The 72,089-nt window shown below is 38.3% G+C and overlaps 2 protein-coding genes across 9 annotated transcripts; one reads left to right on the top strand and one right to left on the bottom strand.

Annotated features, from left to right (window-relative positions):
- Positions 1 to 37,387: 37,387 nt before the first annotated feature.
- Positions 37,388 to 47,595, bottom strand: LOC129129064 (uncharacterized). Of its 6 annotated transcripts, none has more exons than XM_077181306.1 (6): positions 46,368 to 47,595; positions 44,633 to 45,996; positions 42,088 to 42,219; positions 40,388 to 40,484; positions 39,780 to 39,880; positions 37,388 to 38,051 (listed from the first exon to the last, which is right to left on the bottom strand). In XM_077181306.1, exon 1 carries the CDS (start codon positions 47,208 to 47,210, stop codon positions 46,518 to 46,520), a length of 693 nt encoding a protein of 230 aa, XP_077037421.1. In that variant the 5' UTR covers positions 47,211 to 47,595; the 3' UTR covers positions 37,388 to 38,051; positions 39,780 to 39,880; positions 40,388 to 40,484; positions 42,088 to 42,219; positions 44,633 to 45,996; positions 46,368 to 46,517. The 6 variants fall into 6 exon arrangements, with proteins under 6 accessions (XP_077037421.1, XP_077037442.1, XP_077037435.1 ...); XM_077181327.1 differs by having other exon boundaries at positions 42,119 to 42,219; positions 45,799 to 45,996; XM_077181320.1 differs by having other exon boundaries at positions 42,119 to 42,219; positions 46,517 to 47,595.
- PRP4K (pre-mRNA processing factor kinase PRP4K) lies at positions 46,623 to 71,722 on the top strand. 3 transcript variants are annotated; one of them, XM_077181296.1, is made up of 19 exons: positions 46,623 to 46,757; positions 50,471 to 51,664; positions 54,515 to 54,688; positions 54,962 to 55,117; positions 55,855 to 55,936; positions 57,464 to 57,674; positions 60,093 to 60,166; positions 61,548 to 61,638; positions 62,013 to 62,160; positions 63,398 to 63,535; positions 64,705 to 64,858; positions 65,764 to 65,878; positions 66,363 to 66,514; positions 66,972 to 67,058; positions 67,724 to 68,496; positions 69,005 to 69,050; positions 69,571 to 69,657; positions 70,480 to 70,525; positions 71,537 to 71,722. In XM_077181296.1, exons 1-15 carry the CDS (start codon positions 46,720 to 46,722, stop codon positions 67,925 to 67,927), a joined length of 3,018 nt encoding a protein of 1,005 aa, XP_077037411.1. In that variant the 5' UTR covers positions 46,623 to 46,719; the 3' UTR covers positions 67,928 to 68,496; positions 69,005 to 69,050; positions 69,571 to 69,657; positions 70,480 to 70,525; positions 71,537 to 71,722. The 3 variants fall into 3 exon arrangements, with proteins under 3 accessions (XP_077037411.1, XP_077037406.1, XP_077037416.1); XM_077181291.1 differs by having other exon boundaries at positions 67,724 to 69,050; XM_077181301.1 differs by having other exon boundaries at positions 67,724 to 69,657.
- The last annotated feature ends 367 nt before the right edge of the window (positions 71,723 to 72,089 follow it).

Below are 72,089 nucleotides of genomic sequence, written 5' to 3'. Positions count from 1 at the left end.
TCTAACTTGAAGGACGCTCTTCTTAGTTCCTTCCAGAAAGAAAGGATGTTGAATATTTGATATATGTGATTAGTGAAGTCTGCAGTGACCTCTTCCAGTATTCTGTACTGTTAACAATCATTGAACCTTTCAGAGGAAAAGGAACAGGGGCTTTAAGGGTTGTCATGGACTTGACAGTTTCACAAAGCCATTAAGTTTCTTGAAGGGCAACAGGTAACTTAAACTTAAGTGTAAGTTTAACCAACACATGGCTAAAAGTCACCATCCGAAACAAAAGGTCAGGCGAAACCACTTGGGGGGGTTGAATTCTGTGCCTGAGTGGGATTCCCTGGATACCATTTAGTGCTTCTTAGACAGAGACAACAGGAACCTCTCTGGATTTACCTCTCATTCTCAGCATTAAAATTTCAAATTACTACAATAATCCACGTTCTTCTATAGCTCAGCCCCTCAGCAATTATGCTAGTTGCTAAAACCAATGTAGAAGCAGAGCCAAAACACAATGAGCTCTAGAGGCATCACTTCCACAATGTCTGAGACACAGGCTCTCTCCATCCAGACCCTAGGAGGTTAAGAGTGGACAGTGCTTGCAAATGGAATTTTAGCCCAAAAGGGTCAGTCAAAAAGAAATCAATGCTGACATGAACACAAGTGAAAAATCTGGGATCCCAGCTCAGCTGCTGCAGCAGCAGATGTTGAAATTCAGCCTCACAGAGCAACCTTGGGGACGGTACTGCACTCAGGACTTCCTTCTGCAGTAGCTGTGCCAGCTCTAGAGAGCTTTGCAGTTTGGCTGTGAGGCACAGAGAGGGAGGCAGCAGTGTGCAGAAGGGAAAATTCCAGCTGTGGCTGTTTCCCCTTCCCTCCCTTCCTACCCCACAATAGCTTCACTGTCAGAAACAACAACAAACTGCAGGACTGCATTCATGCTGATCCCCAAGTGCAATTCCTGCCAATTTCAACCCCTCAGAGGAGGGATCATTTTCTTAGGCACATTTAACTAGCTCCAAGACTTTTTGTCTGTCTAAAAAAGCAGTATCAATTATTAATAAATGATAGTACATAATTAATAGCAGTACTTAGAAGCAGTCCTGCCTTGCAGGGCTTTGGCTACTAGCCAACCAAGCTTTACACTGAAGCACACCAGGAAAATGTTAGCATTATCCTATCATTTAAAGGATATTTCACCATATATTTCTCAAATATCCATTTGGCTACTCTCCCTTTCTTTTCAGAGCACTTTCCAAAGGCATGCCATGATAGCTGGCAGCACCATCCCTGTTCTTCAGAGGAGACGGCATGGGCAGGTAGAGCAGCTGGCCAGCAGCTCACTGGTGGGACCAAGAGCAGCAGGCAGGTGCATGAAGCTCTGTGTTTTACCAGATCAGCTGCAAGCAAGGGAGCAGCTCACTAAAACAAGGGGAGTATTGCCCTGGTAGAGTTCTGACACAAGTATGGCAGGAAGAGATTTTGGGTCCTGGTTCTGTTTGTTCACAACCTTTCTCAAGCACTGAGCTCTTTTCGGAAGAATTCACAGGGAAGATTTGTAATTAATTATCAGCCTTCACAGATTTCAGCATTAACTACTGCAGCTCTCAAAACCACAAAAATAAGTTGAATGCAGATAAGCAAGACCAGAGCCATGGATAATGAGAGAGCTCAGCAGAAGAAAAAAAGAGAATTAAACAGAAAAACATTTTAAAAGACATTCAAATCATGTCAGTGCCCACTAAAGAATACCAGCAGTGGTCTTTGTGGAATAGGAACTGTGCTTGGCATGGCATCAAGAAAGAGAAGGTTTATTTATGAACTTGTTTTTTTGGAGAGTTTTAGTTTGACTTTTAGAGTAGGGAAATCTGGGGCCAGGGCAGAACATATTATTTTCTGGAAGAAAGTCTCTTTTCAAGGGTTATAGGTATCAAAGCAGCACATTATCACTACAATTTCCTTCAAACATCTATTCCCCAATACCTAAGAATAAGTGAGGGTCTGTTTCTACACATGGCAGAAAAAGGCAACAAATCAGAGCAGAAAGGGAGGTGAGAGTACTATGCTGTATGGAGCAGCAGTAATCCAGGACTGGCTGATTGAAAATCCATGCCAACCTTTCTCTTTTGCCCTTTTGCTTCTCTCCCAGTGCAGAAGAGGGAACAATTTTGGCAGCACTGCATGGCCTGTCTGTATTGGTCCACTTGTGTTCCACTATTAGATTTTCCTTGGAAATAAGGAAAATTTTTAGAGCATCTCAGCAAATTCATCTGGGGCTTTTTACAGAGCATGTAGTAGACAAATTCTGACTCCTGCATAGCAGTAGATGTACAACAAGTTGTTTTGAAGTCAACTCTTGGATTTCTCAAAGCAGAAAATGCATTTCCCCTCCCTGCTGGGAGAAAGGCTATACATTGCTGATCACCCTAGCTTCTCACAGTGATCACTTCCAGAGGCAATAAAATAAGCTGCATTTCAGCATTTGTTGACAGTAAGGCTTTAACAGTCTCAGCTCTAAGCAAGCAATACATTTTCTTTTCTGTCACAGGAGTGTGAATTTAGGTTGTGATATCCTAACAAACATTAATCATGTACCTTTTTCTGTTACATTTCTCAAATGCTTTGAGCAGAAATCTTACTTCTGTCCTTCTACAGCTGATCCAACCGGCTTTGAAGCTCAAAACACAGTTGTCACCTTTGAAGCTTCATTTTACCACCCAGGCTCTTCCTACATGTCAAACAGATTTGAACCCTGAGACAGATGCTATAAATTTTTGTAGATAATTTCCACTACAGCCAGATATGGCAAAACCCACTGTGTACTAGGAATAATCTTAGGAAGCTTCTTTCACATCAGCCTGAGCAGCCTACAAGAGCTCACAGACATCTAAACAGTGCTAAGTTTTAGATTTCAGTCTACAATGCAAAAGATGCCTCAGAAGTCCCAGATGCACTTCCCAGTCCCTGGAGAATATCTGGGATTGGAAACTATCTGGGGTTACAGTGGATGGAATGTCACATATTCTCCCTTTGCCATGTTGCAGAGTCTTTGTCTACTCTGAAATGTATGGTACTCACAAACTGCTTTTGCCAGAGGTTAAATACTTTTTATTCATCACACCACAAAGGCTTCTCTGTGCAACAGTGCCAGAAATATCTAGGAATTCTGCTTGGCTTCATTTATATCTCTCTGAATGTTGTGTGTGCTATATTTTCATATGTTGAGGATTTCTACAGAATTTCTCAATAGACATAATGTTTTCCAGGAGAATCCCTGGCTTGCCTTTAAGAGTGAACAGCTCCATCCTCAGCTTACCACTTCTGTCAGGCTAGGATCAAATCCAGACACTCTTTCCATTTTTCTTTTAGTGGATCATCTACACTTAATCTTTGCCTCTGACAAATGGGATTAAGAAAACCCTCTATTTTTGTTCAAGGTCCCAAATCCATATATAAACACTGTAATTTACTGCATAATGGCAGCTCTTTCAAGGCATAAATATAAGTAGCAATAACAATTGTGCCTTTTTGAGACATTCTTCTTTCCGGAGATAAAAAATGCAACCGAGGTAGGGTGTGTGTGACCTTCACATGCCTGAACTCCAGAATGCACTGAAAATTCTGCTGCAGAACAGGGAATAAACAGTCCCATCTCTACTGGAAAACTGAATGAGATTAAACAAAACAGCAACAATTTCTCATCTGATCCCTTCTGCAAATAAGATTTTCTAAATTGCCTTGGAGATTTCAGAGGGCAAATTCACCCGCTGAGCTGCAGGAGTTACAGCAGGGCTCAATCTGGTTTTGGTACAGTGAATGGCTTTTGAGCACTGCTGAGGTTACTGTGTGCAGAGGTAATGAGATGAAATCACAGATCAGGGAAGGCTTCACTTGCTAAGACATTGTAACAACAATAGAATATTCCTGAGAGTCTACTGTATTTTATTAGCTTAGTTGTTGAAAATAAACCCAACAAAAAAATCCCAAATTATTTCTGTGGAGATTTTAAACAAGTCAAGAATGGGGTTTCTGAAGTAAAATAGCTTGTTTTTAATTTAAGAAACAAAAGGATTTTCTGCTCTATGGACTTTTGAGTAAAACACTTTCCTTTTTATTGAAAAATTCCTTTTTGGTGAAAACCAAAAACCTCCAACTGAGAAAGGGAGGAAAAAAAGTTTTGAAAAACTTCTTCAAATATTCCAGGGAAGCTTTGCCTTCTGGCACAGCCATGGCAGACTTTAAGACAGTATACATTGAATGTTTTAAAAAACATACATTTAAATCTCCCTGTTCTGATTCCCTTTACTGCTGAGTTTGCAGAAACAACAGACTGAGGGGAGGAAAACTCCTGCAAAGTGTGTCTGTGCTCCTCATGGGCTGGCTTGGTCCTCATCTCAGTCCCTGACACATACTGAGCAGTCCCAGAAAGATTCTCAGGCACAGCACTGTGGTGTTCTTTCCCCCACGCTGAAGTAATGACAACTTGAATAAATCATTTTTTCTCTATTCCCCTGCTGCTCCAGCAAAGAGTTGCAAACAGAACCTATTTATCTGAGCACTGTGTTGGAAGGGTGAACATGGACCTAAAGAAAAAGGGGCAGGGAAAAAGGCAATATTCTTTTGTTAGTTTGAAAGTTTGAGTGAACTCTGACATACAGAAAGTGCTTGTTTTAATGATTTCTTCAGCAGATGAGGTTTTAACCTAAGAAACTTTAAATAGATGAAGAACCTTATACATAATAAGTCCCCTCTGAATAATATTCCAGCAGGGAATATTTCAGTGAGTCTCACAGAAATGAGTATAATAAGAGTTAAATTGCTCCTGCTCCAACAGCAGATTTTTCTTAAAATAAATGCAATGAAAACACCATCCCCTGAGTATAATTTTGTACTCTAGAGCCAAAATCCTCTCTTATTTACACATAAATCTAGGCCCTTATTCACAGAGTACCAGTTGCCTTAACTCTTTTCCCAAGGCAAGCTCTCTCCACCACCCCAGGTACAAGCCGACATCTGCAGTCAGGCTGTGGCTCTCAATGGACATATTCCAGAGATATATCAGGATAACCATATTCAGAGCTAAATTCTCATGCTTATGGCTAATGAAAGCCTGATGTTTATGTACCAGCAGAGGCCAGCAATATCTGAACACGGGGAGCTTAAATTACCACATTCTACAGTGTTCAGACTTCTTTCACAGCAATAAGGAGGAGAAAAAGCACCATTTGAAGCTGACTCAAGAAAGGCAAGGTTATAACTCATATTGCAAGGAGATACAGTGTGTGTGATGAACTGAAAATGTTATTAGAAAAGAACAGATTCCTGTTACGATAGCGCAAGTAAGTGCTGGTTTCACTGGTACACTCTTAATTATACATTCACTCTTTCACATAATGAAAAAAAGTCCTGTGTAGTGTCTGTGAAAGGGTTTGCACACTTGCATATAATGAAACCTGCAACAACAAATGTTAGCAGTACCATACACTGGTGCCATGAATAATTCATAACACAGAATAGTTGAGCTAAAAGCAAAGAAATAATCAAACCCGTTGATCTCCCCCCATCCACTCCCAGCTCTCTACAAGCAGATAAAACCTCATTTTCTCAGCACTTCAAACCCAAATAGTTTCAAGAATTCCATTTCAGATAGAGGAAACTGCTGTATGGTCATGACTGCTTTGATTTTAAGAGGATCAGTTCCGGTCTAGTCCGTTAAGCACTATCTGTCAAGCTCATTTATCTGTCCATGGCCCTACTTTGGACTAATTTGGCAGAGGCCAGGATTTACCTGGTCATTTCCCTCCAAGAGCAGTGTCTTCATAACAATGGAGCCCCTGAGAGGAAATGTGGAGAGCCACCACTTCCTGCTGTATTTACTTTGGGCTCTAAGATTTTTCCATGTCAGCTGGAAACCTCCTGAAAGCTTGCTTTAGAGCAATAACTGAGGATGGAGAAGTAACCATCACGTTCTGCTCGTATATATCCATGACATATTCTCAAACAATTCCAGCTGGGTTACTGAGCTGCACTTTTTGACAGCCTGGCAGGGCAGATGGTACCCAAAACCTGCCAGATCAGAAGTTAATGTTTCCCCACTGGCTATAGGAAGCACTGCAGATGAGGGTTTGCTTTGATAATCATTTGATTAAATAAGCAGATGCCTACTGACTTCAGAAGGCATCAGCACAAGTTCCTGCAGAGGAGTCAGCTTAACCAGCTTCCCCAGGGGAGAAAGAAGAAACACCCCACAGCAAAGTGAGGCACTGAGGAAAGTTGGGGGAGAGTGGCATTGCTGGCCTGCAAGGATATCTAGAAGAGACTTCAGACTGAACAGTTCAATAAAATGTTTTTCTCTCTTGTTACAGGCATTTAACCTGGAATTAAAAAAAAAAAAAAAAAAAAAAAGACTTGAAGAAGGCAGTACGGATCTAATTTTCCACTGATAACACCTTGCTTTATCACACAGACAAGGAAGGTCACCATCACTCCACAGCTGCCTCTAAACTAGAACAGGAGAGATGTGTAATTTAGCTCACAGCCAAAGCACATTCTATTAATGGAAAGTTGTACACTTTTTATGTGGTGGTTACTCTTACTCTGATGGTTATCTCCATCACTTATGTTTTCCACCACACAGGTTTTTAATATATGTGCAAGCATGTATCTATTATGTAGCTTTTAATTACTGGTTCACACTCCTAAATACCACCTGTCTTTTCCTGCACAAAAATCCACATTAGAAGTCCCAACAGGGTTTTTAATAATGTTTCCTCCACACTGTACACTCCTCTAGACTTCCAAATGATTTGATTGTGTGCTGTTTAATACATGAGGATCTGGCCTTGCTCCCTCTGCAGAAAAGATGGCTGTAAATACAGTAATATTTTAAAATAATTTAATTTCTTTGTTTGGGTGTCACACTGATACCTATTTGCAAACACCATTTGCTGCACAGATCTGGGTCATTTTGTCCCACCTTTTCAGATGATACTTGAAGTTTTTCTTAATGAGGATCTTTGTTTCTGTCAAATATGTTTCCATGGTCTCTTGCCAAATATTATAATTAAATTAGAATTTAATTCTAATTATAGAATTAAAATGATGGTTCTAAGTGAAAAAGACTGAACCATAACACACATCACAAGGGTAGAAAATTATTTTTTTTTTAACGATCTCGGCAGATAAATTTTAGGATAGAAATCCCATGATGGGAAACAGGAGTTTGGGATCTGGGAAGCCAAAGCCCTTTGCCCAATTGCCCAATGCAGACACAGGGTGAGACAGGGCTGTTGGCAGCAGGAGACAGGACAAGGCAGGAAGCCTTGCTTGCTTACACAAAGATCATCACAGAGCACATAACAGCAGCCTTTCTATATTAAAAAGCAACATTCTTATGCATGCATGTGCAAACACAATGGAGCACTGAGAGACTGTCTGCTCAATGGGCATTGCCATACTCTTTATATACGCATGCATGGGCAAAGCTAATGAAATGCAGAGAGAATTTGGCTTATTGTATGACCACTAACAGTATATGCACAGGAAAGAGATTTTTAGGAGTCTGTTAATTCAGTCCTCTGAGAGCTTGTTCCTTTCTAGCATCAAAAAATACCACTTCAGTAAAAAACTCAGGCTCATACTTAATTTTGTGCTTATGCTAATGTGCTGCCAGTCCAGCTACAACCAGAATCAAATTTTCAGATGATACTTGAAGTTTTTCTTAATGAGGATCTTTGTTTCTGTCAAATATGTTTCCACTGTCTCTTGCTGAAGCCAAATATCTTTATAAAAATGCTGCAAAAATCATTGGGTTTTGTTTTGTTGGGGTTTTTTTCCCCAGAGAAGAAAATCAAATACTTTTATTCTTGAAAAATTGCTGAACTTCCAGAGAAAAAGAGAAAAGATGTTGATGAACTAAGAACAAGTGTGAGAAGTATGATTCAAAGAAGGAAATGCTGGATTAGACTACATGAAGACCATGAAATAATGCTTAGCCAGCAGCTGAAAACTTGCATCCTCCCAGATGTCAAAACAAACTGGCCCAGAACAGAAAATTCATTTCCCACATTTCAGCAAATAACACTTTAACCATTCCTGATTTTCAAACTCTACATTCCCTTCCACTACAAGTTTTTAAAAAAGAAGGAACAGCAAAGAGCAAAAAATATTACAAAAAATTGCTTTAAATCAAGAAAAAATATAATTCAACACACAAAATAACATTAAGGATCTTAAATAATTTGATCTTTTATCATAGTTCTAGCATTCTGTTCAGCAGTAATTAACATTGGCCATATGTCTGCAAGACAGAAGGAGCTCCGGAGAGGACTGATATTTTGAGGACACTCTCATTGCTTCAGAGCTTGGGATTGAATGCTGTGAGCCTCAGTTCTGACCACTGCAATTTGCAAATCAACTCTCTTTAAAGAAATGTTTTACTTGCAATGGGGCTCCCAAAATGTGTTATGTGCAGTACCAAAGGGAGACAGGCCCCTTCAAAGTGGCAAACTCTGACAGTGGAGGCACCATCACCATTCTGCTGCCACTGATAATGTATTTACACACGTAGCTCACTTGAAAGCTGCTTGCCTTTTACTCTGGAATTGTTTCTTATCCAGACACTTTGTAACAAGTTCAGCACAAACAAGAAAAAAGGGATTGACCGGAGGTGGAACCCAAAATGCTCAAAACCACCAACTACCTTATGTTGCAACTGTACTCTCAAATCAACATGGACAGGAAACTAATTTGAGAGAGAACAGGAGTACAGCTGCATCAGCTTCTAATCTCTGGGTTTTGCTGGCTGCAAAGGCAGATATGTATCACTCCAAGAGCTTTGAATCAGAAAGTCAGAGCTTGAAACTCAATTACTCTAAATCTCAGTATTCCACTGTGATAATTCATAATGCATTTCATGGCAGGAAGTAAATTGGTTGCTGCATAGTACTTAAACAGAAATTTTAAGATCAGAAGAGGATGCAGCAAAGGGCTATTCATATAACTGTCTATTCTAGTTAAACAAATGTGACAGCTGGGGAAAAAAAAAAAAAAACAAACAGGGGCAGTTAAGACCAGGCTGGTGTTGCCTTATGCTGCAGAATCTTCTCCAGCCCTGTTTTATCTTGGTAGAACATTACCTGCCTACATGAGACAGATGCAGGCCAGCAATGTCTCTACCCCGGCTTTTTGTCCATCTCCATTCTCCCCCAGAGCAGCAGCACCAAAGCAAAAGCCTCACAAATATGTAGTGAGGAAATTGGTCTACTCTGATGCAGCCTATCCCGCTGCTATGACCTGGTGGGGTCAAAGTTTGTCATCCCACCTCACTGCCTTCAAGGGCAGGATTTGGCAGCAGGGCTGCTAGAGGGACCGTGAACAACTGGATGGTTTTGCTAATGCAAACTTAAAAAAGCTAACAGGAATCCCCAAGATAGGTCTTCCATTCAGCCTGTAGAGCGAGAGTGAATACTCTCAAACTACTGCAGCTGGTTAAGTGAGTTAGGATGCACCAGGAGTAGCCCCCCAAAGGAGAAACCCAGAAGACCACTTATAATGTGGTTACTGAACATTGTGAATGAACCATCAGGGCATTTCAGAAAGGTGATGTAGCATGCCTGCCTTTGCCTTGCATTATCCATTCTTCAAACTAATGAGAACAACAGAGTTCCTCCAGGCAGAGTAATTCAGGACAACACTATACCTTTTAAGAAAATACACATTCCCGATTGCTGAAAAAACAAACATCTGGACAGATCTTGTACCTTCAAAGTCAGCAAGCTGGAGTGGCCTCCTGAACTTTATTTAAGGATGCTTTCTACTTGCAGGTGAGCTGGTCAGGTTTTTTCATCATATTAGATCAGCACAAGCTTTGGCAGTTATTTTTAAAAAGCTTTTCCTGCTACTAGTTTTAAATCCTGTATTTTGTTTTGCTTGGTGCAGTAAAATGTCTCATCTTCTCATCCTCACATAAAACTCCCCTGATACCAAAAAGGGTAATTCAGTTTCTACTGTAATTGTGAGCTTTTAGTAGAAAGAAACTGTAACTGTGAATTTTAGGCAGAGAAGACACTGTGCCTGCAGACCTTTTGCAGAGAAGCAAGGCATGCAGAAATTGTTCTCCAAGTAAGGTTGTTAGAAGAAAAAGAGGACACATTTGGCTCAGGAATGCAGCTACAGCAAAACAAGACTGGGTTTAGGAACTTGGGGAACATGGAGAGGGTTTTTATGGTAATAAACAAATTATAATATGCATGTAGGGACTGAAAATTAGCAACATGCTTGTAGAAATTGGGGGGCACATTAGGAGGAGTGATTCCCCATGCCTTCCAGGCACCTAAATAAATTATGCTCTCTTTAACACAGAAAAATTGATGTAAAGAGGTCTTATTTTGGTTTTGGAGATTTGGTAACAGTGACAGGTAGCTGGTTACTAAGCTATGCCCTGTACTTTAAAATTTTCAGAGTGAACCTGTATTCAAGTCTCACCATCAATGACAAAGCAGAGAGTAATTCTGGTAAAAAGAAGACCTTCTAGGCTGACAGTAAATCAGATTTTAGAGACTTCAACAGCAAAAAAAAGATCTCCAACTTTTACAGTTATTTGGTTTCGTAAAACTCACTTGGATACCAAAATGTCCCTCTCCATTGGAGGCTTAAATCACCAAGATCACTGCCACAAATCACAGAATGATTTGGGTTGGAAGAGACCTTGCCTAGTTCCAACTTTCCTGCCACAGGCAGGGATGCTACTCACTAGAACAGGTTGCTCAGGATCCCCTCAACCTGGCCTGGAACACTTCCAGCGATGGGGCACCCACAACTTCTGTATGCAACCTGCTCCAGTGCCTCACCACACCCTAAGAGCATCTTCCTAAGCAGTGGTAACAGGGAGCAAGAGGCTGGCAGATTTCATGTAAGGAAAGAAGCAAATTCAACCATGTACATTTAGGCATTTTTGGGTTTTTATGAGTAAACTCTGACTTGAAGGCATATTTGTGATGCAGGCAGAATCACATATTAGCTGTTAAAATGAAATTATTTCTTCAGGGCTTTCTGAATGTAGCATGACAACCACATTGACCAATCGGTAAGATTCAGGTGAAAGTCTCCAATTTTTAAAAAAAAAAAAGCCCTTTTTGTAATAATTGTGTGGAGTTGTAACATTTTATACAAAGCCCATTCTGACATAATGAAAGCTTGTCTTTTTCAAGTTTAAAGATCTCCCTTGTTATTTGGAAGACTGCTTATTTGTCTCCTGTGATACGCATGCAAAACCCTTCAGCAGTGCTAATCTAATCAGAAACACAAGAGATACCAAATGGATGGTCCATACTAAATAATTTTAAAATCAGTTTCAGTTGGCTCTCACAAGAGATACTGTAACAACAAAAAGAACACTTGAAGGCTAAAATCAGAATTCATCCCCACAAAAGGCTACTTCCTTTAGAGATGCATGGTAGAAATTCTAAAGAAGACTTTTTTTGAAACATAGCAGAGATTATAGTTTTGGATGAGTGAGAGGAGCTTATAATCTTGCTACTGCTTACCCTACATATCATTAGCTGGTGTGCTTGCCTATGAAATATTTGGACATACAGTGGATGATCTGTGGGAGTCCATCTGGAAATAGGTCACTTTTCTTGTCTGCTTTTACTGGATGATTTTGGAGAAGGCTCATCACATCACTGGTTTGGACCCTTGGATAATTGAATGTGTTACAGTAAAACAAACTGCTGAGCCTTATTTTCCATCATTTTGCATTCATGTCATTAAAAATGTGTTTAAGTTTTCCAGATGTGTTGCAGAGCAACAGAGCTTCAAGAACCAGATGTTCACCACAGCTCTTCCCAGCAGTGTTGACGGCAGCAGTTTTCCTGGTGGTACCTCACTTGTTCTCAGCCTCATTTCAGATAATACACACAGAAATTTCTTTCTCTTGCTCTTTGGCTGTAGAGATTTTTCCCTCTCTTCCAATATTTTTCTCTGCAATATCTTAATTTGACAACATATTAAGGGAGATGTCTTAACAAGTCAGTGCAAAGGGACAGAACTATTTAACTTGCACAATAAGAGATATTAAAAATTCAAAGGCTGCTTTATTACCTTGTTTCAGTAGAAGTTAGTTCCAAATTCTACTAGCAAAGTGCTAAAGTTATCAAATACATGCCCAGCTGAGTAGTAAGAATCATTATGACCTACCTAATAAGGATTTATGCTGCACTGACTGGAACATAACAACAAATCCCAAACACATGGAGGCCATATACTTGGAGAGGAGAGATGTGAATCCTTCCAGGCACATATAAGCCAGAGATGAATGCAAGTGCTAGTGTACTCATACAAACAAATTTGTCCACTTTCCCCATTCTGCCATTGGCAACAATGCCTAGATTATCCAAAACCACAACAAATTACAAAGCAGAAGAATTATGACTCTCTAAGAATCTCTGTGCTGGAAGCATTACTGCAAGTCATGTTGCTAAAATAAAGAAAATAGCTAGAAAAAGTTAGATGTTTCTTTCTCTATTTTTTTTTCTTTAAGAGAACAGCTTGCTTATTTAGTATTATTATTAGCCCTGTTTATTATTCATTCATTTCTCAAACCATTTATTTTCAACTAGGCAAAAGATCACCAGATCAGGAGAAAGACTCCATAAATAAGAAGAATGGGACAGAACAGAGCCCTTTCAGACATGTGGGTTTGGGATTGGCTTCATGGATGTCCTAAGAAAGCCCTGGGAGTTAGGTTGCAGGATAAACATATATATCCAAATCAGATGCAGCTTTGCTTTTTCCTCGTCACTCAAACCCAAACACTGTGTTACAATTTAAAGGTATTTTACACCAAGGGAATATAATGTCTTCTGGTATCTCTTCACAACAACCACCACAAACAAACACAAACAAGACAACAACAACAAAACAACCCCTCAAAAATAACAACAACAAAACCCAAACCCAAAAGAACATATCCTCAGCTTATGAATAAACCACAGTTTTTTCTTAAATGTTGTGCTTGCAAGGGAGGACCGTAATTACTGCTTCACAGGTATTATGTAGTACAGGCTGGTTTGGGCAGCTTTAACTTGTCTTCCACAGTTTGCCTAAAACCCAGATCTCCCATTTGCCTAAAGCTTACTAATTATTAATTGCTAAAGAAGGCGGGTTTTAAAAGACTGTATCTGATCTATACTATCAGGACGCTTTGCTGGAGTAACCATTCCAGCCAAAGCATCCAGCAAAGCTTCCCTTGTGCAGATGTAATTCAGGAGCAGCAGAACCACTGCATTTGGCAACCCTTCTGAAAGTCACCCTGTAACTGTATAATAGTTTCACTGGGGCAATTGCATTTGTATTAGGACATTTTCCTGGCCTGGCTCCACTAGCCAGAGGTGACACCTTTTTGTATCCCTGGCTCATATTGTGGTGTCAACAGAAGTCTGTAAAATAGATCCCTTCCTAGAGAAGGAATTGTGATTCTCTAGGAGAGGCCCAGATGCTCCAGTGCAGACCATTCTCTTCCCTTACACCAGTGCAGAAACAGTGCAAGCCAATTAATGTCTTTGGATATGATCCAAATTTACACCTGTGTAAAAGCAGAAGACACTTAACTCTAAATCCAATGCTGCTGCAGTGTTTGGTACTTGTGATACAAAATTCTGAACTACTTTCCACTAAGGTTGAGTGGTTTGCAGATGGATCTAGATTCATGTGGGGTTTTTTGCTTAAATTATCACAGTGTTTAGGATTTTTGCCTCAAATTGTTTTGCAATTGTCATATTTACATAAAAATGAATTAAAGACTACAAGGGAAATTAGCATCAACATTTGTTTTCACTGTCATGATTTATACCAGCTGCAGACCTGACCTCAAAAACCAACACTGTGTAAGTCAAATTGCACAACACAATGCCATTTCTCACACTACTAAACCCCTTTCTAGCAGCACTATATTTCTCTTACTCTCTTGGGAGACTCATCAGTGACAGAGTTTGGGGTAGATATTAGTTTCTTCTGGTTCTGTGGGCTTGCTACTACCTCTGCCTCATACACACAGTGCTAGCAGGGCCCTTATATTCATTGGCAGCACTGACAAAACCACTAAGCCATACAACCCTCACACTTTCCAGATTTGCATAGTAGCTCCCAATTTTTTCAGTTGTCACTGCATGGAGAGGTGTTTAAATAGTTCTTTCCTTTCCTGGATGGCAGCCAGCATAATACACAATTTCAGACAGGGTTGATGCAGAAACAATGCTCTGCTTAAAAGCGTGAAAGCATTTCATGAAAGGAAAATAAATTTAGAAGGAAATGCCTTATTGCTAATGGCTCAATCCCTTCTGCTTTTTAGCAAATGACATCAACAGCTAAACCCAGAAGTCAGAAAGCAAAGCCAAAGCAAACCTGTGAGATTTGCCTTCTGACAGGCACACACACTTCATTCCGCTATGCAGAGCACAGCACCAGAACTAATGGCACCATGACCTGAAAAGAGAAGAGAAAGATGCAGAGGATGAAAGAGAGGATGTAAGGATAGGGGGCGGGGGGGGGGGGGGGGGGGGGGGTGAGAGTGAGTGTAGAGGTTGTAAAGATACACTTCCCACAGCCTGAGCAATTTGCTTTAACATATGACAGCATTGCCATTGACTTACCCGTGCCTGAGTCACAGCAGAGCTTATTTGTTTTTACCCTTGTTCTGATTTAGTTAGAGCACCACATAAAAGACAATGGGATTTGTGAAAATCTCCTGTGGAGGTCTACCAATTCAGGTATGTACTCAGTAGGGCCATGCAAATTGTAAGGCTGGGAAAAAGCCTTTAGAAGTAGATTTCCTGGAAGGCTGTGGGTTTACTTCCTTTACCTGATGACTTGGCTCACTCACCACTTGCATGCTGGAAAAATTATTGTTTCTACTATGGAGCTTTAAGTCACCAGCTAGGTCTTCAACCAGCACTTTTTACTCAAGACACACTTGTCATCTCAAACTCTTCTCCCAGACACAAAACAATTGGGTATTTCCCTCAAAAATCTCATATGCTGTTAATGGCATCACCCAGTAAGACTAGAATTTGTGGTGAGAATTAGAAAATTAAGGTAGGAGAGAATCAGAGCTCTGGACCAATAGGGCAGGAAAATGACAAACTCTCAAAACTGAATTTAATAAATTCATCAGCATTCATTTAATTACTGGGAGAAGAGGGGTAAGACAAAAACACCCAAGAGATCCTTTACAGTCCTGTATTTCAGAATTGATAGTTTTGTGGTGATTTTAGTGGATTATTTCAGAATTTAGTTGCCTATATAATTGAAATATATTAATGATGTCCACTTCTTTATAAAGAGGCATGTTTTCCTAGTACATCTTGCTCTAGCATGAGACAGGCAAGGACACTGGCTTCACTCCTAAATGACTTTTAAGGGATAGAGGAAAGGAACATATCTTCTATGTAGGACTCTTGCCAGCAGTTCTGAAAGCTGGAGCTGTTGTCCTTATGCCTAGCAATACACATATGCAACACCCTTTGATTTCACTGTAAGGCCCATATGGTCTGTCTAGCATGAGCTTGAACCACTGCCATTTCATTCTAGCCTGGCTGTTCTGTAACAACAGAGGAATCTGATTTTCAATCCATCCATTTTGTCAGTAGTGTTGCCTTAAACCTACACGAACTCATCACCCAGCTAGAGGCACAGCTGCAGCCAGTGAAGTTTAACTTTGCTCTGCAGCAGCACAGGAAAAAAATGACCTGCCAGCACTAATCACTGAATGCTTTAGGTTAAAATGTTTCCTAAAAAAGGATATTAGTGCACTCTATGTAATTAATGTTTAGCCATAAGGTGAAATGGTTAACTTGACTCTTCTGATCACTCTCAGACTGAGGATTAAGCATTTTACTGTGTCTGCATGAAACTCACTGTGAGCAAGAGGTTTTTAGCAGTCAGTGAGATGATGCTCTCATGTGTCAGATAGGGGGAACAAACAAAACTGGTGCAAGCATTTACCCAAGAAAATCATAAGAGGATGACCACACTAGATAAAACTGAGACAGGCTGGAAACCTAATCACATTTGTTTATTATTGCAATAAATAAATAAATAATTACTCCTTCAGAGGAAATTTATAGAAGAGCAAAATCTGGTCAAACACGTGCTCTTTCTGCTTACAGTTTTAAATCTTTTGTGATGCTAGCTTGCCAGGCAATTTAACATAACAGAGCAGCCTTGATGCTATCCCTGTGCAGGGCAAGGAGTTGAATCAATCAGGATCACTAATCACTTGAGAAAAAGCCACAGCACAACACCGTAGAAAGAAACAGCTGGCAATAATAAATCTAAATTGTTCTTCATAGAGAGAAAAATGGAATCATGTAGTGATAGACCAACATCTTCCTGAAAGCACACAGTGCTTGGCTTTGAGCAGGGCATTTGAGGATCTCAAAGGAACAGCATGGTTCAACAAATGCTTGCTAATGAATGCAAGAGTTGTAAAAGGAAAACTAAATATAAATATAAAAATGCAACTTCAAATTAGCTCGTTCTACAGCTTGTACTGAAGTAGCATCTTCCCAGCCATAGTGGAAAAAACCCAAAAAACAAAAAAAACCCCAACAAATTAGTTGATGCTGCTATCCTTACTTTATCATGCATTTTTATCATGCAAAGCAGATAGGAAACTGGATATTGCTCTCTTTCTGCAGGACCTGTGCCAGCTAGAAAGCATACTATAGCCAGAATCTGACAATTAATTTAGAAATGTTTTTGACCACATAGATTGCAATTACAGAGTGAGGAGCCAGAATATGATGGCTAGAGAAAATGCCCTGTCATAGGTGCCCAAAGAATTCAATGTGCTTCATTTATCGAAAAATAAAATAATGAATGATCCAATTACAGCACGCACACACGCCTCATTGTAAAAAATAGATAGTCTCAAAGGGTTGTTTAAGTTAGCAGGAAAATGCAGTGTAAGAATCAATAGCAAAAAGTTAAGGCAAAAAATAACACCAATTTAGAAATAAGTAACATTTCAGCTGTGACCTATTGCTAAGACTTATTATGAACTGAAGTAGTAAACTTCCTTTTTTTTAAGTTCAAATTATAGAGAGTTTTCATAAAAACAAGGCACCTCTTGTCTATCAGGAATTCTGTGAAATGGACTACAGAGAACAAGCCAGGTGGGAGATTGGACACAGGCACCTTTCTGTGCTTTTTGGGGTCAACAACACTACGAAATCAGTCATTTCTCAATATTCATCACCACACCACTTAGTCTAAATTTATTGCCAAGTTTCCCATGAAAATAAAACTTAGCTTTGTGCTCTACATAGACATGGGCCTGTCCAGTGCTTCTTAGTAATTCTGGAACCCAGTAGCAAAGTCTAATGAAATTCAACAAAAAGGTAGGGGGTTGCTAAATATGAAATTCTTAAATGATTTGTAAAAAGAGACAAAAGAGAGAGGATCACAGAATTACACAGAGAATCAATCAGGTTGGAAAAGGCCTCTGAAATCATTGAGTCCAACCCATAAGCAAACATCACCATGTCAAGTACACCACGGCAAAAAGTACCACATCCAGTCTTTCCTTAAATACCTCCAGGGATGGTGACTCCACCACCTTCCTGTGCATGGGAATGACAGTCCATTTCAATGTCTATTCACCCTTTCTGTAAAGAAATTCTTCCTAATGTCCAACCTAAACCTCCCTGGCATGACTTAAGTCTATGATAAGGTCACCTCTGAGTCTCCTTTTCTCCAGGCTAAACAACCCCAGATCTCAACTGCTCCTCATCAGACTTGTGATTCAGCCCCTTCACCAGCATTGTTGTCCTTCTCTGGGCTTGCTCCAGCACCTCAATGTCTTTCTTGTAGTGAGGATTTCTAAACTGGATGGAATACTCAAAGTGAGGCCTCACCAGTGCCAGATGTAACTCCACATGGGATTGTTGTGGCCAAAGTGTAGGACCTGGGACCTGCCCTTTGTTGAACCTTATGCTGTTGTTCTCAGCCCATTGATCCAGCCTGTCCAAGTCCCTCTGCAGGGCCTTCCTGCCCTCCAGCAGATCAACACTCCTGCCCAACTTGGTGTTGTCTGCAAATTTACTACAGGTAGACTCACTTCCCTCATCCAGATCATCAATAAAGATGTCAAACAGCCCAGCCAGTCCTTAACACAGAAGATATCCTTTTAACCCATGGATCTCTTATTCCCCACAGAGGAATGGAACACAGAACTAGACATCAGAGAATCCCTTGGGAGGACATGCCTCATGCATATACACACTTTGAGAACAAGGCTTTAGTAGCTTTGCTGTTCATGAAATTGCTTAAGTGAGACCATTAAAAAAGCAATTTTGTGCTGAGGCCACAGCATACAGTCCATGTTTATCTCAGAAGTTATCTGGGAGATGTTGCTGTTATGACCTCTTTTGGCCTTAAAATCTATGCCATTGTGTTACTTTTTCTTCAAATCTACCATTAGCTGTATTCCTTCACCAATCTTAGTCTGAGTAGCTCTTTATACATAATAGAGAAAAACATGATGGACAATACGACTTTTACTTATGAAAATTCCACATTGAGCACGAGACTGCAGGGACTGGTCTTTTTGAAATACCATTACAATTGTCAGATGATTGCAGAAACGAATTGTAATAACCAATTTGACTATTGACAGCGCTTAATTTTTTCTGAAAATACAACTGAAAATGATCCCATGCCAGATCCTCTTGCTAGGCTGGGTTTGCAGAGAGCAGAGATATTACGTCACTTGTTAAAACACTTCCTGCTGTGGCTACACCTAGGAAGCAAACAACTTGCTACCCACCACCCCAACCAGAATGGGATTGATTACTTCCAGGAGCAAATACTGTCTCCATTGCCTCTAGAAAGTATCCAAGTATCTAATTTTAGGTGAAATGCATTACTGCTTAGGCCACTTAAGTTTGCAAAGCTCAATCACACATCTAGCTCCAGAAAAGCTTGAAATTAGTACGAGACCAGGTTGGGAAGAATCAGCTGCAGCCAGTGTGACCTCTTGCAGCAGGGTGTGGAGTAAAGCCATTGTTTGCAGAAATGGTACCAGCATTTAACCATATCTGTCATCTACAGGAAGGAAAGTACAATACAAGGAAGGTCATGCTAAGTCTATCCTTAGCAAGCATGGTTTTTTTCCTGAAGAGATTTCCTCAAACATTAAACAGGACATGTTTGTCTCAGTTTAATTAGAGACAGTTTCTATCAAAAGATCTGTTTCTGCCTGTTCCACCAGCAGTGACTAAGACAGGTTTAATTGCACACTAGGAAAGGTGTGCTGCATTGCTCACTTTCTGTTAAGGGAAAAGAAATTAAAGCTGCCACAGGAAAATGGAACCGAGGCACCCCAACGCAGCAGCTGGCAAGTGAAGAAAGGGCATTCCAACCACCAAGACATCATTTCCGAAAATCAGACAACAATCAAACGCCTTGAGCCAGTTGCTCTGACTATGGCAGAGGAAGTAAAGCTTTCTTAGTATTAGGTTAAAACATCATATTAGCTTGTTGCTTCCTTGTATTTGCACACGAAGAAAGAACAAGGACAATGAAACAGTAACACAGCTATTTACCAGTGCACAGCCTTTTCTAACACTGGACACACCCACTCCTATAAACTGGGAGCCAGAGAGAGACATTGTTGCACAGCAAGTGTGTCAGGAGCAAAAATCTGGGAACAACTGCCTGAGCAATCTCATTCTGGACAAGGGCTGTTAGTACGTGTCACCTCAGTGGCAGGGCTGAGGACAGGGAGCCACGCTTTCTTGCCAATCCGTACTGGCAAGAATACTAAAATTCTGGCCAAAGTATTCTTCATGACACAAAAGAGAAGCACTACAGATCCCTTTCCTCGGGGATAAGAGTTACTAATAAGCACAACAGCGCACTCTGTTCCTCAGCAAGGCTTGAATCGCCACCTATAAAGAAGAAAATTCTTCTGCTCCTGCTAACAGCTATTACTCGGTACAATTCAGACCAGAATAAATTAACACCAATTAGATGCAATCAGCACTTTCAGCAGCAGTTTATGGGCATACCTTTGCATATGCCTGTCTGGGAACACAAAAAGAGCTTCCTTCTCCCAGGGCTATGGTGGTTTGTCACTGCTGTATGACCATATTACTCAGAGGGTGTGGAATTATCAGGGCAATGACCCAAAAGAATGCTGAATATATATTTACAGCATTGGACTTTCACCTACCCTACCTCTGTTGGTTCATCTTCTCATGCCATCTCTTAGCACGTATTTTTTGTGTTTAAGAGTCCACAGGGAGCTGTTTATTTAGAAAATACAATGTAAATGAGGAAACATAATCCATAGATATTTTCAAGATATTTTCTGCCAACGTTGCTGCTCTGTTTGTCACCAATTTATTTCTGTTCGCCTTTTAGATTTCCCATTATATGCAGAATTACCTTGGAACAGGAATGTATAGTTGGAAACACTGATTTAGGTACAATGCAATCCAAGAGTGTACATCATGTATACCACTAAGTCCCGTATATTTACGACACAGAAAATAATAATGTACTAATACAATGCAGTGTCTTGCAAAATTTAGAGTTAACTACATATAATAGCACTAACAAAATTTTGTTCTTCAACAAAAATCATATTTGAGCAGTTCTATCTGGCTCTCCTCCCTACTTTTTAAGTTTTTGTAGCTATCGTGAATTAGCTTTCAAGAAGAATCTCCTAAGGAAAGATGGGAAGTAAGTAATTTTTTCTTCTCTATTTCTAACATTGTCCTAAAGAGGACAAGTATCTTTGAAAAGACTCAGGCATGAGACAGAACTGTTTTTCCTTGCCTCACTTGTGCCCCAGACTTAGAAGCCTCAGTGAAAAAAAATTAAAAACCCTTCTTCTGCCTTATGTGACCTCTGCCACCCCTAAAGGAAGGGCTCTGACCATCAACCTAAAAGAACATCTGAAACCACTGCTAACAGACCAATCCAGTCGCTATTAGCCATTAGAGAAATAAGAGAATGTCTATACAACATAACATTTAAGATGTGTTACACTGAATGATGTGACCTAAATCCTGTTCCATTTAATACAGCATAATTGAATATTCTCTGAAACAGAAATTGGGCTCTTCATGCATAAATAACATTTTCATACAAGCACTTAATAATCCCCATTTCCAAAAGGTTTTAATCCTTCTGCACTCTCTTGGGAAACCCAGAATACAAAACACTGTCTTACTGTGCAAAGAAGTCTTCTGAAGCATGACACAGTATCTTCACAGAGACAAATAAATTAAAGTAGAGGCACCAGGACTTTGCCAGATTGTGTCTTGTCAATGGAAACTCCAACGATGAAAGAGGAGTTAAGAGTTGATGAGTTAATCATGACCAGCTGGAGGTACTTCAGTCTGAAGATTGGGGCTAAAAAGCCAATCCTGTGTTCAGCCTTGCCTCTTGAAGGCTCTCTACTCAATGTCAGCATCTTCTGGACAGCACTCTGAGGCACCTGGCTCACCTCAGTACACACCCACGCTGAAACACTGGGTTCCTATGGGCACTCAGAGCTTGGGCTCCTGTGTTCCTCCAGCCTTTTCTGAAATCAGCCTTGAGGCTCTTCTGGAAGGATTCCACATCACTCAGGACTTCTACACCTAAATCCTATTGTATTCCTAAATTCTCCATCTGAGATGCATTCTAGGTGTAAAGTGCTCAGGCTTGACCACAAACAACAGGAGATTAGGGGGCCAAAAGGGGACAAGGGGACAGCAAGAAAATATCATTGGCCACCCCAATCTATTTATCTTTTTTCTACAATTCTGCAAGCTGTGTGGCAGGAGCTGATTTACTATTTTAATATCTATAAATTACTAACATAATTTGCAAAATTCATCTTGGCACTGTTAAATTAGTTCAAAATAAGACTGATGAATGCATGCAAACCAAAAGGATCCAAATTAATGAAAAAATCAACCTAGTCCAAAGCAAACTACTAGCCTTCACACACTTAGACACCACTTTGGTAACTGTCAGACACCCTTAGTGAAGTCAGTAAGATATTATGTTTAGAAGAGGCCTTAAGGTGTGGTTTTAAATCAATTTAATTAAAATAGTATGAAAAGTTGTGCCCATCTTGTTGGATAGGATTAGAGTTCCAGATTCACAAATTAGCCAGGTGTCAGCCTAGCCGCTGTGGCTGTACATGGAGGCCTAGGCCTGTGGTTAACATCAGGTACAGTGTGATTAAACTCAGAAAAATCTGGCAAGAAATGAATGTTCATTATCTTCTTTTAAAGTCATTCCCTACTAATAATCAAATTTAATAGGTATGGTGTGCCCTCCAATTAATATCAACCAAGCAAAAAGGAAACTAATATTGTAATTCTAGGAATACAATATTGAATTCTCAACATTAGTGGGTACCCCATCTTGTAATGGTGTTTCATGCAACTTTTATAATACACAGTGACAGAAATTCCCAGATGATTATGCAGATATGACATTTATCTTAATTTATAGGAAGGAGCTCACTTGTGCAGGTAGTGCTGATGAAGAAAACCAACTACAAATTTGGGGAATGTGTTGCATATTCAGCATGTAAGCAGAATCTGCCCCTAGAGATTATACTGAAATCAATGAGCCTTCAGAGAGGGATATTTCCATTCGAAGTTTCCAGTCAAAACATGCATTATTTATAGCAGTAGAACCTTTGCCTGAATATAACACAAGAGTCTTTTGTCAGGTCTGCTACAGCCCTTAACCTGTGCTGTGCCTACACTTTGTGGAGATACTGCTCTATGAAAGGTCTTTCCTGACAGCAAAGTAGGAAGGACAGGGAATGCAAGAATCAGTTTGTTCAAGAAGAAGCACAGTTAACACCTTAATACCTCGCTCAGAGTCCCCTCAGACTCACAGAAATTGACATTCAAAGAACCATGCACACCACCACCAACTTCTTTGCTGGATTACACAGAGAGTAAATAAAGCATACTAATTCAGATATTCCTTGAAAAATTTAGCTTGGAGTCAGAAACAGACCTGGAAGATTTCTACTATAACTTGCAGTTCAACTAGAAAATAATTGGTAGTAAACAAGGTACATTTAAAATATTTTATATTATTCAGTGATAGTTACACATGAAAGCCACATCAGACTTCCACTACTAGCTGTTCCTGAAATACCAAAGTGTGTTAACTTCTGATAAAAGACTGCTGTTCCAAGATGTCTTAAAAAGCAAACCAGAAATATGTCAAAATTATTAATTTCTGCACCAAAATTTTCTTTTCTAGAGTGCAAAGAAATAATTCTGATAGAACCTGTCATATTCAAATTGAAAGATCACTTACAAGGACATAACAAAATCCTTCACTTTACTTCAGAATAACTATGCTGTCTTGGGTTGGGATAAAGAACAGATTAGAATTTGGTTCTATAAATTATACCTTGTACATACAAGACCTATTATCAGCAGTCAGTCTTTTCAGTAAACTAATTAATGCTGAATATTTCTGCCTGCTTATAATGGGGTAATAAACACACACACACACAAAAGAAATAGAGCACTTATTTTGTATTCAAGGTCCCCTTTCTAATTAACTTATCAAGCTTACTATATAGCCTTCTTGAACAACAATGGGGAAAAAGAGGAAAAAAAACCCCAGCATATTAAAAATTCTAGTGGGCATGCAACTGCAGCATGTTACACCTGCAGCTCTGCTACTCCAAGCTACTCTTGCCTGTTCTCAAATGCTTGGTGCTTATGTGAAAGATGTAAAAACAGGGCAGAATGCTGCAAGAAATAATCTCTAGCCATTACTAGTAATTTAGTAAGTGGTACAGATTATTCTTCACAACACTACTGAATAAATTCCCTAGAAAAGCAGATTCCTTACAACACAATTGTCAAGGTGACACCAAAATGAAAGCTCAGTTCACTTACCAACTATTACAAGTCCCTTTGTGCTTTTTGCAAGATTGGGACTGTTGATCTGAGTTTTGGCTGAATTCCAATTTGTTTAATTAAATTCCACATAGCTACATCTCCCTCGCATCCCTTTGCTGCTGCTAAATGCTATTAAACAACCAACACATTACATCAGTGTCCTCAGGGCCCAACACCAGCAAGGATCAAAACATTTCCCCAAAGCAGGCAGTGGAAAGCCACTGGAATCCTTCAAAATAAAGTACTGCTGATGTCATAAATGAGTACTTACCACTCAAGCAATTTCAAGTTAAAGAACCATCAGACTGTTGTGCAAACAAGTTAATACAATTCACATGGCAGTATTTTAAGGAAAGAAAACATTTCCCATTAGTAATACTGTATGTACTCAGTTGCAAATGTCCAACTACTATTATTTCAGAAGAGGAGGGACAAAGTATTTATGTTTGGTATGTACCTCCAACCTTTTCTGTGCCAAATGTACAACAGGAAGATGAGACTGGGGATGCTTACCAGTTTCTTATACTGTGACAATTTTCTTCTCTTAACTTTTTTTTTCTTTAATTCTTTAGTAGAGATTCTACTTACAAATTGCCAGTAACTTCTCTCAACATAAGCCTCTAACTAACATTTTCCTGTAAATCAAGAAATCTACAATTTACCTGAAGGAAAACTTTTATCCTGTTGTAGTAGTATATTCTTCACAATTATGTTTCAGAGAACAGTGCTTCTGTCTGGTAGAAAGTTGTGATATTAGGTTTTTTATCCCCATAGGTTTTTAAAAGCATAGTCAAATAATAAATGTGGAGTCTTGGAGTAAAACCATTTTAAAGAGCAATTTCTATTCGGCTAAATAAAATTCAGGTATACTTAGCCACTGAATTTTTTAAGTCAAGTTCATTTGATATCATGTTTTAATAGTTTATATTTTTATTTCAACATTGGATAAGCTTATGATAATATACTCATTTTGTTACAAAAAGCAACCATTAAGAAATTTAGTGAATTTTGTTTACTGCACTGAGTGCTACAGCATCAGTATATTTTCTTGAATCATTTATTGTTTTACATAGAGACTGTATTAAAAAAAAAAAGATGAAAAGAAGAAACCACTTGTAAGGTTCACTGTCAGCTCTGGCACATTTCAACTCATCCTGCCTTGAAATGTCAAACTCTTCATTTGTAAGTAAGCAGAATGCATCAGCAAGAGGTAACCAGAACAGAAATCAACACTTTCACCCTTTGGACAGGACAAATCCCAGAATCCTCTCAGCATTGGAGTTACCACCTGTACCATACCCCATGCAAAGCACTTTGGAAAGACTACTCTTAGTGCTTTTAATTGCCACATAAGAACCATTTCTTCTTTTCTTTTCTTAACCCCTGGCTTTCAGCACGAAAGCCTGACAATTCCAACAACTTCTTCCTTGCTGGAATGCTTAGGGGGAATTTTAAGAACCTAAACAGTGGAACTCCTGTTCCACTACTAGTCGTTTGAGGGTAAAGATGTCCTGGGAATGGGTTAATGAGATTCCTGAACTCAGGTGATACTTCTTAATGTATTTTCAGAGAAGTTGTTTGTCAGGGGAAGAAGAGCAGCAAAAACTACTGCCAAACACCTCACCACCAGTGTGATGTCAGCCTGTGTGAAGGTCCAAGCTCTTCTGAATGCTGTGATAAAACAGAATTATCTCAGTGATGACTACCCCCAGCAGCAGTGAGTGAGCACTGCACAAACACAGCCTGTCAATCTCAAGCTGTAGTGCTCAGAAATCCAAAATAGCCAAACAATGGATCAGGGCATGAGCCATCCCTAGCAAGATCTCTGCCCAGCAGCAGAGCTAACCCCAAGCAGCTCTCCTGAGCAATTTCACTGACAGCTTGGCTGTATTCCTAAGTGAGGGATTCTACACCTAAAGTGCCTCTCCTTTTACACAAGTAAGATGATGCTTTTCACTTTTTTTTTTTTTCCTACTACTGCAGTAAGTTAGTGGTATTTGCACCATGTTTTCAGCAGTATTTCTATTTCACTTGTGCGACTATGAATGTATCTGTTCTTTTAAAATAAAATCTCCACAGAGACAAAAAAATCTAAACTCCTACAAACAGAATTGTCCCAATTTACTTTTCCATCTTAATAGGACCTATATGCATTTAGATCCTTTGGATACAATTGCTCCAGCATGCAACCACCTACACCAGAGCTGCACACTTTTCTGTGTGCAGATAATTCCAGCTCAGTGTAGTGAAAGCTGCAAACTGCTCTGAACTTGCATTTGTCATATATTCTACCTATTTTGCATTATGACAGAAGGACATACCTCAGAATAAAGAACTTAACTGTAACACAAATACTGTCAAGGATTCATTCTACATTAAAATGTGAGATTTGCCACACATTTACTATGGGTCAAAATCCTACCCTCAGACAGTGTAATTATCATCTAATACTAATCAAAACCTCAGTTCTTTCATATTCAGGAATACCAAATCTAGAACCTAAACCTTTGGGTTCTGGCACTTTTCCTCATGCAAGACCAGACAAGAATACAGCTGTACACAAGTTACAAGAGAATCTAATCTGAGACGTGTGGGTTAGTCTCAGCACTTGTGACCTAACATCAAACAGTGAGACTCCCAAACTTACCAATCTGTAACATCAACTTCTCTGAATTTAAGGTTTCGATTCTATAAATATTGAGGATCCATTTATTTTGGCAGCTCTCTGCAGACAAGGTAAGATACTGAAAAAATCACATATAGGCAGATACACCTACTGTTAGCAAACTGTTGTATTACCTTCTAAATTTCCCCTGCAAAGTTAACTGTAGGCAGGCAGTAAGAAATCCTAACAGGTGAATAGCCCACACATTTAAGTGATGTTTCACATGAAATTATGATGTCTTGTAAGAATGCCTATCATTCTCCAAGAGTATAGAAGGGGACCCACAGAGAGGTCAGATTAAACAATTAAGTTGGCTAAACCTAATTTTTAGACTGATTTTTAGACTAGTAAACCATACGAGTTTAAAAACCTCATGGCTTGTGATGCCAATATTAATGGGTTTTCTCTGTTTGGGGTAGTGGTACTTGGGTGGTGGTGCTATTACATGAATACAAGCCACAAAACCCCCCAGACCTCCTTACAAGTATGCTTAATAGGAAAGCATATTTCCTTTTCCTTCACACCTAACAAAAAATTTAATTGGTTGATCTAACAAACAAAAAAATCCATTTTCATACTAAGTTTTGTATAAAAGATGAAACATTTTCCCACACATTACTTTAGAGCAGCACAGAACCCTTGCCATCTCTACTATCATCAGAAACACACAATTTTCAGGAAATTTTCTTGTGGTCTTTGACAGCAAAGCTACAAAAAATGTGAACCTGTCTGATTCTGTGCCATCAGAAGCAGTCATCTGCTCTTCCAAGTCACTAATATGGAAAATATCTCAAGCAAATTTACATCCCATCTTCTACACAGCTCTAAGCTCTTGATAAGACAAAAGCCCTAAAGTAAAAGATTGTTGTGAACAGCCCAGTTACATACTCACACACATATGTTCAAGTATCAACACATGTAAAGATGCACTCTTTTCTAACTGAGTATCAATAAACAATTCCTATTTATTCATTAACTATATGAGAATACTGTATAGGTATAGATTACACTTTTCAGCATATTTCATCACTGTAGTTATGCCATCCTTAGTCTTGCTTACACTCAGATCTGTGTGTTATTTCTGCTCTTTACTCCTCACTTTTGAACACAGCCCACTGAATCAGTCAATGGGCTCTGTGTGGGTGCAAAGTGTATGCTTGGGGACTGGGTGAGGTTTGTCCTGATTTTTCTTTCTTTTTTTTTTCTTTCTTTTCTTTTTTCCTTTAGTATTCTTAAATTTTATTGTGCTTTTTATACAATTTCAGAAGTAGAGGGTGTTACATTCTATTGTGCTTACAAATCTTAAGACCAACACAGACCTGAAATAATCTACGTAAGAAAAAAAAAAAAAGCAACACAACAAAACCCCCGCCTTAACTGTATTTGTCCAATTCAGGCAGTGTCTTTCACAAGTGGCAATTCCAAACATCCCAACTATTTAGGTCAGGAACATTATGCAGATAAGAACTAAATATTTTTTAAGTACAGATTTCACATACAACAAAAGAGTACTTCTAGACAGTGTTATTGTTTACTTTAATGAACACTAGTTAAGTTATTCACTTCCTGATCTCATAGACTGCCATTATAAGTTTTTGACTTATTAAAGAAAAAATCTATTCATTTCCAATGGAACCATTTTCACAGCAGAAGTGGAGCATGCAAGTGTTTATAGTATCATGATGGCTAACATGCACCTAACAGGGCAAAGCAGGCTGGTGGAAGGAGGCACATTGATAATTTGAAAGCAGCAAAATAGTTGGTCCCTGTAAGAAGGACTGATTTATTACAAGTAAATGAAAAAAAATGCTTCTAAAGTAATACTGCAAAAAGAGACAAAATATCATGACAGATATTACAGAATGGCTTAATTTTAAAAGCAATTTTAGTAGCACAGGCCTTAAAGAGTACAGCTCCCTGTCATTAAGTTGTATCCAATCACTAAGGAAATCGTTGTAACAAGGTAAGTCATCATTCCATTATATGAATTTCATTAATTTTTTTGTTACAACACTTGGATAATGTTTACAATTCTGCATTTTTGCCCACCTGCCACAAAAGCTAGGAAAAAGTGTTTTAGCCTGTTTTTCCATTACCAGATATTGAAAAGCTCTAAGTGAAGAAGGAACTTTCTTTAAACTCAAGGGTTTTATCACTTTTGATAAATGTGTTTCCAGACTTCAGTTGAGGCATCAAAAGACTCTCCAAACACAGCACTAGTTTTGTAATCAGAGCTACCATTATTATGACAGCTAAAGAACCAGAATAGATTAAGCTTTTTATTTTTTGTTATGTAAGTAATAAACCCAAGCTAATCAAACCTTCTCTCCACCAAGCACTGCACACCTCAAGAAGTGAACTCGTGGATATTAGCTTATCTTAGTTTAAATCTTCCAGCTTTAGGAAAAAAAAACGAAAAAAAAAAGAGTACTTTATTTAAAGAGTTTAAACAGACATGAATTTAACATTTAAACATCCGATAAGGCTGCTAAGTACGTACTTGGAACATGTATTTCGGCTTTACTAGGACCAGCTAGTGCTCCCACTTATCACAAGACACGCCCTGACAACACTGCAAGAGGAGATGTGTTTAGCACTACCAAGAATGCGATCATTTCCTCAGTCCGCGGGGGCGGGGTGGGGCGGTGGAACCAAAACACAACAAGCGAAGTTGCAGACAAATCAGTGAAAAAACTGCGTAGTGAGCCTAAACCATCAAATTAAGACATAAAAATAGTGAATGAATACGTTTTTGGTTTTTTAATATAAGTTACTACCACTTGCCCCAGTACCCCTTCACATATATGCACTGATACTGTCACCTACTGGATATTTTTGTATTTATCCCATTAGTGTTCCATTCATGTTCCAGCAGGGTCTATGTGGTAGTTAGATACAGAGAGAGCTGTAAAGAAGAGCCAGAAAGCAATTCCCTTAGGCAAAAAAGCCTGCACAGAGCCAAGGTCCCAACAGGAATATATGTAAATACTTGGCTTGGGTAGGAGTGCATACCTTAAAGCGTGGGATTTTGGCGTTTTTTAAAAGCCAGCAGATTTACAGAATTTCTCTGGCAGAGGGATTATTTACACTTACCAACTCTCTGAGCACAGCCAACATTTGTAGAGCCTCTCACTTGCATGTGTTTGCAAGTGCCACCATAGTGGCACAAGAGCAGCACTCAAATTTGGAAAGCTTCCCACCTACCAGGAAATGAAAAGCAATAGGAAGGATGCTTTATCTTCCAAGCAAACGCCAAGTGTGTGGGAAATTCAGGAGAGTATCAGGGGATCAGCTTTTACAGCACATCCTCCAAGCCACAGCTCATTTTTCACATGATCCTGTTGCTAATGAAGCATGATCTTAGACACTGCTCTGGGCACTTAAAGGTTGCAGTCTGTTTTGCCAGTAGCAAACCTACTGCGTCTAAATTTGGCTTCAACCACATGTCTAACCAAGATAGACTGGCCAGAACCATTTCCAAAGTGAGTTTTGATATTTTCTTCTGAATCAAAGTTCAGAGGGACAGCTTCAAGTGTATTCTAGGCCACCAACTAAAACCAAACAAATTCCAGAAAGTGGAAATGTAGCAGAACAGGAAATTTTCAAAAAGCAATAGGAAATTATAAAGGTAAAATCATTTTAACTTAATCAAGAAAACACACAAAGAATTTTCTGTAAAGCCACCAAGGAGAACATTTAGGTCACAAATACAAAGGAAAAGAATGGCTTTCAAAAACAAAAATATTGAAAGGTATGTTCTTAAAGGACAGGCCACCCCTTTCATTTACATTCCTACTGACAAAATCTAAATTACAATGTTCAATTTCACATTTGTATGAAAATTCTGAAATATTAGTCTTACAGTGGAGGACCTGAAATGAACCTAATCAGGAAGAAAGAACAGACTGAAAAAATGAAACAGAATCACAGAATGGTCAGGGTTGAATAGAGGACAAGCCCCACATAAGCCAACCAATTTTCATTTTTACATCCAAAAATAAAACATACCAAAGAAAACATTTGAGTTTTAAAAAAATAATGAAAAGTGAACATATTTCAAGTAACAATTCTCCTCAAGACAGCATTTCACTCCAGCACAATTACAAGCATCTCTCGTGTACCAGTTCAACCACTGTTATCTTTCAAGAATTAATGCATTGCATGACCACTGCATAGCCAACATTCTTTAGGTTTACCTCCAACTGTCGATGGGGAAATGAACGGGAAGAGGCTGACATCATGTTCATGAGCAGCTGTCAAGGTAGCAAATTGTATTTTCCTAGGTAATAAGTAGCTTCCTAAAACCAGTTACATGAGTTTGCTGTGGGTCACATAGCAGCATAACAAAGACTAGGAGGCAGTTCAAGATTTTTTTTTTTTTTTAATGAGTTTAATTTATTTTGCAGGGGTTTAGACACTTATTTACTTATGCACCTAAACACCATTAACAGTGCCTGGCCACACTACCCAGATAGCCTCCGAGCAGAAGCTGTTTTGCCCATCACTCTCCTTCTCCTGTAACTTTTGAAGGCCTGTCAGTTGGCTTCTACATAAGCTAAGAATATTTAATAGAGCAAATGTCTGTCTCTGAAGACATGGCACACTTGCTACCACAGAGATTGAGAGCCATCTGTCCCAGTAGCAAGAGATGTCTATCAGCCCCCTTCGCACCCAGGTTTCCTGCCAGGCATCTGCCTACTCTCCTGTGCCACCCTGAGTGATGCCACGGCTCTGATGCTGCGGGATGCAGCACCACCCACAGCACTCAAGTGTTGGAGCGCCACACTCCTGCCAAGTGACTGCCAGAGTATTTTGTTTCTTCAACTCAGGGAAAGGTAATTTTGCCACTAAGGACAAAGGTGGATATTCCGCATCCACTCTGCTGCCAGGTCCTATACAACAAGTTCTCCACAAGCTGTTTTATTTAAGTATTATCACAAGCATCGAATTGGCTCCCACTGTCCTGTCCACCCACTCACTGCACACCCCAAGTAGGAGGTTTCGGGAGAGCTTTAACCCAACATAGCCTGTTTCCATCCTATGTATTCACTTAATCTTATTTTCTATTCCTGTAAAATGCTCAGTTTAGAAGCAAGAAGGAAGGCTTCACTTTTTAAATACCAACAAGATGGAATGGAGCCAACAGTTCTATAGGGGGATAGAATACAAGAAAATAAAGATAGTGTAGAAAGTAATCTTTCTTACCCCTAAGGAGTTGCAGCTGGGCCAATTAGCAAAGCTTAGGAACAGGCCTGACTTTAACAGGCCATAGCTGTAACCAATGAGAAGAGTGCTATAAAAGAGTGGCTTGGCTGGCTGCAGAAGAGAACTGGAGTTAGTTGGCCACTTTGTGAAGAAGAAAGTGTTGGTGCTCTGAGGAGCTGCCCACAAGAAAACACCAAGAGTGTATGAAACTTCTGTGATAGGAGACGACAGTATGGAACCCCTGCAATAAGATGACAACACAGTGCCAAGCAGATAATGCTACAAGGTACTTTTTCTCTGTAATTCAGAATTTTTTTTTTTTTTTTTTTTTTTTTTTTTTTTTTTTTTTTTTTAACTCTCAGAATTATGGCTTTACTATAACCATGGCAATGCAAAGTCTGTTAGAACAAATCGCTTGGTTGAGTCAGAAAGAATGCCAGAGCATAAGTCACAGAGACTGGGCCTTTAACAGAGGTTCAGTGAAGTTCAAAACAAAAAGCTGAGGTAGGGAGCTTTCCAGAAAAGGAAAGGGAATGTAGTCAAGGTGGAAACCCAACTCTACGATATTGAAAATCTTCAAATATACCTACATGTGCAAGCTGATTTTAGAAGTTTTGAGAAGACATTCCTATTTCTAATCTGGCTGTGGAGTAGCAGAAGAGAAAAAAAAAGTTGTGGTTAAAGTCCACATCCCTCTGAACTAGCCAAGACGCCCTTTTCAGTTAACAAGGCAGGAACGTAAGTAGTCCTTGTCTTCGCAGTGTTTCTATCTTTACATAGGTGTCTTCTGAACACAAATTCTAAACTAGGATCAAACATATCCTAAAGATCAATATCCCAAATTGCCATTAAAAAAACCATCAGTTAAAAATTCACCTGCTTTTGTTAAATCAGGGTCATAGTTTTTGGTTTTTGCATATTCAACATAAGAGAAAAAACTATCAATAGGGGAAAAAATACCCTTTTTTCCTAGAAATCCTTTTCATGTCACAAAATAATCACTCCTACACAGCACTCAATACTCAACAGTAGAGTACTATTTTTCCTCCCTGAGCAATTTACATAAGTGGTAACATGAAGAGGACATCCATGCAATTCACCTGTGTTTGCACCTGCTGGGTCAGAGAGATCTTGTTCCCTATTTCCAATGAAGGGCTTTGATGCCAGCATGTATTCCCATGGGTTTCTGGAAAGCTAACTACAAGAATGCTTCCTGTCAGAGAGGAAATGAACCCTGTCACAGCTGGCAAATCATCACCTATTCTTCCTGTGTAAGAGGTCTAAAGGGATTACATTTCTCATTTGCTGTGTTAATTTAGGCTTTTAATGTGTTTTATCATCAGTATTTAAAGCTATTAGTTAGGAAAGATTCATACCAGTGTGGGAAAGATAAGAGCACAAAGATTCTTATCAGACCTGTATACAATGAAAAACTTCAGTTTATTATGTTTCAATTATTTATTTATATTCCCCAAATGCCATGGTTTGCTGTGTTGAATTAAATTCCTAGCAGCCAATACTGCATAATGCAACACGATCATATTGGATTATTCTATTTTGATGTTTGAATGGTCTACCAAAGTTTTCTAGAATTTTTTTGTTTCTGCTATATGATCTGTTACTCTTGCAGGCCTGCAAATGGAATTTATTTAAAAAGGGGGGAAAAAAAACTCCATATGAAAATTATGTATGTGCTAACAAAGAGAAAATTCCTTGGAAGGGAAATGGTAAAACATTCGAAAAAGCCAATGCAGATTACAGATGTTATCCCAAATTCATTGATTTTTCTGGATTATCCCCCTCATCATCCTCAGTATACCTCAGGAACAACAGAGGAAGCACTGGCTGCTCACAAATTCACGCACAAGTCTTTATGCTTTAAAATCACATCTTTAACACATAGTAACTTCAAAGAGAGAATGCAAGCACAAAAGTTTAAAATCCTTGTCCTGTGAAAACCAACTATAGCAGGTTTAAAAAGTGCTTACACACCTATCCGGATTATTGACCTTTCCAGCAAAAGGAAACAATGTCCTTTCAAAACACACTGTAAATAATTAATAACTGAGTAAATACTATTCCCAAAAACATGCAATACGTTCATTTATTAGATGTAATAAACAGGATTACTCATTCTTTAAACACTCTATAAGGAAATCAGAGCTATTTTAATGACATATTTGCAAAGGCAGTTCAAGTCCAGACACTCAGAAAATCAAGTATTTTAGAATACTATGGAATTAATTTATACTATGCTCAAGACTTCTACTGGTAAAAGTCTTCCTGCTAATTACTACACAAAGCAAGAATGAATCACAGAGTTATTTTGTGCAATGGTATTCAAAACAAGAAAGAGGAAAAAGGGAATTTCATCCTCAGTTATTTGTGTGGATCTTTCCTGCACTAGAAAAATAAAGCTTACATTGCTCAAAGAATAAAAGCCCTGAACTTGCATGAAGGAACTTAAATACTCAGGGGAGTTGTTGAAGTGTTTGATGCATAGAAGGTGCTAAATCAGTGACTTAGTAGAACCATAGGGCCTATATGGAAAAATTGTGATTTAAAGAGTGGGATTTAAGAAGAAAGGCAATTCTGAAAGGCAAGTTGTGCCATTCTGAATAAATCTTTGTAATTATCTCCTCTTCTCTTAAACATTTTTAATCTTTGAAAAGGAAAATCACCAGAAAAGAAAAAAAAAAAAGTCAAGTCAACTTGATAAAGCTTTAGGCTCCACAAAGGTCTCACATGCATTACAACACAATTTTAATGAAAATCACCAAGGCAAGTCTATCAGTGAATCAGTCCTGTTAGGAATTAGTTTAATTCTTCCCAGTTAGCTACTGAACACTGATTATAGCAGCTGATAGTCACAGAAGCCACTATGTTTTTTCTTTCTTTATATAAACTACTGGATAAAATTTAGCAGCTGAAAAGTCTTGACTGCTCTCTCTGTAGCTTTTTGTTAACTGCTTGATCTGTAACTTAAACAGAATTACAGCCACACACTTTCAAGAAATTCACAATGGTATGTAATAATCAGCATTTTCCCTACAGTTTAAAAGACTCCACTATACTCCCAATCAGTAATATTGTACACCTCCATAAAGTTTTAGATGATAAACCTGCACTATGTGGCTGAAATAATGCAATAAAATTTGGCTATATTCTTTAGCATCATTAGCACTGCCATGAATTGAGGACTTTAACTCCTATGCTCTGTCAGCAGAATGCACAAGCACAGAATGTACATGAGCACATTAATTACACACGAATGAAAAGCGTCCCTAGATTCAGTGCGTTCTTAGTCTTTTTTCTCTCATCAGAAAATAAAACTATGAGAACATTATTTTGACTTGTAATATAAAACATGATAGAAAATAAGTATTTGAAAGATGTTAAGTAAGACTTAGGTGACATTAACTAATAAGCTCATGGGGTTGGGTTGCTTGGTTATTTTATCCTCTAAAATATATACACACCTACTGCCATGTCATAAAATCTTAACTCTCAATACTGAACTGCCCTTTCTATAAACTTGAGATTGATTTTGCTGAATATATTCTACTGCTTAACACTGAACAGGATGAAGACTTCCGATTCACACATTCCAGCTGTCCTCGTAGCAAACAGGTAAGAATTATAATTATAAACCCTCCCGTAAGTATGGAGCCACTGCTGTGACTCACAGGCAGGAGGACACTGGAAAGCGTTTGAAAAGTAAAAAACAGCCCCCGATGTTGTTTATCTGCTGCCCCCTCCTGGAGGAAAACAAACAAAGCGCCACAGGACGGCCAGGAACACAGCTGGATTTCCAAGTCCAACACTTTGCTGGTAACCTCCTGACAGCAGATCTTTCTCAGTTTAAAGGAATTCCTTGAAGTTTTGCAGTATCCATAGACTCTAAAATATACTTCCCATGTGCATCTGTAATCTGGGCATAACGAGAGGGGCGAAGAGAAAATGAGGCAGCTTGCTCTGGCACTCTGGAGCTGTGTGCAGGGCCCAGGCTGTGCTCTCAGTCACAGTGAGCACGGCAGGGTTATCCTCACACCCTTCTGCCACCAGCTATTCCATGTGTGCCGCAGGACACACCACTGAGCTGGCTGTGACTCCCAACAGATCCTGTTCTGCTGTGGGGACAAGGCCTTGAGTGGAAAGAATTACGGGACACCTGCAGGCTGGGACTACAGCCAATGCCAGTTTTACGAGTTTGCACCTCAGGGGGACTGTAGGAAATGAAAAGTGTTGACATGAAGTTTGTTTTGCTGTACAAAAGTCAAGCAAAGCTCGAGTAAGAAGTAGGTATGAAAAGTTCAAGTAAATTCTTAATTTCCCTCTTCCAGAGAGAGCTCCAGAGATCCAGTCCATAAAAGCTCATTTTTTCCTTCAAAACAGAGCTGTAAAAATCAGATGCCACATTTCAAATGTAACCTCTGATAAAATTTGGGTTGTCATACTCCAGTGTAACTCCACAAGCAACTGTTTTAATGATGTAAAGTGCTTAACATTATACTTCTGTCACTTAAAAAGAGATAAGTTCTGTTAACTGACTACTTGATTTTAAAAAAGCCCCTAAGGCAGATGCCTATGAGCAAGGTAAATAATCAGCACATTGGTCTGCTCCCTACTTACTAACAAAAATGCTCTAGTCCACTTCAGGCAATTATACCTTTGACTAGCTGAACCCAAATTGCATTTTTGCTTTCTTTTTATTATACCAATTTCAGAGAGCTACTAAAACATGCATTTCTTTCTTTCCACATGAGCAATAACAACTTAAAATGAGGAAAGCCAGATTCAGTATAGACAATTATTTAAGTCCTAGAAAACAGTTGGGATAAAGAAGCTTTTTTTTTTTTGTGTATCATAAATTAATTCAAATCATCAAAGCTTTTTTGGGGGGAAAAAGCTTTGATGATTTAAATTAATTTATGATACACAACTGTGAAAATAAGAAAGTGACTTCTCTTGTTAAACTATTGTAAAAATGTTTTCTGACAATGTAACAGACATGTATGTCCATAAACAACAACAAAAAGAGAAAACACCCCAAGCCAAATGTACATACTTAGAAGAAACTTAGAGAAAGAGATGTATTCAAGCTTCTCTACCTAAATATTAGAAAAACTATCTGAATATTTTGTAATGTCAACTCGTGGACAGGCGGCTGCTAGAGATTATTATCTTCTTTATCAAAGAAAAAGAGATCTTTTCTGAGTAACAGGAAAACATCAAATGCCTTCTCAAAATCTCTTAGGAAGAAAGGATACACTTGAGGTAAGGCAAAGTTTTGATACTAACTCTTACAAGTGCAGATAAGTAGAATTTTACACTAACTGATAAAATTGGTGCTTTAGTTAGTAGTCCTCTTAAAAATGCAGCCATGACCCAAAGGAAGCTGTTTTTCACCTAGTTAACTTGCAGAATTCCAAGAAGTCTCACAGCATTTGTCTTGGCTCCTGAAAAAGTCTATTTCAGGGGCTGTACTTTGCTATTGCCTGTAACAAACTATAGCAGAAAACCTTAGCTGCACCTTTTGATCAGCAAATGCTTAATTTACTCCAAAGACTGGTAATATCACAAACCAAGCAGGAGGGAGCTATTTTTATTTAGGCTATCAAAGAGCAACTTTCTTACAAAAATATGTAAGTAAATCAGCAAATAAATATATGTGCCAAATATTCTGCAATTAAGAAACAAAATAGCAAGTTTTGCTATAATACTGATCATACCTACTGTATATGCTACACTTAAATTAGCTTGAATCCTTCTTTCAAGTTGCTTTTTTGTTGAAACACACAGGATTATCTTCAGGATTTTTTATTCTCTTTCATTTGTGGGTTTGTTGTTTCTTCACAATAGATTTGTTTGTGATGTCCTCTCAATTGATGTCTGGTTTTGAATACTTGATCCCAGAATGAAGACAAAAGAGTGGTAGCACTCTGAAATTTTCCATTTGCTCCTTCAACTGTTCTCTGGATTACCATTTAAGAAATAAGCTAAGTAAACTAACTGAAAAAGAAACCCAAAATACATGATACCAATATTTTATAATACTATCAGTCATGGAAAGACTTAAAAATGAGATATGAAAATGTCAGGTGATGAAAGACAAAGCTGTAGAGAATATAAACCTTGCTCCTCATTCTGTGCTATGTTTGTGACACACACATAAAATACAGCTTCTCGAGAAAAGTAATTTGTTTGACTTGGTTTTGTTTGTTCATTGTTGTGCTGTTTGGGTGTTTTTTAACCTGTAGGGCAAAATTAGATGCAAGTTAAAGATAAGTAATTTTGACGAATGAACTGCTCTGTTTTATTTTTGTGTATACTGCAAATACAATCAATAGTCAAGTGATTTACAGAACTATTTAACTGCCATTCACACACATCTTGGAAATACAGATTATCATTACTGGATGCACAGTTGCATTATAAAATTGCTAAAGTGCTGCTCAGCACAACAAAAGATAAAAACAAAATTAGGTAAGCACAAATCACTATAATCATTAAAATGACAGCATCTGAAAAGTTACTACTATGTTTCATGTATTTGCCATGACAATAAATATGCCTTTCTTTTTAAAAGTGAAAATGCAGTAAGGAGAAATATGATTTTCAGGTTTTTCATTTGACCTGAATCGCTTTGTTCTACCAGATTACCATGTATTTATCATATAAAAACTTTATCCTACAATGCACATTTTTAACATTCCTATCTTTTCTAAGCTTCCTCTTGTAAACTTCCAGTGATCATAATACATGCAGACAAAGAACAACTACCTTTTTGCATAATACAGCTACCATGCTACAAGGAGTTTATTTTCATTATGTTACGAATATCCAAAAATTGTTAAAATAACATAAAATGCTAATTATGTTGTTAAGACTAATACAAAGATCAGTGAAATGTCAAACCAAGATATAGTCTTAAGAAATGCAGTGCTGCATACACTTTTAAATATATAGACCATACTTCATAAAATTAGGGGGTAAAAAGCCCATTACATGATTGAGAAGATACCCAGTGTTTGTTTCAGAGTAAATGAAATATTTTCAACCACGCAAGTATCATTTGGCACAGAATAACTTAATTTGACTCTTTTTTTTTGGTGCTGACATAGTTTGTATATTACTGCTTTTGTACAAGCAACAAAGTACCAAAATATCAAAAATTGTCCTTTCACCACCCTCCCAGAAGCTTACAAACAAGAGATAAAAGCTGATGTTAGCTGTTATATAAATAAATCAATCTCAAAACAGAAGTACCAACTCTGAAGATAATTTGTAAAAAGCAGAACTTGATCATGTGAGACATTTCAGCAGACAGCTGTTTACAGAAAGAAAAATTTAAAGACTTTTTCCTCACCCAGTGTCACCAAGCCTTATTTATTAATTTGCCTACACCTTTTAATGTGATGACATAGCAAGCATCAGATTACAAATACTGCTGGATTCTGGAGTCTCTAGTGACTAAGAGAAAAGGGAGGATGAATTGCCAGTTTTGTGACTGTCGCAGACATCCTTTCACTAAAAATCCTTTCTTAGGATTTTTTCCCTTCTGAGGAGCTGAGGCCTCAGAAACAAAACGTAAACAATGGTTATCTGCTGCTGTGGAATGCAGCAGGTGTGTCTGTGATTGGGCCATCTTGAATGTTTACAATTAATGGCCAACCACAGACCAGATAGCTTGGACTCTGTCCGAGCCACAGATCTTTGTTATTCATTCTTTTCTATTCTTAGCTAGCCTTCTGAGGAAACCTTTCCTTCTATTTCTTTTTAGTATAGTTATAATGTAATATATATATATATCATAATATAATAAATCAAGCCTTCTGAGCATGGAGTCAACATTCTTGTCTCTTCCCTCATCCAAGAACCCCTGTGAACACTGTCACATGTGACTACATACAGATTAAAAAATATTTGAGAATCTTATTGCTTTTTTCATGGGCTGTATTCAAGCATAAACAAACACTTACCTGACTCTCCAATTCAGTGTGCACCAGCATGGTTTAGTCAAGATACCACCAACACATGTAAGGATGTTGTGGTGGAGCTGAAGCCAGTAACTCGGAAGGGTCTGCATGTCACAGGACATAAGGAAGAAATACGTGAACTTTTATATAGCCACTGTATGGCACATTCATGGGGTATAGCAATGTAGAACCTAGTAACTCAGAACATACAGCAGTACATACTACAAAGCAAACAGCATTTCTGGTCATTTATTTTAGTATATTAAGGTAAATTCCCAACATATTTCCTACAACATAATATAAAAGCTGGATTAAAAAACTCCAAGCCTCAACTCATTAAGGTTGCTAAGACAAGAAATAAAAATTAAATATTGTCAAAATTAAAGTTAAATTGCAAAAATCAAAGTTGCCTTGGTAACCTTAATCTCATTGTTTTTTGTATATCTACTTTGCTCTCTAAAGAATAAAGCAAGGCTAATGAAGCACTACCCATTCTACACACTGACTTTCAAAAGGATCACTGGGAGCAAAAATTTGCATACAGGCAAATCAGGCAATTGAAGATTTTGCAAGTGTACCCACCCACACAGATGAGTGCTTGGCTTTTTTACCTGTATTGAGAGCTCTCTTAATTTCTTCTTTTCTTGCGATTTTGTTTTCTTTTCAACACTCAACAAGTTTTAGGTTTCATTTTTGGAATCAAAATACCTAAGAAGTTAAAACATTAATGCCAGGTTTCACATTGGGGAATTTTTATATACACACACACACACACACACCAAAACCCTCTGATGCTTCAACTAATTGTCATTTGAGTAATGGCAGCAATAGTAAATGGAAGTGATTGTGCACCCTGTTAATTTAATGCTGGTTCACATGTTTGAGACTAAATCCTTCTGTTCACTTCAGACCAAACTGTGGCCCAAGTTATTCTCATTTTCTGAGAATCCCCATTATTTTACTATTTGCCCACTTTGCCATGACCCATTATCACTTTTCCTAACATGCCAAATTCTACTTAAGTTCATCTCCTCATCTCGTCTTTATCTCTGGCAACAGCTCACAGGTTTTCCAGCCTCACTGGTGTTCAGTAGCCAACATCTTTTATATGCCGTCAACAAAAGAATTAAAAACCTTTGCAATCCAGGTGCCAAAGGAACTGGCAAGTTTTCCTAGTTCCTGTCCCTGCCTCCCTAAAACAGTCTGTCACAATTAGCTTCCTGCAGTAAGGTATTGCCATTGTTCACTGCATTTTTCAGAGACATTGAAAAGGCCAAATCTCAACAGATTTTTCCATCAGGAATGTGGCCTTTCAACTGTTCTAACAGAAGACATCTCTTGAAGAATGTGTATGTATTTCCTTCAAGCCATGGACTGTTAGGAAGGTATCCACAGTCTTGCAGGTTCTACTTGAAAACATGAACAGAAAGTTTTCCCCATATACCTTCTAGAAAATTGGCTGAATCATTTTGGCTGATTTGCTCATTTGACATCGTGAAACGTCCAAAAAGAAATCAGAAAGAGACTAAACCCTTGGGTAAAAATAGATCTAAACTGAATACTGAACCTAGATGGTCATCATGAAGAGTATTACAATTCTGGTGTAACTCCAGTCACATTAACATAAAGTTAAAGCCAGAAAAGCTTCAGACATGAAGCATCCTTCAGCTTTGACATTCTCAGCAGTACAGCATCCCCAACCCCAGTTTAGCAACACAACAAACAACAAAATGATACGGTTATAGAGTCTTCTTTGCATGAAGCAAGGATCTCTACCTCTTGCAGATGGAAATAAAGCTTCACTGAGATGAAGCAACACTGGAAAAAGGAAGTGACTTGCTGCTACTAACTTAACAAGGCAGAATTTCCTTTTAAACTGACAGCTAATTATCCAACCAAGCAATAATCAATTGCCAAAATGAGCCCATCAGAAACTCAAATCAACCCAAGAAGTATTCAAAACCCCAGCATCTCATCATGTCCTGCCATCCAGATTTCCTGCACTGAATGTTGCCTTTTCTCCTCTACCTATGCAAGAGCTGCTCAGCTGCAAGCTCAATGCAGCTGCCACATCCCAGCCCACCTACTGCCTTGGAAAGATGGGGATCCTTGTTGAGTGCCCTCAAGCAAACTCTAAGAAGTTCCTAATCCTTCCTCCCTGCCCTTCAAACCACTGTTCTAATCTATCTTAATGAGTTTTAAAGCCTTCTTCCCTCAATTAAAGCAAATTTACTTGTATGTACACTTGTATTTCGCAAATATTTAGCACTGAAAGAGAAAAAAAAATAAAAAGAACTGCAAAAAAACTCACATCTTGCATTCAGTACAGCTAGAAACAGTACCTATGCTTGCACAGATGCTTGCAGACCTTGATCCATTCCTTAGCTGTATTAAAAGCCATGGTTTTGTTGCAGTAGCTTAGAACCAGAGAAAATACGTTGATCTAAAATAAAGACATTTATCCACATTAAAGTTATTAACATAAATGTTCAAACTGAACTCCTATGTAGTTTTAAAGTATTTTGTGGTTATTTAGGCAATATGAGGCCAAATTTGGCTGAGATGCACAGCATTTAAGAAGAAAGAGTAATTATTTATTATGATGACATAATTTGACCATGGGGGCTCTGACAGCAAATCCAAGGTTAGCTCAGCTCTAAGAATGCCTAGTGAACTCAAAGTGTCAAAAGAGAACAAAAACAAAAACATGATAACAAGGAGCTCTTAAAGATTTCAAACCACAATTAAAAATGAGTTAGCAAAATATGCACTTGCAGTGGAATTATTTTGTTGTAAATTATGGAGCATATGAAAAATATTGAAGGAACAGATATCTCAGAATACCCAAGCTTCAAGGATTATTTTTAGTGGCAGACACAACACACTTTACGTGTCCATTTTCTTCTAAGCACATCTGCTGACAGTCTACATTTGGTCTGGAGAAAGTAGTGGTAGGAGGCTGCAGGTTTTGCCCAGAGAATTTCTGTCTAAAGGGAAATGCAATCAAGACCACCAACCCTTTCTTGTAAAGCTTTTAATATAAAATAACTTCATAGCAACTTCTGAACTCTTTTTCTAAGATTTAAGATTCAATTTGGACATTGCTTTCCACTAACCAGTTAGGCTTTCAAGTAGGTTAAAAGCTACAACAAACATATTGTACCAAATAACATTAGCAATTACAGTGAGAACTTGGTACGAAGTTAAACACAAGCTTAGTGCTAAGAAGCTGTGCTTAAAACTATTTCAAAAACCATCCTCATAGCCAGCAGGAAGGCTCTCACTGTATCAAGTCCTCAAGCAAGGAATCAGCAGACAACAGTTCCTTATAATTTTACACTAAAGCTTCCTTGAAATGAATGAAAATACTCATTTCAAGAAATAATTTATAATTTGTTAATAAAAAGCAGTTCTCCTTTCACTTAAAAAAATAACAGTTTGTATAAGCACTTATGATTTTTTTCACTGCTGTAGTCATCTCTGTTTTGAAATACTGCCAATTTCAATTGTCTTTCCATGTGCTTTCCTTCCTACCCCCTTAGAGAAAAAGTTATATTGGACTGTAGCTTTGTTCTTGGCTTACAGTCTCAATAAAGGAGACACTATAATTCACTGTGAAGCAAATAAAAAACCTGTTTTGCTTTTAGTTCTAAAAATTTCCATTTTCTCAATTACTTTTCCTCCAGAAATTCTGCTATAACCTTTTTAAAAATTCTATCTCCTGCCCTGTCAAGCAGTAAAAACCTCAGAACGAGCCCATGTATCCCAAAAACAAAGGCATCAAAACTAGACAGCCTAACACCTAATGCGATCTAAACCTTTCCATCAAAGCCCTTCCTAATCTAATCTAAACCCTCCATCATGACACAGATGCCTGGCTACAACCACAGGATGCCCTGTCATTCCACATTCCTCCACGTTTCTAACCTTGCCCGTTTCCTCACCTGACCACTGCCACAAACTCCAGCACACACCCATGAGCCATCACCTTATTTCACAACCACCTGCTCTTTCACTTGGCCATACTGAGCAATCAGAACCAAAGCAGTAGCTCAACCCACAAAGCAAGAATTTGGTTTATATCACAGCAGCAGCCAGGGCAACCTTGCTAAGATCAATTAATCACTGCAACCACCTGCAATACTGAATAGTTAAACAGAAAAATGCCCAGACTACCTTTGTGCACTGCCATTCAAGATTTTTACCTACAGACATGAAGGTGAACACTACATACATAGTTTTATGGAGGGCAAAGCACTTGAATTACTAACAGAAGCAGTATTTAAGCAATGAGGAAAAAAGTGTAATTTGGTACCAAAGTGACATTAGTAATTCATGCAAAGGGGAACAGAACTAGAGTACTGGAACAATGTTCTTTCGTGATTTAGGAGACAGATTATGCTACTCAAGGTCTTTCATATATCAATGGAGATAATATTTAGCTATAAGAAATGTCACCAAATTCTGATCTAAAAGGCATTCACCTAGATAGAAGTACCTTCACAGTAATGTTAAGAGTCATTAAAAAGGTACTAATACTGAAATTGCTGGAATATGATGATCAACTACTCATAGAAACAGCCATAATCCAACATATTAAATGAGAAAGGATTTTGCAGAATGAACATCATCAAAATGTGAACATTTACAACAAATTTTTAGAATTTTTACAGTTCTTACGTTTTCTTTACTCAAACCAGCATGAAGATGTTTTACAGTAGCTTCTGATAATAGCATTTACCGTTCATACTGAAAGGCTGCAACACATTTTGCATTGACCGAACAAAATTATTTGCAGCAATAAGTTTAAGCTGAGGAGACAATTGGATGAGAGCAAAAAATAAATCCTGACTTACTGGTAAAATCACTGTGTGGGCACATAACCATATCCTGATAATGCCAAGCAAGCTACATTAAAATTGCTTATCTGCTCAGTTTCAGATGATGTGCACTGAGATGAGGTTACCTCTGAGGGATGTTTCTGTGCACTTTCCAGGCACTTTATAAAGTGATATAAAAGCACTCTCACAGACAAAGCACTGGCAGGTTTCTTTTATCCACATGTGTGATTTTCAATGATTTTCCATTAAGATCTACTCAGTCATATGACAATAAACACATTTAAAGCCACGATCGACATCATGACCCTTTAAATGGATTTTCTCAGCATCTTGTGGCTCTAGTGCTACATTTCACACATTCAGAAATGCTGTTTTCTCTCAGAACCCAGCTTTAAGGCACGAGCATCTTCCATAGGGAGAGTTGAGCCTATAGATCCAGGTTTCAACTGGAATTTCAACTGATTTTCGTAGGATGTTTACACCTTGATTGAGCCTTAGGGGTTTTTAATTTCCCCAGCAAATGTCTGGATTCTAACACAGGAAACATGACAGATGCTAAGAGGCATAAACTGGGTTTATCTGTCCTTCCTCTTGGAATATGGAAGAGAAGTCAGCACTGCAGGGTTCCTCAAGCTGAAAATAAGCTGCTACTTCTCCAAACAAGGTGTTCATTTCACAGGAGTGAGATGCATGAGGATTATGCTTGGGCTCATGTCACAACAGCAAGGACTCTTATTTTAAGGCACCTGAGACACATGCAACAAAAGAGCAATTTTTTGCAAGATTTTCTTTGTTTTCATTCTTTTCATCTCCAAAGCTCATTTTTACCTTGGTCCATTTTAGGGCAGCCTGAAATTTGACATGCCATGTCAGTTTCACAGATCTGAGCCAGGTGTTTCCTGATCTTACTTTTGATCCAGCTTGTGAAATGGCAGAGCTTGCACCTATGTATCTCCACCAGAAATATTTCCACCAGACCAGGCAATCTGGGCTTCAAAATCCTCAAGCAAAGTAGCATACAGCTGGGATGTTGTGATGTCCTCATGGTGATGTGTGGGTTCATTGACAGAACATATGGATATTTGTAGTTAAATCTGTTAATTTTCCAGAGTTGCAGTTGGTTAGAGCATGGAGCTGGTAACACCAAGGTGGTGGATGCAATCCCTGTACTGGACACTTACTTAAGAGCTGGACTCGAAGATCCTTGTGGATCCCTTCCAACTCAGTATAATCTGTGAATCTGTGAGAAGACAATAATAAAATCCACTTCATGATTTCGAGTGTCTTATCTACAGTCTGGGAAGCAACGACATCCAGATTCAGATTCCAGCCCTGGGAATGTCTGCAGATTTTACAACTATCTCAAAGAAGTGAGGGTCCTGCATGAAAAAAATGCCATAAATGACTGCTCAAATCACCTGCTGAAATTAAAAACGAAATACAGGTTAGCAATATTACGTCATTTCTATGCTAAGTTTATAACAGCTCCTGTTACCAGACAGGCAGCAGTGATCTTAAATCTAATACTTGTTTTAAACGGCGAGAATGCCGTGAGAAACCTGCCCCCTCCCTCCAGCCCAGGAGCCACCACCGGAGCGCACCCAGACACAGGGCCGAGCCCCAGCGACCCCTTCCCTCAGCCCGGCACAGCCAGGCCGAGCCGGGAAAGGCAAATTAAGCGGAGCGACGTCTTTCAACAGGACCACAGCATTACAGAACGGCTTGGGTTGGAAAGGACCTTAAAACTGACCCAGTTCCAACCCCCTGCCATGCGCAGGGATACTCTTCCACGGGACCAGGCTGCTCCGAACGCTCCCAAGGATGGGGCATCCACAGCTTCTCTAGGAAACGTGTTCCTCTGTCTCAGGGCCCTCACGGCGAAAAGCTCGCTCCCAATACCTCATCCAACCCCGCTGATTCTCAGCCCGATCCCTTCCCGCCGCCACCCTGTGGCGGGAGGGGGGAGGCGGGGCCTGCGCCGCGCTCCCGGCCCCGCGCGCGGGGTTCGCTCTCGGCCCCGCGCGCGGGGTTCACTTCCGGCCCCGCGTCTCCCCCCGCCCCCTCCCAGCGGCGGCGGCAGCGAAGGAGTTCGGAAGTTCAAAATGGCCGCCGCGGCCGAGCCCGAGCAGCGACCGCCCGAGTAAGGACCGGCTGGAGGGGGGGAGGCTGCTTGCCCTGGAGCTTTGGGGAGGAGGAGAAGGGAGGTGGAGGGAGAAGCGCGGGCGAGGGGATTGGGGAGGCGGGACACACACATGGGACGGGGACGACCAGAAGCGGCCCGGGTGGAAGTGGTGAGGGAGGAGGAGGAAGGGGGTATGGAGAGGAGGACGGGGGAAAGCGGCCGCGCCGGGGGAGGGGGGTTGCTGTAGGAGCCGCTGGTTCGCGGCGAGGCGGCCCGGCGGGGCCTGGGGCGCCGGATCCGCCCGTGGATTCGGGAGGGCCGCGCGGGGGGAGGGGGGAAGGGAAGCGGCGGCGGGCGCGTGTCCCCGGGAGTCCCGCGTGCGCCTTCCCGCCCTGGGGGTGCTCCCGCCGCGGAGAACCGGGATTGCCGCCGGTGCGGGGGACGTGGAACGAGGGGCGGAGGGATGCGCATCTTCCGCGTGGCTGCGAGGCCGCTGCTGTCCGCCCGGGCGCGCAGGGCTCGGGCATCCCTGAGGCCGATCCGGGCTGGCGCTCCCGGGATCCCCCACGCCACTGAAAGCGTGCACACCCCCCCTCACACTCTCTCCGAGCCGGGCCGGGGGGCTCCGGGCCAGCGGAGCTGCCCTGGGGCCGCCGAGCCGCTGCCCGCCCTGCGGTGAACCCTCCTCCCTCCTTCCCCCGGGCCCCGGCCGCTCTCGCGGTGTGGAAAGTGCCTGTGCTGGTAACAGCAGAAAGTGATTTGTTGCCGCCAGCCCCTCCTTCCAGCCCTCGAAATGACTGGCAAGTGCCGGCTCCCGTTGGGAAGCGAAGATCGAGCTGCCGCCTCCCTGCCGGAACGGGGCTCCCGGGCGTGCGTTTTCCAGGCGCCCCGGTTTGTGCCGCGGGGTTTGGGCTTGTCCACACTCTCCTGAATGAACACAGTCTTCTGGAAATTCTGCTGGGAGTTAACGATCTAATGCTTGCTCTATCTCTCCTCTTTACCGCATTAATATTTTAGCCATATGAACTGCTTTCTGTGTCTTTTTCTCCTTAAAAGTTTTGATTTGAGGCTTGATTTTTATTATTTATCCTGGGAGTAGAAAATGGGTGAGGAAAAGCAGTGGGAGTATATGTGAGCCGTGTAAAACACATGCTCATGGAGAACAGCGTTTAGTATTGTAGAAAGTTAAGTGATAAGGTAGAAGCTGATGACAGGACCCCTGTATGAAGGAAGAGATGGGTGAAATCGCTGCACATCCTTATGAACTTCCTGTTATTCTTCTCCTTGAATTCAAAAATAGGAAAAAGTAGGGCTATAACAAGTTCATGTCACAGTTTCTCTCTATTTAAAGCCATTAGCACCTAAACATGTAGACATGCCTCATCACCTTCTGAAATATTCTTAAAAGGCTTTCTCATCCATGTCATTATATCTCTGAAGCATTTAGTGGAAGTAAAAGTTTATCCACAGTTTAATGAAATTACTTGAAATAAATGTATTCCCTGTACATGAAGAAAACTTGAACTGTTTCTTGCACATTAATCAAGCTAATGTTATTGTTGAGCTACAAAGACAGCTGGCAGTTGTATTGGCAGCCTGTAGTGGCCTGAGATGCTGTTGTGGTGATGTGTCTTGTCTGGCACCTTAGCTACCAGCTGGCTTTTCCAGAATTTAGGATGAGGTTATTACATAACTCCAAAATACATACAATAGCAAAATAACTTTCTTAAATATTTTGGTATCGCTTTCTGCTGTTAAGAGAAGGAAGACTTACCTGGAACAGCTTGAACAGATGCAATTTGTATTGTATTTAATATTTTTATAATGTCTTGAAGTACTTTTAGTGTGCTAACTGGGGACTTACACAGGATCCTGGATCCAACTAAAAGAAATTTTGAAGGGCACATAGTTCTCATAAATTTCTCCTTGTTACATTTCCCCACTTAGGTCACCGACTTGCTCAGGATGGCAAATCCAAGTTGAAGAAGTTTTGCATTTAATGCTTCTTCTTTTTTAAACTTTTTATAATGCCAAGCGCAAGATTAAATAAGCTCTTTTTAAGCCACTTTTTCCTCCTTTGTTCTGATATTCTTTTATCATAATGGTGTGGAGTGTCAGGGGGTAGCAGTTAAGAAAAACACCTTTCTGTGTGCCTTGAATAAACAGAAGTAGTTATAAAAACATAAAAGACAAGCAGCATTCTGAGTTAAGTCTCTCAATATTTTATATTCTTAACTCTAACAGTCTGTTCCTTTTGGACATTAATCATTTCATAGCACTAAAGTTTTAAAAAACAATTTTAGCCAATAATTTAGTCTACTTTGCAGAAAAGTCAGCTTTATTTACTAGTACAGGTATTTGCCTTAATCAGGCAGGAGAGAGTAAATGTGCACTGCTTCAGATCCTGTCCTTAATTAGGAAGATACTAATCAAATTCAGAGTGAGGTGCTGTCCTTTAGGTCTGGCTTAGAACATCTCTGATACATTAATTGGATCAGATGATTGATCATATTCTTCAGAAACAACTGAAACCAGTAGAGTTCAGAAGATATTCCACATTTCTGTAGACATTCACCCCCCACTCCTGACTGTCATGTTTGGGGGATTTCTTTTCACCTAATGAGGCTTAGTATACATCAAAGAGCTATGCTTAGATATTAAAGTGGCAACTAGTAAATTTCAGAGCTGTTGTTTAGATGGGGTGAGTTTGTAAAAAGATGAGCTCTGGCACCTGTAATATTATTTCAAAAGGCAAACGTCTGTATTAACAGACAGTAACTTAATTGATGTTCTGAAGGAGATTGGGAGGAATTGGCTAAACACTCTAAAAACCCCCGTCGCTAAGCCAGTTTCAGTGGCTATGGAAGATAATAGAAGGGAATGTGTAACATCAGGACTGAATTTTATATTTTTTAAAGATACTCTTTGGAGAAATTAAATTCTTAGAAGAAACACTGTATGTCTTTATTTTAATAACCTGCTGTATTAGTTTCAGCAGTTTTGGTCAATGGCATTTTACAGGTGTCAAGATTACCACATTTTTTTGAAGCTACTAATCTGCTGCATACTATCAGAAAGCTGCTCTGAAATTAGACTTCCTTAATTTGTCCCATTCCTCAGTAGTGTTTCTTGTATTACATAAATAATATAAATCTGTAAGAACATTTCTTGAACTTCTTCAACTTGAACAGGTGTGTACGCTTAGAGAAAAGAATTGCAGCTAAGAGAGTCAGCTCTGGATGAGATTTTGCAAGGAGGTTTTGTAAGGCAGTCAGCATCATACCTTGAAATAAATTTTGATCTTTGTAGCACAACTGTTTTCTGCCACTTGAAAATACTTGTAAAAGGCATAGCTTGGGTTAGGCATTGGAGTGGAGCAGATAGATGATGATGTACTACTGACAAATAAATATTCAGCACTGTTGTATGCTATCAAGAGATAGATCAGAATTGAATGTAAAGGTGTAAGCATTGATTCCATCCACACTTTGGGTTTTATCAGTGCATTTGCTGTCTGTTCCTTCTGTACTACTTCCTTCTGCAGCCATAGCTGTCTGTTCCTAAGGAAGTGTATCTGCTGTTATAACTTACTTTAATTACTGGTACATTTTTAATTCTCCCAAAGGTAGATGAATAAATGCCAGTTAGTTTCTATCATAAAAGGCTGTCTATTTAACATGAGATAAAGGACTACAGTGAGTTTATAGTACTGATCTCTTTGTTTCTTGCAGGGTTGAGGATGCTGAGGCATCCGAGAAAAGTGTGAATGAAGAAAATGGGGAAGTGTCAGAGGCAGACCAACCTCAGAACAAGCACAGCAGACACAAAAAAAAGAAACACAAACACCGAAGTAAACACAAGAAACACAAACATTCTTCAGAAGATGACAAGGACAAAAAACATAAACACAGACACAAACATAAGAAACATAAATGGAAAGAGGTGGCTGATGCCTCTGACAAAGAAGATGGACCAGCTAAAAGAACTAAAATTGATTTTTTGGCTCCTCTGGAAGACTTAGAGAAACAAAGAGCATTGCTGAAAGCTGAACTTGAAAATGAATTAATGGAAGGAAAAGTCCAGTCTGGGATGGGATTAATATTACAAGGTTATGAGTCAGGATCTGAAGAAGAGGGGGAGATTAATGAAAAAGCACGAAATGGAACAAGACCTACAGCAAAGTCAAATACTAAGGGGAAATTAGAACCTGTGGACAATAAAACTAGTTCCAAGAAATCAAGTAAGAGTGAATCAAAAGAAAGGACTAGGCACAGATCTGACAAAAAGAAATCCAAGGCAGGAGTTGATGGAGTAAAAGAGAAGACTACTAGAAGCAAGTCAAAAGAAAGGAGGAAATCCAAAAGTCCTTATAAGAGAAGTAAGTCTCAAGATCAGACAAGGAAATCTAGGTCTCCAATACTTAAGAGGAGATCTCAAGAGAAAAACAGAAAGTCTAAGTCTCCTCCAGAGGATAGAAATAAGGCTGATGATAAAAGTAAATCAAGAGACCGCAGAAAGTCTCCAGTTGTAAATGAAAGCAAAAGCAGAGATCGTGGTAGAAAATCTAAATCTCCAGCAGAACTAAGAAGCAAATCCAAAGATAGAAGATCACGGTCCAAAGATAGAAAACCTAGGAGATCAGAGACTGACAAAGAAAAAAAGCCAATTAAATCTCCTTCTAAAGATGCTTCTTCAGGGAAAGAAAACAGGTCCCCCAGACGACCTGGCCGCAGCCCAAAGGGGAGAAGCTTATCTCCCAAGCAGCGTGAAAAGTCAAGAAGAAGCAGATCCCCTCTCTTTAACGACCGTAGATCTAAACAAAGCAGATCCCCCTCTCGAACCCGCTCTCCAGTTAGAAGAGTGAGGAGTAGATCTGCAGAAAGAAAAAGGAGAGAATCAGAAAGGAGGCGTCTTTCTTCTCCCAGGTAACTTAAAGGCGTCATGAGCCACCACAAAAATGTGTTAGGAGATGAACTATCTTCTAGTTTGGAGTTTATCTCCTCATTTTGTTCAGAAAATAAGTAATAAAAAAGGTACTCAGATAGTACATTATATCATGAGCTTCCTTTGTATGTATTCAGGTTTTTTTAAAGACTATTCTTCCCAGCTGTCAGAGGTGCAAATTCATCTTGTGGTTGTTAAAGTGCTAAGTCATTTGCTGCTCACACTCTTACTCGGAGCAAGTTTTGTAACTGTATTCTCCTTTTTAATGCTGTTTGGATTCAGAATTTGGCTACTATTTTGATTCTTTGTCAGTAGTTCTGTTGCTTTCTGAAACTTCTGTGGAGTGAGAATCCTCTTCAGTGTTACATATTAGTGTTAGCTAAAAGTGGGTAATTAACCCCTCTTTCCCCTCAAAAAAAGCCCTTATGACAGAGTCAGTGTGTGTGAATGTAAGCCAATTTTTATGTCAAGATGTCCTTCTCAGAGCTTTTTTTTTTCCTTCAAAATACTGTGGATTTTCATTTGCTAGTGGAATGGTAGTGTTGCTTTGTTATTGGACTGCCATCTGTAATTATCATATTTTGCATACACTTAAAGGAGAAGGATGGATAACTCTTTATTGTATTGGTGTAGTCTTGGCATTTTTTAAAAAAGATTTAGCCTATGAAAGCAGTTACCTTGACATTTGAATGCTAATAATGCCTGGGTGGCGAGTTTCCAAGAAGAGAACAATATGAGTGTGCACGTTTTTGGAAGTTAATTCATTGGCTGTAAGAAGTTTAAGAGTTAGAAAAGTTCAGCAGTGGACAATAAATAATTTAAAACTTTGTATCAGGGGGTTTAGTTTCACCCAGGCTGAGAACTAAGAAATATGAATTTTAAAATGAATTGAAACCACAAAGCTTAGTGAATAGGCACCTAAAAATGTGAAAGTTTCAGCCTGAATCAATGGAGATTACTCTGGTTTCAGGTATGGGGTATCTTTGGGTACTTTGGAGAGTGGCCCCAGTGATGCTAACCCGATCAAGCGAGTATTGTAAATGCTGTCAGTTTATCAGGAATGTGTTGGCCCAACCACTGAGTTTTTCTGGCATAGTAGTTGACTTTTCCTCTGCAACGTTTTGCATCTTTCAGTTTTCATTTTTCTTGACAGCTTGCATTGCAGCCAGCTTGAATTGGTTGTCTAGACACCTATTTCAAGTGATGCATGTGTCTAGAATTTTGCTGTCAAAGTCATACTTCTGTAACTGCGTGGTGAGCAGCATGTGAGTGGGGGACTACTAAAATATTTTCTGCTGGAGGTGTTTGCAGATCAGCAGGAATAATCTTTCCTTGTAAGACATCTAAATTAATTCCACCTGTTTTCGGGTTTTAACTACTTGTAATTACTCAAACTGCCAGAGAATTTCAGGAGCTTTAATGAATAGTTTTAACAAAGAAAAAATCCCAGTAATTTCATTTTTCAAGTTTGTTTCCAGTGTTCTAATCTTGTAAGACACTTCTCAGGTCTTTGACTGAAGTTACTCATTATGTGATGTTACTATGAATTTTTAATCATCTTCCACTTTTCATCTCACCCTGGTGATCTCTGAACTAATTTATTTTTTGTGATTAGATTTTGGCAGTACAATGGCTCTGTTAGTCTGGAAGCCTGGAACTCTTCATCCTGTGCCTTTTTATGTAATATTGTTCACAGGAACATAATATAAATTAATTGGGCTAAAGGTATTGGCCTGTTCCAGCATTTGAGTACAGTAATTCCTTGTAGAAACTGCCAGTACTCTGCATACGCATAAATTTTCCTTTTGCCTCACTGTTTACTATTTTGCATCAGTTCTGTATGTCTGATCATTGTCTCTAGTTAAGGTAATTGAAATTGATGTAGCAGTCTCAAAAACTAACGAAAAAAAGTCGCAGAATGAGTGGAATTAGTCTTTCAGACCTAAGATATTTTGTTCATTGATGAGATATAACAGCTGTTATTCCAAGTTGTTCCAATTTAATTTAAAAAAAAAAAGGAGCAGGAAAAAAATAGAGTAGAAACATTTCCTTTGAAATAGGGTGAAACTATTTTCTGATTGCTAATGCAGCTTCATAAGAGTAGTTGTTAAATTTATAATTTATGTTCTTTCTAGTTTTTGACTGACCTCTTGCTGTCATGCAGTTAAGCTTTTTAATCCCATCAAGGATTTTTTTTTCTTGAATAATTGTGAGAATAATCTGTTTAGGCAAGAATAAAGACATTTTGAAGAGTGTATATAGTATCAGACTTGAATTATTTTTTAATTTGAGATGGGATAGTTTAGATTTTAGTTAAGAATTCTAGTTCTCATCTGCTGTTTTAGAATGTGTGAAATGTTGTAGTGCTGAAACAGACATTGTTGTCAGTCCTGTGAAATAGCATGATCCTAAGACTAAGTTTCAATAGCATGGTGGGAAGTTGGTGAAATAATTCTCAAGAATAAGAGTTTGGGGTTTATGTATTGTTTCAGTACTGTGTCTGGTAAACATGAAAACAGGCCACTGTTTATGTAAGATCTAAACACAAGCTTTGTTTTAAAACCACTCTTAGCTTGTTGGTAGTAATTAATGAGCTGTTTCCAGAGTTGTCCTGAGCTAGAGCTCTGCATGGGCACACACTTCCCAGGATGGGGAGAGACACACAGGAAAGGCAGCCAGCTCTGCTGGCTACTTATCCTTCCCTCCCTCAGAAGCCCATCTGGTGGTCCCTCACCTGCAGTAAAATTTTCAAGTGAGTTTTTAGAGGGAATAATTTATTTGTTTTCAGCTTGCTCCTGATTTTTACTACCACTCTCTTCCTCTGTTTTAAGGACACGGACCAGGGATGACATTTTGTCTAGGCGTGAAAGATCCAAGGATGTCAGCCCACCCAGCAGATGGTCCCCATCCAGGAGAAGATCTCGGTCCCCCATTAGGAGGAGATCTCGAACGCCCCTTCGACGTAGCCGATCTCCCAGGAGGCGGAGTAGATCTCCTCGGAGGAGGTAAGGATACCTCCTTATGTGATGTTAAGTGTATTTTGTAAGATACTACAGGAAGAATAAGGATTGCTATCATGTGTGTAAAGAGACCATGTTTGGTTTTTTTTATCTATATTAATATGTGCTAGCACAGTTAAATTCATTTTGTCCTCCATTAATTAAATTGTTTCATTACTTGGAATCATTTCATGTCTTACTTTTCTGAAAAGATTTTCCTTCTTTTCTTAAAAACAATCCCCCAGTCCCAAATCCAAATCTCTTGTTTTTATCAAACAGGGACAGAGGCCGGAGAAGTAGATCTCGCCTTCGAAGGAGGTCCAGGTCACGTGGTGGCCATAGACGTCGGAGCAGAAGCAAAGTTAAAGAAGACAAATTCAAAGGTAGTCTTTCTGAGGGCATGAAAGCTGAACAGGAGTCTTCATCAGATGAAAAGTAAGACTATATTTCTAACTTACACTGATTATTTATAATCTGCAGTTCCATTGATACCAAAAATGTACTAACATTTATCTTGATGCTGTAGTTTTGAGTTGTCACCTAAAACCATAATCATGTCTTTGTACTTGTGGTCTTGTCCAATTACTGTTGTGAGAATCTGAAAAACTTTGGAATATGCAAAAAATACCAAGACCTGTTGGCTAGTGGGCAGACCTGTGGGGAGGATGTATCATTAGGTTTTTAAATTCAACCTGATCAGGAGCTTTTGAAAACTTTTGGCCTGCTTACTAAAGCTTACTGCTTGAGGAAAAGCTTTAATAGCTGAAAGGATTAACTGCTGTCTGCAAATTGTATTTATATTTCCTAAACCTCTGCCTATTTAATTGTGTAAGAGTATGCATTCTTAATGAAATTATTAAGTAAAAATGATGCTGCAGTGAAAAGGAACAAGGATTTTTTGTTTGTTTGTTGTCTTTTAGAAGAGGGTTGTTAAATTGTTGGCAATTAAAATTATAGAATGCAGAAAGTCTCAATGAGATACCAAGAGATAAGTTTTCTTTGTAAGGAAATGTAAATATATGCAGTGGGATACGCTGCATTGCTTTCTGAGTCATTTGAACAGCTATTGTTTAATATATTCTGTGCTTTATCTGGCAAGCAACTGCACTTCATAAAATTCAGTAGATAATGATATGTTTATGAAGTCATATTAAAAAACCATATTTTTGTAGTCTTGAAGACTTTGATTTGGAAGAAGAGGATGAAGAAGCAGAGATAAGACAAAGGAGATTACAGCGACAAGCAATTGTTCAGGTACATGGTTACAGGAACTGATTCTGTGTTTTTAGTGTAAAATGTCAGGGTAATGGAAGGCTCTTTGCCTATTGCTGAATTGCAATAGTAATGCCTATTGCAGTATTTTTCCAGTTAGTTCATTGTAAATGTTAGTCTCTCAAACTCTATGCTTCTATTGTCACAGCATTACTTTTAAAACTGAAGTGACTCTTCTGTGAGTCATTTTTTGCTACAGTTAAACATTCTCTGATGGCCTTAAGACATGTTAAAAATGTTCTTCAGTTACCTTTTTCTGTAGGTTTTCTCCCTAGCTGTATCACTGATACAATAACATCAGTGTTACAGTAAGTTATATATCAATTAACCTAACCTGGTCAGTTTATTTCAAGTAGAAGTTGTCCTTGTCAATTTCCAAAATTATGTAAAGCCACTGTCATGTTGTCCTCCCTAAAAGTACATGTGAATTGCATGAACTCCTTACTCCAGTAACAAGGTAACAGTAATCACAAGTGTAATGTGTGATCAAAACCCCTGAAAGAAGCTGTGGCCAGAGGGGGTGTCACTGTACAGTACGAGTCAGCTATCTCTTTTCAAAGGTGGGATTTGGCACACAATTAGAACATAGTAAGCAAAATGCTGTAGTGTATTTATGTAGTATCAGGTACAAAATTACTGGCTTTGATGTAGTGCTTATTTTAAATAGCACTAAAATTCTGTTCATGGTTTTATGCAAAGCCCATTGAAAAATCCTTCAGAACTATGACTGAGCCAAACCATATAAATTCTTTTAAAGACTGGTTACACCTGATGTTGGTGCAGGCTGGAAGCAATTTGCAGAGCTGAATTCCCTAAATGGAAAAACCTCTGCTTGTATGATTGAATAGTTCAACCTAGACAGCTGAGTGGTAGCAGTATTTCTAAAAATCATCTTGATTTTTACCTTTTGGGATAGGAAGTGAGGTCTGTATAATTTCATAGTACTTAAGGGTGACAAAAATTGAAAAGATGATGTTTGAAGTTTTTTAATGCTTCGGAAATTCTTCAACACTAATGAATAAATAGGATTTATAGTTCACATTAAAAAAACTGAATCTAAAGGCTACTTTTCTGTACCATAACACTAATAAAATTGGGAAATATTCTAGAATGTAGGCTATAAAATAAGTATTTTTCATCAAAGACTGTATTTCAGTGTTTGTGTGCCAGGATGGTTTAGTAATAAATTTGTTGCTGCTCACATTTTGTTGTGCATAACTAAATAGTTAATATTCAGTAATAATTGTTTTTACAGAAATGTAAAGACCTAAAGAATACACATTAATATTTCAGTCTTATGGTCTGGTCTGTGGTGCATTGTGACAAATTGAGTTTTCAGAAGTTATATCCCATTCTGAAAATAATCTGTTGTCTTTATGGACATAGGTGATTATGAAAGCAAAGATTAATGTTTCAGCTGAAAGCTCAAACCATTGAGGGGGTGGATATGAAAATGTTTAAATTGTGATAAATTGTAACAGTGAGATTAAAAACTAAATTTCTTTTTAGAAATACAAAGGCCAGACAGAAGACAGTAACATATCTGTACCATCTGAACCGAGCAGCCCTCAGAGTAGTACACGTAGTCGCTCAAATTCTCCTGATGACATCCTAGAAAGAGTTGCTGCTGATGTTAAGGAGTATGAGCGGGAAAATGTGGACACATTTGAGGCATCAGTGAAAGCCAAGCACAACCTCATGACAGTTGAACAGAACAATGGTAAGATTCTGAAATCTCTCTAATGCAGTTTATGAAAGCTCAGACACTTGGCTTAGTTTACTTATATACTTCCAGACTAGGAAGTAGATTGACTTTTTGGATGAAATTTGTGAACGTTTTCGCAAATATTATGGTGCTTAAAACATCGCATTAAAATAAAGCTTCCTCATCAGGAAGGATAATATGAGTGGAACACGTTCTCTACATTTCTGGTAACTCTTAACACAATTTGTGCTTTACATTTGGAAGAGCAAACAAGGGTGTCTGTCTATATGGTTAAGAATTACCCTTCCAAATTTTTCTTTTCACTCAGGCAAGTTGTTTTCTTAGAAGCTTAGTATAGTCCTATACTTTATTTTGTGAGGGTTGCAAATTATGCTCCTTTTTTATACTTTTTTTTGGTCAAAGCCATTTTTACAGAAGAATATAGGTGGGTCTGTAGTAATTTAGAATGATTAAAGCTTTTGAGAGTCATTGCTAGTAAGTCCATTTTAGCAGCATAGCTAATTGCTCAAATGGGTATTTTCTTTCTCTTCCCCCCGTCATGTACTCTGTTGTACAGCCATGTTGAAATGAAATAAATTTTGATAAAAACCTGCCTTTTGCCAGCTGCAGCAAAAGGAGCACGGTAGATCTCCCAGCACACCCTGTAGTATTGAAAGTCTGCTGCTTTTTTTTGTCTTTTGAAAGTGGATTACTGTAAATCTTCCAAGTAGTGAGAGGTGTGTGCAGTTGCTGTGTGGTTCTATTTGAGCTAGTTTAAGCTGCTCTGGTTTCTCTCTACTGTTTAACTGCAATAGCAATGTTTAACGAGGGCTGTGGAGCCTGCCCAGCCCCTCTGAGGGCGAGTTGCAGTTAGCTTGTATTTCATGTCCTGTGCCACACCTGTCTTTGGGGGCTAAATGCTCTGTCTCTAGTGGATGCTTCTCTTCAGAGTAATAAAGCTGCATCTCTTTGGGACTGCTGTACTGCTCTGTAGTTTATTCTGGCGTTCCCTTGAGCTGTATATTTTCAGATTGTTCTCCTGCGACATTGGTGAAAAGAACGGTTATAGAGCTTTCTTTGCATACCACAAGTTTAGGTTTATTATGTCTAATAGACAATGTGTTTTTCCTATTTTGTCAAAGCATGTACTGCTCCCTAACTTTGTCTATTAAAGCATATGAAAATTTAAGTCTTAACTACCTAGGCATTTTCCACATGTAAAAAAGATTTTTAAAGTTACATTCACATCTGAGTGGTAGGTTTCTGGGTTGGAGGTGACAACAGCTGAAACCAGTGGGTTACCTTCCTCTGTAAGAGTAAATTTTTATTTCTATCCTGACCTCTTATAGGGTCAGAGTAGTAAGTTGCTAAGAAACTAGTCAATAACTCATTGTAGGTAGCCCAGTACAGGTAACTGGACCTAAGGAAAACTTGGAGGAAGTTTCTAGAAGGGTCTGTAGCTCAAAACAGTGGTATAAACTGCTTCCCCACAAGTGTCAGGTGGCAGTTCTGTACCTAGAAACAGTGGTATCAGCATGCTGGATGATTTTTTTTGCTGTCAGATTTCAGTCTGCTTATTTGGTATGGAAGGGGCTTGTGCATCACGAGACCTGAAGCCTCTGAGCTGAATTAACTGTTTATTTTTCTTCACTGCATAGTGAAGGGAGGGTCTCCAGTTTACGATGTTCATGGAGGGCTGCCATAATGTGTGCATGAATGAAATAGTTTGAAGTTTGCTTGCTTTTACTAATGTGTACTTAATTTATATTTCTTTGCTTTTATCTTATCAACCAAGTAAAATGTCTTTGGAATTTAAAGATGATTAAAAGGTGAGAAAGGGATTATTTTGCCCATAACAAAACTGTTTCTCTTTAACACAATAGTAAACATTGTGTTTGAAAAAAGCTGCACACTGGGTCCTTTTTAGCAGGGTTGGAGAAAACATTTTTCAAAGAAAGAATTTCTGGGCTTTACAACTTTGGCTTTTGGTAAAATATTTCATGATTAGCAGAAAAGCCTGAACTTGTGTATTGAAAACATGACTGTATTTTTTATATAGACACATAGTAATTTTATACTTCTTTATATACATATATATATATATATGTATATATATATATATATATAGAGTCATTATTTGTAGGGAACATGTAAGTATGGAGTTTTTTCTTTCTGCTATGCTTACTTGAAAGCTGTTGCACATAGTTTTAAAAAGAGATATAAATTTTTGAGTTGTTTGAAGAACTTAACTAGTCTGAGTTTTATATTCTAGAATTTGAAATGGTATTTGCTAGAAACATTAGTAGAGCTACCTGTTTGCCAATGTACTGATCTTAGACTATGTTGTAAAGATACCAAGTGCCAAATTATACTGGCTACAGAGTTATCATTTGACATCTTTTTCATGTTGAGTAATCTGAATTTCATTTTAAGGTTCGTCTCAGAAGAAGCTGCTAGCTCCCGATATGTTCACAGAATCAGATGATATGTTTGCTGCATACTTTGATGTAGGTAATTCTTGGAGATGAAATGTATGGGTTTTTTTCTGCTTGATTTTTGCTAAAGTCACTGTCACTTGAGGGTTGTGAGAACTTTGATTTGTAAAAGCACGTGCTGCTAAGTGTCTTGTGTGTTCTTAATCTTTTGGTCAGCCAAGGCAGGCAAAGTGCTTCTTAATTAGTATTTCAGTGAAATAAAACCTGCTGAAATTAGTGGCAATTTTACAGAGTTAGCAATTGGGGAATTTACCTGCTGTTTGAATACAATGGCACATGGTAAAAACATGAATCTATTTATAAGTTCAGCTTTTTATTATTGTTACCATGTTGCATGTTCTAAATATGAGCTTTTTCCAGAGATTCATGTGTGGTTAATTAAAAAATGTGTAAAATACTGTAATTGGCTAATGATGCTATGTTGGAGTAATCTGGTGGTTTGTTTGGAGATTTTTTGGCATGAAGAGATACATTTCCTGGTTTTACTTTAACACTTTTTCATTAGCTTTTCTCTAAATATGCTGCAGTGGCCCTCAGGTATTGACAGTCCAGTGACTACTTTTGAGACTTTATGTGCCATTCTCTGTAAGTCCTCTGCGTTGTTGCTGATGCACAACACTGAGAAATAACTGAAGAACTTTCTTCTTAACTTAAACCAAAATTAACTGGAGAATTTTTATGACAGATATAACACAGGCTGTGGTTTTACTCTAGTAACACTAGTATCCCTCTGACCTGGAAAAAGATGAATACTTGAAGGGTAGTGTGTGTGTGAGGGTGCATTTTTAAAAGTTCAGAAGTTACAAGTGGGGATTTATATGGCTTGTAAGTGAACAGCTCCCTCTTCCAGGAACTGTTGTTCAATTGAAGATAAACTTTACTACTCACTGTTTTGAATTTGAGGTTAAAATATTGTCCAGTCTGTTAAGAGCTGTCAACAGCAGTTGTAGAAGTGTTATGGTAGTATGTATAACAGTATGAAACAAGTGGCATGTAATGAACAGAAATTCAAGGCTTAAACAGTTGTGCTTTCCCTGCAAACTGCTGAACTTTTTTACTATAAACTTACTGTAAATAAATAGTCCTACTCAGATGGTCCAAAATGTGCATTCTGATGTGACTTAGATAAATTCCTTGTGAATATTAATTGAAACTTTGCCCATTTATGTTTAATAACAATAGTTTTGTTGGTGGATCTCATCCTCTTTCTTTGCATCAGTCTTTAGATACTGGTATGTAAATAACATTAAGTTGTTTCTCTCTCCTGCAAGATAAGTGTGTTTGTATTGTGGAGAGAACAGTTTTTCAGTAGGGAAAAAGGGCTTTGGGAAGTAAACGTCAAAGAAAAATACAGAGCACACAAGCAAAGCTGTTACTTTTCTTTTTATTTCAGAGTGCTCGTCTAAGGGCTGCTGGGTTTGGAAAAGACTTCAAAGAAAACCCCAATCTCAGGGATAACTGGACAGATGCAGAAGGCTATTACCGTAAGTTGTGTTTGTCTCTCTGCAAGGACAGATAGAGTGAGGGTGCTGAGTGAGGGTCCTCATTATAAAAGTATTGAAATGTTGTTCTAATGTAGATGTATCCCAGATCCCTCTCTGAGTGTGTAATATAATGGATGAAACAAGCATGCAGGTCTTAACCTCAGTTTTGAAAGGACTCCAGACTTAGAGACGCACCCTTTGTTCCCCATAATTTCCACAAAGCTAGATGATAGAAAACATTGTGCACCATGAAATTAAAGGATATTGGCTATTTGCCCTCATATTTTGTAATGATAGAGAATGGTTTATTTTTCTTGAAAAGTTCCATTATGTTAATCCCTTGTAACTTGAACTTGCTTGGTTGTATCCCTCAGGTGTTAATATAGGTGAAGTTCTAGATAAACGTTACAATGTCTATGGTTACACTGGTCAGGGAGTCTTCAGCAACGTGGTGCGAGCCAGGGACATGGCCAGAGCAAACCAAGAAGTAGCAGTGAAAATCATCAGGAACAATGAACTTATGTAAGTAATGGGGATTTTTGATGGTAATAAAGCATGTGGAATAGTTGGAAGTTTTTCATGGTGTGATTTGAATCTCCCTGTTTCAAGTGAAGTAACAGATCACAACTGTGATTCCTGCCTTTTCTGCTAATACGAGCCAGACAATGGGAAGCGCTTCAGGACTATGTATCCACACTTCTTTACAGCTATCACAGGAAGAAGGCTATTTGCATTTTCATCAGGCACTTTCTCATTTGCAAAACTGCAGGGAACAGTGATAACAAGAAACAAGGTTACAGAATTACAAGCTAATTCTGAGTCCTACATTTCTTGAGAGGGGAGTTGTGAAGTGTAAAAATTTTATTTTGCTGGACCAAATCTATTTGGCAGGCTGTGGGTTGGATCCCAGTCAATCACCTGCAACTTAAAAAAAATCTCCATACATGTAATTATTTTTGTATATTTTCTAAACATTTGAATGTATATAAGATACATAAAAAGAGATGGTACTCTCACTGTTGAAATAAAAAAAGAGGTCTTTCAGAATGAGTGAACATTAACAAGTAAGATCTCTTAAACTATGTCATTTGAGGACTTGACTTGTCTACAGTACTTGTTTTCACCATCTGCTGCAATATTTATACAGTAATTTCTTGTGTCCTCTTCTGTAAATGACAACTTAAATGAAAATCTTTTCCATGTATTTTACCTTGGAAGTTTTAAAAGTTGTCTTATTGTGTGTGTACCTGGATTGGTTTTAGTTACCTGAGTAAGTATCCAGAAAAGTTTTAAAGGCAAAAGGGAGGGTGATGAGCTGTTTTAGTTTGGTGAGTTGTATAGGTAATAAGTTTGGATGTGTAATTGAATCCATAGTCAGTTCAGTTTAAGTCTTTTAATACTATTGTATGTGGTGAAGCACTTTTTTAAACAAGTAAACTTCTCAGGTGAGTGCTGTTTGAAATTTGTCACATTACAGGACAAAATCCAGTTTTAGCCTTAGATGCAACTGAGAATGTGGAAAGAATAATTAGGTTGCAAAGGTACAGTGAACATCCAGGAATTAAATAAACTTACCTAGTGTGTAGTTCCTGACAGCAAACCATTGTTGTGATTTTGGTTTTTCAGCTGTGGTATATTAAGTATTGACAAGACACTTCTCATTCCTGGATAATTATAGCCACACAAGTGAATGTTTAGGTTTAAAAAGATATTAGAATCTAACTGATTTTGTTTTAGAGTCACATTTCTCTGTTTTCAGGCAAAAAACTGGCCTGAAAGAACTGGAATTTTTAAAGAAGCTCAATGACGCTGATCCTGATGACAAGTTTCATTGTCTACGGTTGTTCAGGCATTTCTACCACAAACAACATCTCTGTCTGGTATTTGAGCCACTCAGGTAAGATGACAAATGTTTGGGGTTCTCTGTAAAAGGTAAAGTACTACTGTATGTTCTTTACCTGTCTGGATTTGGCTGTTGTTTTGATACCTTGTTCTAGTGCCAAGATTCAAGAATGCAAGGAACTTTGAAACAAAAAAAAAATGTCTCTGGGCACAAATTCACAGACTACTGGACTATTTCTGATTTATTTTTAGCACTGCTGTGAATTTCCTGCCTGGAAAATATTTGAAACAAGATAATGTATTAAAGATGGTTCATCTCTCTAGTACTGCTCTTAATGATTTTTTGTGTATGTCAGTATTTTTATTAGTTTTCATAATTCTTCATTTTAAAGGTTTGTGTTAAGAGGCATTCCTAGAGAGACTGAAGAAATGCTGTATATTCTGTAAAGAGTACACATACAGTAACAGCCTTAGAGAGAAAGTTGTTACAGTGATTCTTGCATGCTCACTTTCTGTTCAAGTAATTAAGCTCTTGTGACAGGTTCATTGTTGATACTGTTTTATGGTAGATCAGATGTATTAATTGCCTTAGTCCCCATTCCTACTTAGAGACATCAGTTGTTAAAATCCTAAGTTTTCTGTGTATGTCATATTTTAAGTTTTGCCATATTTGTGGTGAAAATAAGTTATGTACTCCAACAATTTTGTGAGATTACTATCATATTTCATTAATGAGCTGTAGAACAAATTATTCTCTTGTGCTATCTTGATAGCACACTTCTTATGTCCAGTTATGTTTTTGTCCTGGAATGACGGTCTTTTTATCTGCTGCTTAGGTCACCAAAAAAATCTCCTCAGCTTTTATCTTTTGTGTGCTTCCTTTTTCATTTATTTCTGGAGAAAATTAGTACAAAGGGTTTACAGTTGTTAAGAAAATTCTGTGTGTGCGCAAATAAATTCTCTCATATAAATATCGATTAAAGATATAATCTGAATTAAGTAAGTCCAGTGTAGTAAGTAATTACACAGCATAAGACAGATCTGACTGACCAGCCTTTTTATTTCAATTCTGTAGCTCACAGAGTGGAAAGTTGAATGCTACGTTTCTCAAAAAATATGTAAAGCTAACTAGTTTGTTCAAGTTTGTCGTAGAATTTAGGAGGTCACTGTCAGTTTTTCTGTTAAGCTTTTTCCCATTCTTTTTTTCCCCCTTTTCCTTAACAGTATGAATTTACGAGAGGTGTTGAAGAAGTACGGGAAAGATGTTGGACTGCACATTAAAGCTGTGCGTTCCTACAGCCAGCAATTGTTCCTGGCTTTAAAACTTCTTAAAAGATGCAATATCCTACATGCAGATATTAAACCAGATAATATTTTGGTAAGTAACGAATAATTCAAACTCTCTTTTTGCATGGTCTGTAGCTTAAAATGAAGTATTTGCAATTCATATCATTCTGTTAAATTAGGTGAAGTCAAATTTACTGAAAATGTTAAGGGTTCACACTTTGATATAAAATGATATTGTGATATAATAGTAAGAAAGAAATACAACACAGCATCTAATAAAATCTTTTTCAAGCAAACATCTCCTCCTATCTTTATAGAAAGCAGACTTTCCAAAGTAGGACAGTGTCTTGCAGGAGAATTATTTGAAATTTTCCCATCAGTAGTTGAGAGATGTTTTTGCTTTCTGCAAAATGGAAGCAGATTATTTGAGTCTGAATGGAGATTTTGTTTATGTAAGTGAGATGATGGGGAAAGGTCCTTAATGCCTCTTTTTTGGTAGGGCATGAGAGCTACATCAGAGAAATCCAGTTTCCTTTGGTTTTTTTTGGACATCATCCCTGTGAGAAACTCAGATTTTTAATTTACCTAAAATGTTTTCTTACTATTATCTCAGCAGTAAAACCTGCTATGTAAGCATGAGATGTGAATAATACGCTGTTTTATAAGTGGTACTCTGGATACTGGAGTTGCATGTCTAAATCAGTAAAATTTCAATACCTAGAATGAAATCTGGGTCCACCAAGGAGGTTTTGTACATCCTTGAAAGTACATGAAACTGACCTTTTTTTTGTATTTTGTAGGGTCTGAAGACATTAACTCTCACTTTCATTTTGAGCAAGTAGTATAATTTTCTTAGAATATTAGAGAGGAAGGAACTTCCAGTTTAAAGACTGAATGTTTTTCCTGTCTCTGACTTAAATGTGTTGTCACTTTTACAGTTCTGTTATCAATTCTCTCCACAAATAGTGCTAATGGATATTTATGTTCAACTTGCAGGTGAATGAGTCTAAAACAATACTAAAGCTTTGTGATTTTGGCTCAGCTTCACATGTTGCAGATAACGACATCACACCTTATCTAGTTAGTAGATTTTATCGAGCTCCAGAAATCAGTAAGTACGTTTTGGATTAGCTACATCTATCACTTGCCAGCAAGTGCCAGAACTAGCAGATGAAAATTTGACTTGAATTTATTCTCTAGTCTTAGCAAAACATGACTCTGAGAATATGATGGCTTTCAAAAATTCAGACTTTGAAGGCATGTTCGTGTGACCCTTGATGTAGGTTGGTGATCAGCTCAGTGAGAAGTCACTCTGATGGGTTATAGTTATGTTTCAATTTAGAGGTATTGTTCTGACTTCTTGGTTTTTGCTAATTTAAAGCTGATCAGTTTAGGTGTTAGGTAAAAGCCTCCCTTTCTAAAACAGGGTACTTCAAAAGCTAAAAGGTTTATGTCCTTCTTTTATGGTAGCTTTTTATTCCCAAGAAGAGCAGCACCAATATAGTTTACAAATCAGAATTTTTTCATCTATCTGCTTTTGTGATATTATATCAATGTCTGCCTTTATGGAATTAACTATAATTGCTCTGTTTCAGTTATAGGAAAAATCTATGACTATGGTATAGATATGTGGTCTGTAGGCTGCACATTATATGAGCTTTATACAGGAAAAATACTGTTTCCTGGCAAAACCAATAATCATATGTTGAAACTTGCCATGGATCTCAAAGGAAAGATGCCAAACAAGGTAAGAGAAAAAAGTCCTTAATATATGAAACTGCTCTAATGTACAGTAGAACATACAGTCTTTGTTCTCCTGGAATTCTGTTTCTTATCATATACATTTTTTTCTTAACAGTAAATACTAGACTTTACTCTGACTGTGTAATTTATACTGATTTAAAATCTTACGAAGTGAAAGTATACAGCTTCTTTTTCATAGACTAAGTATAAAGTGAAAACAGAAACCTTCTAAGCACTGACCTGAAAAAAATGCGTAAGTCAATGAAAGATACTGTGTCCTTTTTCAAAGGGTTTGAACTGTATCTTTGTATTCAATCTCAACATCTCTTCCTGTCCTTTGGTATTTTTTTATTAGTATTAAGTTACTTACGTTAGCAAATTAATATACAGTGATGTTAATTGTGAAATGTGTAAGACACAGAGAACTTGCCTGAAACTTTTGCCTTTTCCTCATTTTTCAGATGATTCGAAAAGGTGTGTTCAAAGATCAGCACTTTGATCAAAATCTCAACTTTATGTATATAGAAGTAGATAAAGTGACGGAAAGGGTAAGTCCTTCATGTGTTGACTAACCCATGACTTTTTCCAAGCTTTCCTACTACATGGTCTTTCAAATGTACCTTGGCTTCCTAATTAAAAACAAGATTTTATAAGCGATTAGAAAGTCCTTTTGCAGCAGTATGGACAGATTACATAGTTATAAAGTGGCCAAAGAGATTTTTTTTTTTCCTAGGATGTAGGAACACGATTAAGAAAACTAAATTTAATCTGGTAGATATACAGGGAATCTCCATATAATCTGTCCTTAAATTAATAATAAAAGAAATTCTGCCTTTATTTGGTAGAAGGACTTTTAGTATGATATGGTTATATTGTATGAAGTCACTATTAATTTTGGTATCATTTTGACATTATATCTAAGAATCACAAAATAATGGTCAGATTGGGGAACTTTCCATGTGGACTTCCATGTTCTGAGTTACGGGATGTTAGGTTCATGTGTGAACCTGTTTTTGTGGCCTCCCCCTCCACAGTGTTTTTTCCACTCTTTTCTCTGCACATGACAATTTTATGAGGCCATATGGGGGCAGGTTGTTGCTGCTCAGGTACAAGACAAGGCTGCTGAAAAGCTGCTGCTGAAGCTCTGTAGAAGGGATGGATAAGGGGTTTGTGCTACTTCTGTTCTACAAGGCTACCATTTCTGTGTTTGTAGGAGAAGGTTACTGTTATGAGCACCATTAATCCAACCAAGGACCTATTAGCAGACTTGATTGGGTGCCAACGACTCCCTGAAGACCAGCGTAAAAAAGTGCACCAGCTTAAGGACTTGTTGGACCAGATTCTAATGCTAGACCCAGCTAAACGGATTAGCATCAACCAGGCTCTGCAGCATGCCTTCATCCAGGAGAAAATTTGAACCAGATGAAGAAGTTCAAAGGGTTTGATTAATTAAGATACAAAGACTGAAGAAATTTCACAGCAGTTATTAATGTATATAAACATAAATATTTCCCCTGCAAAGTTGAGGAAGAAATGATACATTTGAATTAACATCAAGGCCGATATTTCTTTTAGAAATGTTAGAGTAATTCTGTTTTGTGTCTTATGTGAAAATTTTCACTGTAGAACTGTTTTAATTGCCAAGACTGCACAAAAGTACAATGCTAATGTATATGGTTGCAGTTCGTATATATTATAAAAAGAAAAAAGCATCTGTTATAAAAAAAAGAAAGAAAAAAAAAAAAGAGAGCAGTAATACTGGGTGGTTGATTTGTTTTTAGCAGACTTGGCTTCATTTTTGTCTTTACAAAATGGCCAGCATAAATGCTGTTTATATTCACATTTTCCTAGGTGTGTGTGTGCAGGCCACAGCAGCATGCCCTTGGTGTAGTCAGTGCCGAAGGGGGTCTGTTCCTTCTTGAGCCTGCCCGCAGGGATGGTCTCCTCTTTTAAAGCAGGTTGTGTACAACTTTCAGTACACTGAAGGTAAGCTAACCCATCAACATCACCGGTGTTTAAGCTGTTATTTTACTGGAACAACTGACAAATGAGAGACAATAGCATTGTGGCAGAATTCCCTGCATGTTTGAGAAATGATCTTGTTTTATTTTCTGGCATTGCAACTGTGGCATAGTTACAACTTCTGTTCTGTTCATCACATTTAAAACTGGGAGAGAGCGCACTTGATGGATAGAGCGCCTTCAGTGTACTGTTTCTTATTACTTTAGTTTTTTTAATCAACTTGCTATAGACTTTGTATACATTTTGTTAAATACAGTTCACTATGACATAGAACCAATACTTACAGAAGAGTTTTCATTTAGTTATTACATATGTTGGGATCTCATTCGAAAGACCTTATATCTAAAGGATAGATAGACAACATAATTTTTAACTATTTGTATGTCATTTTGAAAGTGTACTGCTTTATGCTAAAAGTGTTTCATTTGTTCATTGTTTTCATTATTTGTGATCATGTTGTCTTTCAATACAGGCATAAACCTTCCACTCTTGAACAAAGCAGCTGCTTTTTAAAAGCGGTAATTGCTTCTTTACCTTTTATTTCTTTTGTAAATGAAGCTTTTCTTTAAGAAATGTGACTTTAAAGTGTTGTCTCTTGCATAAAACAGTTGACACTTACTTATTGTAAAGTGAAGATTGTTCTGCTGCATGTAAAGTGGACCATGCAGATTTCTGTATGTTTTCAGTATGCATCATTAGATAATAAAGTCTTTTGTGAACAAGGCATTTGTAGCCATTTTTAAAAGAATCTGTCTTCAGTGATGGTAAATCAGGTAATTTGTAAGACCCGCCCCTGCATTTCCTATTAATCATTTAATTAAAGGGATTATTAAATGTTATGATCTTTGGGAGAGCTATAGGCTATATTAATTGGATATATAATTATCACTGCTTAAAAACAAAGCAAAAAACCCTACAGATACTGTCTGTCTGCTTTCATTGTAATGAAATTATTCCTGTAGGACATGGGATTAAATTCAGGCTTTAACTAATGTTTGTGCTGTTTTTCTCACTTTTCCTTTTTGATGGTGCTGAAAGAGAAAAAAGGAAAGCGAGTCACAGGCCACTCAACGCCTACTCCATGGGTCTGATTTGCTGAGACACCAACTTCACCTTCCTAACAAGGTTATTTCTGACAGCATGTGTAGATAAACATTTAGCAACAAGTTAAAAGAGCTTGAGACATTTGAGTTGGTTATACAGGGTGAGGAAAACAGAAACAACCTTTTCAGGTCCATACTGCTGTTTTAATGTTCTCTTTGACGATGTTTAAAAGTTCATATTTTCATTTTTTTATTAATATATTCTGACAGGCTGTGAAAACCCCACTGGTTTCACGTACTTTATAATACTTTGAACTAAGAAGGATTTTTGTATCCATCTAGGTACATAATGGCAACAGTCATGCACTCTTAGTGCACTCAAGAATGAGGAAAAATGCCACAAAGCAGGTCATTCTGCTGGTGGGGAGTACCCCACCGAGGAGGTGTAATGAACTAACTACGAAAACAAGCAGGAGATGGGTGATTCTGTATACCTATTTGGAACCTTCAACCTGTCTCTTCTCAATTTATATTGTAAAATCCCTAATAGAAACCAATCTCTCCCTATTTCTACATATTGAGGTATCTTTTTCATACAGGAAATGAAAGAAGTTAGCTTTCATGTTTAGTGAAACACTAGTTGCTTGCTAGTTAAATACAGCAAGTGTAACTTGCACTTTTACAGCATAGGCAGCACTTCTGAGGGCACTTTTACACAGATGTAGTAATAGCTTATTCTTTCTGTTGCTTTGTACTTTATTAAAATAGGAATATGAAACAATGAAATAAGTTGGTGATACAGAAACAAAGCAGTAGAAAAGATGCCCCTTAATGCCTACAGAATTGTTTTAAGCTGCTCTGGAGAAGCATAAAGTTGCTCGTTTACTTGTTCTTTGTGTTGTAGGTGCAGCTCAAAAGAAGATGAAGGCTACCAGAAGACATGAACAAAGGTTTCTGTCCTATAAAAGATATGAAAAATACTCTTCATCTAGTTCTGTCTTAATCTTTTAGTTTCCAGCATTTCAATTTAGAATTGATTAACACTGCTGCATTACTGATACTTCCTGAAACATACTTGCTGTATTAAAATTTGTTACATAGATTGTTTTGTTTCTGGTTGAAGAGATTTTTTATTGCAATTAAATGCAGGTAAACTAGCATTACTCTTTAAATGTAGTTTTCTTAAAATGATAGAATAAGCAGTACAAAATATATTATATTTAGGAAAAAATAGGCCATTATATTTGGTTAATGTAAATGTGTTAACCAGAAAACATTTAAGCAGGTGATATGCTTTTTCCTTTATCTTCAGTAGTTTCATAATTTATTTCAATTCTGTCAAACTTAATTATCCACACAGAGAATAGCTGGCAGGGTTTATTTAGAAAATAGTGGATTTCAGTCCCCCATCCAGCTGACAGAAAACTTCAGTTCTGGCTTCAAAAACCTCTGGGCTTGAGGATTTTTTGACACGGTTAAGGCCCCTCTCCAGTTTGGGCAGTGCCTGTCCCTGTAGCCTGAGGTCTCTGAGGAGAGTAGCTGGCTGCCACTACAGGCAGCTGAATTCATGGATGTGGCTGGGTGCAAACAGAACAGCTGTGCAACAGAGTGAACAATTTCTCAGCTTATCTAATAGGGAGGACAACTTACCTTTTCCTCCTGAGCACACATTTTTAATTTATGTCTTTGCTAGAGGTCCTACATATAGAAGGTTTGGCTAAATCTACTGTGCTGATTTCTGTTTCCTTCTCCCTCATGGTGACAAGGAGCTTCACATTTAACAGACTCAGTTTTCCAAGCCTTCCAAAAAAACAAGATTCCAGCCCTGTGGAGTTAGAATATGTTTTTATTACCTTGGTGTATACTACTTAGTTTAAAAATTAATTACTGTTCAAGAGTTTTTAATAGAAGATAATGATTCCTTTAAAACCTTTTTAATAATACTTTATCTCCATACATAGGGTAAGTGGCATTAAACCTCTGAAGAACCTTTATGTGTATATTGACCCCCATACAGAAGGCAGACCAGACTGTGATACTGCTGGAGATAGAGGGATCTTCTACAGCATGTGTAAAATTGTAATGTGGGTGGAGGATGTTGAGAAGTGGCAATTGCTTGAAATTAATAAACTGTGCTTAAAACTTGCCTTCATCCTGTCTTCTGTTCTGCCTCCATATTCTACTGCAAAGCTGTATCTATTAACAACTTTTGAATACACTAGAAATTAGGTGTAGTTCTTTGAGTGGGGTCCCTCCTTAGGTATCAGAGGCATTAGAGAATCTCTGGGAAAAGTCTTCCTGAACATGTAAAACGGAGCTTTTGTTAAGTTGGCTCTCCCATAGCTTTGGAAGCCCCTCAGCACCAAAGATTTACTGTAAATTCACTTTTATTTTTACTGTGTCTTTTTTTATCTTTTATAGCAAGATGTTAATCTGTATTGAGTCAGGGGATGAAAGAGAATTGGATTGTATTGCAGTGAAGGGAAGCCATATATACTTACAGATTAATCTTTT

Source organism: Agelaius phoeniceus, chromosome 1 (assembly GCF_051311805.1).
Source record: "Agelaius phoeniceus isolate bAgePho1 chromosome 1, bAgePho1.hap1, whole genome shotgun sequence".
Classification (NCBI taxonomy): domain Eukaryota; kingdom Metazoa; phylum Chordata; class Aves; order Passeriformes; family Icteridae; genus Agelaius; species Agelaius phoeniceus.
This window is presented reverse-complemented; position numbering and strand designations above follow the sequence as displayed.

Excerpts from the sequence above, each read along its gene's own strand:
- PRP4K (XM_077181296.1), top strand. The coding sequence starts at position 46,720 with ATGGCCGCCGCGGCCGAGCCCGAGCAGCGACCGCCCGA. Across the intron at positions 54,689-54,961 it reads AGTAGATCTCCTCGGAGGAG|GGACAGAGGCCGGAGAAGTA; the intron begins GTAAGGATACCT and ends TTTATCAAACAG. Across the intron at positions 62,161-63,397 it reads ATCAGGAACAATGAACTTAT|GCAAAAAACTGGCCTGAAAG; the intron begins GTAAGTAATGGG and ends CTCTGTTTTCAG.
- LOC129129064 (XM_077181306.1), bottom strand. The coding sequence starts at position 47,210 with ATGCGCATCCCTCCGCCCCTCGTTCCACGTCCCCCGCACCGGCGGCAA.